Source organism: Ammodytes marinus (assembly GCF_949987685.1).
Source record: "Ammodytes marinus genome assembly, chromosome: 3".
Lineage (NCBI taxonomy): Eukaryota > Metazoa > Chordata > Actinopteri > Uranoscopiformes > Ammodytidae > Ammodytes > Ammodytes marinus.
This window is the reverse complement of record NC_137232.1, coordinates 16080437-16151565: the sequence shown is the minus strand read 5'-3', so window position 1 is coordinate 16151565 and position 71129 is coordinate 16080437. Positions and strand designations below refer to the sequence as shown.

General features: G+C 39.9%; 5 protein-coding genes across 6 annotated transcripts; 3 read left to right on the top strand and 2 right to left on the bottom strand.

The window, feature by feature from the left end:
* Nucleotides 1-13677: 13677 nt before the first annotated feature.
* urb1 (URB1 ribosome biogenesis homolog) lies at nucleotides 13678-28422 on the top strand. The gene is made up of 39 exons (XM_080024953.1): nucleotides 13678-13865; nucleotides 14038-14177; nucleotides 14264-14415; nucleotides 14510-14639; nucleotides 15457-15553; nucleotides 15657-15742; nucleotides 15840-15965; nucleotides 16080-16210; nucleotides 16299-16497; nucleotides 16627-16764; nucleotides 16877-17050; nucleotides 17144-17264; nucleotides 17366-17485; nucleotides 17604-17716; nucleotides 17816-17935; nucleotides 18516-18632; nucleotides 18771-18909; nucleotides 19000-19158; nucleotides 19464-19663; nucleotides 19754-19972; nucleotides 20050-20235; nucleotides 20371-21208; nucleotides 21316-21520; nucleotides 21598-21784; nucleotides 21870-21928; nucleotides 22026-22213; nucleotides 22334-22444; nucleotides 22527-22590; nucleotides 22679-22847; nucleotides 22958-23060; nucleotides 23152-23312; nucleotides 23401-23512; nucleotides 23855-23961; nucleotides 24163-24306; nucleotides 24479-24588; nucleotides 24679-24885; nucleotides 25115-25356; nucleotides 26878-27444; nucleotides 28139-28422. The coding sequence occupies exons 1-39, from the start codon at nucleotides 13739-13741 to the stop codon at nucleotides 28327-28329; spliced, it is 6759 nt and encodes a 2252-aa protein (XP_079881079.1). The 5' UTR covers nucleotides 13678-13738; the 3' UTR covers nucleotides 28330-28422.
* Nucleotides 28423-31673: 3251 nt separating this feature from the next.
* LOC307270696 (uncharacterized protein) lies at nucleotides 31674-33739 on the top strand. The gene is made up of 2 exons (XM_080053510.1): nucleotides 31674-31948; nucleotides 32341-33739. Exons 1-2 carry the CDS (start codon nucleotides 31715-31717, stop codon nucleotides 33352-33354), a joined length of 1248 nt encoding a protein of 415 aa, XP_079909636.1. The 5' UTR covers nucleotides 31674-31714; the 3' UTR covers nucleotides 33355-33739.
* Nucleotides 33740-34430: 691 nt separating this feature from the next.
* LOC307248527 (uncharacterized protein) lies at nucleotides 34431-41176 on the bottom strand. Its single transcript, XM_080024935.1, has 7 exons — nucleotides 41153-41176; nucleotides 40572-40596; nucleotides 40193-40371; nucleotides 39927-40077; nucleotides 39605-39841; nucleotides 39160-39246; nucleotides 34431-34905 (listed from the first exon to the last, which is right to left on the bottom strand). Exons 2-7 carry the CDS (start codon nucleotides 40591-40593, stop codon nucleotides 34607-34609), a joined length of 975 nt encoding a protein of 324 aa, XP_079881061.1. The 5' UTR covers nucleotides 40594-40596; nucleotides 41153-41176; the 3' UTR covers nucleotides 34431-34606.
* Nucleotides 41177-42223: 1047 nt separating this feature from the next.
* LOC307271381 (uncharacterized protein) lies at nucleotides 42224-44997 on the bottom strand. 2 transcript variants are annotated; one of them, XM_080053811.1, is made up of 3 exons: nucleotides 44537-44997; nucleotides 43331-43417; nucleotides 42224-42716 (listed from the first exon to the last, which is right to left on the bottom strand). In XM_080053811.1, exons 1-3 carry the CDS (start codon nucleotides 44913-44915, stop codon nucleotides 42418-42420), a joined length of 765 nt encoding a protein of 254 aa, XP_079909937.1. In that variant the 5' UTR covers nucleotides 44916-44997; the 3' UTR covers nucleotides 42224-42417. The 2 variants fall into 2 exon arrangements, with proteins under 2 accessions (XP_079909937.1, XP_079909938.1); XM_080053812.1 differs by lacking the exon at nucleotides 44537-44997 and adding an exon at nucleotides 43615-44108.
* A 572-nt stretch (nucleotides 44998-45569) lies between these two features.
* LOC307248800 (SR-related and CTD-associated factor 4-like) lies at nucleotides 45570-70675 on the top strand. The gene is made up of 18 exons (XM_080025314.1): nucleotides 45570-45760; nucleotides 48054-48137; nucleotides 48538-48582; nucleotides 48716-48877; nucleotides 48971-49088; nucleotides 49245-49378; nucleotides 49477-49623; nucleotides 49715-49788; nucleotides 49903-49999; nucleotides 50483-50566; nucleotides 50856-50935; nucleotides 51721-51908; nucleotides 52427-52527; nucleotides 52631-52744; nucleotides 52858-53014; nucleotides 53113-53207; nucleotides 69290-69413; nucleotides 69611-70675. Exons 1-18 carry the CDS (start codon nucleotides 45731-45733, stop codon nucleotides 70045-70047), a joined length of 2271 nt encoding a protein of 756 aa, XP_079881440.1. The 5' UTR covers nucleotides 45570-45730; the 3' UTR covers nucleotides 70048-70675.
* The last annotated feature ends 454 nt before the right edge of the window (nucleotides 70676-71129 follow it).

The following is a 71129-nucleotide window of genomic DNA, read 5'->3' as shown; positions in this document are numbered from 1 at the left end:
GAGCTTGAGCCTAGGTCTATTGTAGACTTTTATTGAGACGAAACATTAACCAGAGGCACTAGTGGACCATTTCCTCCAGATTGCTGTGCATATAAAGAAATACAAGCTCTGTTTTTTTAATGCTACTTTTAAAAGAATTAACTTCACACACTTGATGAATGAGAAGACCTGAGATCGGTTCTTGATCAAGTTAAAGTTGCACTGTATTGTAGCACACTTGCATACAGTATATCTCTGTGCACTGTGTGTGTACATACATTACATAGACATACACAGACCGGTCTTTTCCAAAGAATATTAGACATTGAGTGCACAGGTGGTTTTCATTTGTTTAAGAAAATGACTTAGTACCAGCACTCTGTCATATTCTGGTTAATCATGAGGTAAAATACCTTTTATAGATTTCTGTTTAGTGTTACCACTGCTTCCTGACTCCAAAAATTGCAACGATAAATCTTTTGAGTTAGAAAAATAAATTTATATTCTCTGTGATACCCTGGTCAGGACCCTGAAATGAAGGCACACGACTTATTATATTTCAAACGATATACTGTTTAGTCATAATCTAAATTTAATGTAAGGAAAAAAACAAGCCGTTTCTAGTATATCATGGTGGTATATATTGAGTTAGAGTTTATAATGATGATATTCATATGGATTTGAGTTTACATATAAGCCCTAAACAAGTAGAGTTGATCAACAGTCTATTAAACTAAATGTGTTGTGATATCTATTTTATTTTCCCTACAGATGCATTTACAAACATGAAAGGGACACACATACACACACACACACACACACACACACACACACACATATATAGATTCTTCATCTTTTCAAGTCCCTGCAGAGATTATCCTGCTGTTTCAGTCAAAACTCCCTGTGACGCCAGGCTAAAAAACTATATTATTTTCTGTCTGAGCTACTTGGAAAAGGACATATCTGTTTCCTTGCTCACTCAACAACTTATACAGTATATACCATCATAGATAATTTTTAGTATTTTAATGTGTTACCCCGGCTCTCTTTTAATCATAAATTGTGGTCTCAGATGCAACAGATAGTATGTCCATTGCAACGCAGACTAAAGGTGAAAACCCTGAGCAGAGTTTATTTGCAGATTCTACAAAGCTTGTGATCTTCCTCAACCGTTAGTTCTAGGAACTCTTAATGAAAGCTGTTGTTGAGCTCAGTGAGTCCCAGGTGTGAATGTGTGTGACTGCATAAATACAAAGTAGGGCTCTGCTGACGAAATGCTCCTCTGCGAATACATGTGTGGATTACAAAGGATGAACAAAAACAAATTGTTTTGTTCATTATGCCTTGACTGACGACACAGCCAGTAATTTGCCTGTGACTCATTTGTTTTTCTCTTACATATTGTTTGTAGACTGGCCAAATCTGTCCATCTACTGTCCAATGGAGGGAAAATCCACCTTTAAACTGTTTAATGCTGCTGCAAAACAGTCATGGGCTTTGTACCCTGCACTTTTAGTAATTTTTTTTTGTGTGTGTTTTTTCTTTCTGCATTCAACAGGTCAAACCTGGAGAACTTCAAATCGTGTTGAGACACGGTTTGTCAAAATACATTTAGCAAAACACACTATTTAGTACAAGGGAAGTGTATGAATATTGAATTGATAAGAATTGGCATTTCCCTTAAATAAGGCAGCAAATGGCTTTTCTTGTAACAAGGGTAGAAATGAACTGTGCAAAAAAGATCTAACCGAGCATGAGAATAATCAAGCATGTCAGCTCAAGGATTTCTCTTGCTCGAGGATGCCGCTCTAACGTGATTTGGAAATGAAACCTTGGGTGCTTTTGCTATTTAAAGCAGATTTAAATTGATGACATTACTCAAAAAAAATTATATACAGTAAACAGAATATTAAATATTTTTCAACTTCAAATTTCATGGCTTCTAACACCAGATCAGACCTGCCTCATGCCTCAATGACATCCACTTCAGAAAAAACCCAAATCTTTTGGGCTGTCCACTGTGAATGCTTTCTAATTAATACACTATCAATCACAGAGAGCAGCATGTCGATCTCCTGCTGGACGAAATTCCTCAGACATTGTAGGGAGTCTAACTGATTCTGATGGAAATTACTTTTATTCTCCAGGAATGCACTCTGTTGTTGAGGAAAGGAATGCACAGCATTGAGAGGGATGCCCTGGAATTCACAAAACAATTAAATTGTTCAAGCAAACGTTTCTTTTAGGAATGAGAAAAAAAGCCTCTAATCCCATTACTCCACACTTCACAATGCTGTCCCTTGAGAAAGTTTAGAAACTGTTGACTCTCCTTAGTCTGTCATTTTGAAACACACCATGGCAAAAAAAAGCCTTGGCATTGACATGAACAATCGCTATCAGGGTCAGCACAGAGCAACCTGGGCGAATTCCTTAATCTCTTCACCAAGGCAGCGCCACTGAACTCTTCTTCTGTTGCAACTGCATGTCCTGACCACACCAACAGATCACAGCCAGCATGACTAAATACGGGGAGCTCATTCAAAGTTAGTGACAGAATAAACTGAAATAATTTATGACCGTGGAAACTAATTCTCCTCTGCCATGAGTCAGTTGCTGTAATAATTTTCTTTGGCAGATGTGAAGCTTTCGGTTGGTTCCACAGGAAACATAAATGACCCACACCCTCCTATCACCGATAAATTATATTTCTGTATTTATAGCAGGGGGAGAAAAATACATCCTATTTCACAATTTAGCCTGAACATGTCAATCAACATCAACACATCAACAAAGGATAATTAAATACAGTTGTACTAAAGATAGCAACTTGACCCTGCTTGAGTTAACAGGGGAACAAAATAAATTCCGAGTGTCCATGTACGGTTAACCTCTTTAAATGAAGTCAATATGGGGGAGTAGACCTTATTCATACGGTGGCCAGCAGAAGTGTCAGTCTCATTATGCTCTACGTCTGCAGGTTGCCTAGGTTCCTCTGTGCAATGCTGTTACAATGATAGCCCAAGCACAAATTTACTTGTTACATATATCAGCAGGACTTCTTTCTATTTTATACTGTGGTTATGATTTCATAAAAAGTGCAAAGAATGTTGTTTTGCCAGTTATGTTTTTGAGCCCTCAAGGCTGCCAACTTCATAAACAATTTGTCCAAGGGTCACATGATCTATGTAGTCATGCTCATGAGAAAACCTTAACATAATAAAAAGAAACAGGACTGAATACTTAGAATTGGTAAACAGTTCCTTATGGGCATATGAATACACGGCAGCATTCTAAATGCATAGTGCAGTTCAAAACATTAAACCAAGGATTTACACTTTCTCATATATTTTTTTGTTGAAAAATATTATAACATTGAAAGCTGTAGATAGTCTTATTATTTAGTGTTTTGTCTACTTTGAAACTAGGTCAAAGAACTGTTTTTCTACGAAAGTGCAGATCCACAGACTCACTAACAGGTGCAGCCGCAAGCCAGAGAGGAAAGTGTTATTGTCATAATCATTCAGCTATAAACAGAAACCCCAACAGGAATATTTCATACAATTTGATGTGTATCGCGATCTTTTCGGACAATTAAGTAAAGGCCATCACTCACACTCTCTGGGTAGTGATTCAAATGGAAAGGAAGGCAATTTAAGTTTTTTGATCCGTGCCGAGAAATATATTTATCCTCAGGGTTTTATAAACTCTCTCCAGCCTGGTAGGGTCAACATCCTATTCTATGGTCCGATACACTTAATGCATGTCTACTTCATCCACATCAGTAATTCGATATTCACAAGTCTCAAATGTAGACATGTATACAGGTTCTCATTTGTATCAAAAACAAAAGGCATGGCTCAAATAATGAGACTACATTAAAAGTGTGTGGATCATAAAAGGTGAACAGATTATTATATATATATATATATATATATATATATATATATATATATACACTCAACAAAAATATAAACGCAACACTTTTGTTTTTGCTCCCATTTTTCATGAGATGGACTTAAAGATCTAAAATTCATTCCAGATACACAATATTACCATTTCTCTCAAACATTGTTCACAAATCTGTCTAAATGTGTGATAGTGAGCACTTCTGCTTTGCTGAGATAATCCATCCCACCTCACAGGTGTGCCACATCAAGATGCTGATCTGACATCATGATTAGTGCACAGGTGTGCCTTAGACTGTCCACAATAAAAGGCCACCCTGAAATGTGCAGTTTTGTCTCACAGCAAAATGCCACAGATGCCACAAGCATTGAGGGAGCGTGCAATTGGCATGCTGACAGCAGGAATGTCAACCAGATCTGTTGCTTGTGAATTGAATGTTCATTTCTCCACCATAAGCCGTCTCCAAAGGCGTTTCAGAGAATATGGCAGTACATCCAACCGGCCTCACAACCGCAGACCACGTGTAACCACACCAGCCCAGGACCTCCACATCCAGCAGGTTCCTCCAAGATTGTCTGAGACCAGCCACTGAGACAGCTGCTGAAACAATTGATTTGCATAACCAAACTATTTCTGCACAAACTGTCAGAAACCGTCTCAGGGAAGCTCAACTGCATGCTCGTCGTCCTCATCATGACCTTGACCTTGACCATAACAGACTTGAGTGGGCAAATGCTCACATTCGATGGCGTCTGGCACGTTGGAGAGGTGTTCTCTTCACGGATGAATCTCGGTTTACATTGTTCAGGGCAGATGGCAGACAGCGTGTGTGGCGTCGTGTGGGTGAGCGCTTTGCTGATGTCAATGTTGTGGATCGAGTGGCCCATGGTGGTGGTGGGGTTATGGTATGGGCAGGCATCTGTTATGGACGAAGAACACTGGTGCATTTTATTGATGGCATTTTGAATGCACAGAGATACCGTGATGAGATCCTGAGGCCCATTGTTGTGCCATACATCCATGAACATCACCTCACGTTTCAGCAAGATAATGCACGGCCCCATGTTGCAAGGATCAGTACACAATTCTTGGAAGCTGAAAATGTCCCAGTTCTTGCATGGCCAGCATACTCACCGGACATGTCACCCATTGAGCATGTTTGGGATGTGCTTGACCAGCGTATACGACAGCGTGCACCACTTACCACTAATATCCAGCAACTTCGCACAGCCATTGAAGAGGAGTGGACCAACATTCCACAGGCCACAATTGACAATCTGATAAACTCTATGCGAAGAAGATGTGTTGCACTGCATGAGGCAAATGGTGGTCACACCAGATACTGACTGGTTCTGAGTCCCCAGACCCCCAATAAGGCAAAAAAATGCACATTTCAGTGTGGCCTTTTATTGTGGACAGTCTAAGGCATGCCTGTGCACTAATCATGATGTCAGATCAGCATCTTGATGTGGCACACTTGTGAGGTGGGATGGATTATCTCAGCAAAGCAGAAGTGCTCACTATCACACATTTAGACATATTTGTGAACAATGTTTGAGAGAAATGGTAATATTGTGTATCTGGAATGAATTTTAGATCTTTAAGTCCATCTCATGAAAAATGGGAGCAAAAACAAAAGTGTTGCGTTTATATTTTTGTTGAGTGTATATATATGTTTATTTACAGATTTCACATGGTTTTAGGGGTGGAAAAGGACATATTTACCCTACATGCAAAAAATATTTGTGGGAAGTAAAAAATCCTTAATGGGTGATGAATATGTTTCTTAGAACTTGTGCTGAATAACAACTGATTTTTAAATATCATATTGAAATCCTGACTATCCAAGAACATGCTTAATAGAAACACTGTGCTCATTCAGAGGGCATTAAAGCCAACACCCAGCATATACAAATATTGACTGAGTGATAAGATTTATATGAAGAAAAAAAATCAGCATCTTATCTGGTTCCTTCATGCTCTCGGATGATCATTATAACTCTTCACTAAATACCATAAAAACAAATTGGTGTCTTTTGGCTGTATGTGTCCGCTGTGTTTGTCCTTGGAAAGAAGCCTTCACTAGATAAAGACTTGTACTTTGCAGTGGCCGGGCTCAGCTGCTAAATGTGGGAGTTTTAACTCGTATTTATACTGTGAGAAGCGCAGGAAAGGGCAATGACGCACAGCTGTGACCAGGCATATCCATTTTTCTGGAGTCTGCACAGCTGGTCAGTTATGATCTATGACTTTAAGTCACCCAAGTGAAAACTGCAATAGCATGCAAACATGCTGTTGTAGGCCATCTTGGGGTTAAAAACAAAGCCCAATAGTCAAGCCACTAAAATTAATGACACATTTGAGAAGAGCGATGGGGTATAAAGGTGATGGGGAATAAATCTAAGATCTGGCCCAAAGGAAGATATCACATCAATAATGTCATGTTTCATTGTTAGTCACGCTCAGATGTTCAAGAAGAGAGCTGCTAGGATACTGTCAAAGCCATATGTGCTTTGGGTTTTGCACAAACACTATAATCAGTAGCACACTACCAGCTGCTGAGCCCACAACTGAAAATACACAGACAAGGTTTCACATCCGAAATTATAGATATGTATCGCTGTAATCATTTGAATGATGAAGGAAATTATTTTATATCCTCAGATATTGTAAATAACCACATCCTGAATCTACCCTTTGATGGTGTGCTGAGGTTTTAAAACCCAAATCCTCTGCCTGCATTTTACTCTCTGACTCATCAGTTCAGGGACCTATACCACCAAAGCCTTTAGCCAAATAATTAACAAATGGTTACGCTGTCTTATTAGATAGAGTAGTTATATAATCAAAGAAGGGTGGAAGAAGCTCAGGACGCAAGAATGGATGGCTTCTGCATGTCAATAAGGTTAGACCAGTTACCAAAATCAGTGTTTCAAAGGCTGGAAGGCTTTTTCAATCAAACTGGCAGACAAGCAAAAATAAAATAAAATGCAAGTCAGACATGAGATTTTCAATGATCCATTGGTTGATATACTGTATAAGTGAAACTAAATATTTAGCTATTTTATTCCCTTCCCCCTTCTTTCACCTGGAAAACCAACAACCCCAGACAACCCATCCCTGCTGCTTGTGTCATTTAATCATACCTTGGAGTTTCTTATCCATTCATCCACTTTGTAGCTTCTCATCCTGGTGAGAGTCGAGGTAGCAATACCCCTTTCCCTACCACCTTCCCTCCATCTCCTCATGGGGGGATTCCCACCTACTTTCGTGCTAGCTTAAAGATGTGATCCCTTCAGTATATCCTGGATCTTATCTGTGGTCTCTTTCTAGGTGGTTCTACTCAAAACACCTGCCAGAAAAGGTTGACACTCAGAGGGCCTCCATACCAGGTGATCGACCAATAAGCCATACCCCGGTCTCATTGGGTGTCCATTAACAAAGTCTGAGTCAAAATTAAAGTAAGCAGAGACTGTCTATGGGCCGAATAGGTACAACCAGGGATTTTTGATGTGATTGAAGAAAGTTAAAGAAAAATTAAATAGGAGCCAATATGTGTTGGCCTATAATAAAGAAATACTTATAGATTTGATCATTTGTGCCCACTAAGCTCAAACTCCAAGTTAAATTTTAATTAACACAGCAAGATGACTCTTACGTAATCTTTAAAAGTATGATTCGTATTGAAATGATCATGTCCCCTGTGACCTTTGCTGAAGCAGGAGATTGGTGAATAATTAAAACAGAGAAAACGTTCAGCAAGAGCTGCTATAAATCACATCTGCTGACAGATAAAGAAACCCCCATTAATTTCCTCTTTTACCATCTCACGCTGTCCTACACTATTTCTTCAATTTTATTTCTGGACAATCTAAGGACATCTAATAAGGCAAGATTTTCTACAAGACCCAACAGTTTCATCCTATGACAGGTAACTACAGTATAAAGGCCACTGGGTACAGGCAGGTCTACCCTTTGAAGACCACCACCAAGCAGATGAAGGACATACGAATAACACAGAGACAGCCAACATAGTGCAGACATAGGACTTCAGAAAAGGGGGCTCATCTCAATTCGAGACTAAAAACAAATGCATATGAAGGGCACTGATGTTATCGCAGCCCACTAGTCATATTAGAAGACTCTAACTCATCATGCTTACACTGCAGGGGTAAAGTTGAGGAGGAGATTTACAGAAAGTAAAAGCCAGGGTAAACAGAAGACTTATCTTTGATGTATGAAAGATGTTCATTCATGAGAATGAGGGGGGGGGGGGTTGTCACAATGAGGGCACTTCACTAAACTATACTTCCGATGTCTTGCTTGGTGTGCTTGGGTCAAAGATGTTGTTTTAATGATGTGCAGAGAAGGAACAGACAGAGTCAGCACAGGGATACAATAACAGGGCATGATATTCACCAAAGTGTTTTTTCTAATCGCCACAGGGAGCCTGCAGGAGCCAAACACTCTCCACAGACCATCTCAGGTCTGCTTTTAACATCATGGCGTCAATATGTCAACTTTGCAATCATGTCTTCATGTCTACGTATCATTAACTTTACACCTCCACAGGGTATTCTGATGCATAATGTTCAAGACTGTGACGCAGAAGCAATTTTATGCTCGACATTCATTTCTCATTGGATACTGTGAGTTCCAACAGCATAGTAAATCAAGTGTGACAGCAGAACTACTTATTTTGCTTGTGAATAAATTGAGCAATATTGATCAGATTGGCTTGGACCAAATGCTGTCAGGAAATCATGAAAAATCATCTTTCAAAATCCAAGTAATAATTAAATTGGACTTCATACTCTGCTTAGTCTGTTTGGAGATAACGATTTTAACATAAAAGCATATCAGCTCATGAAATATGATCCATCGCTTTAAATTGAAACTACCAGTCACTGTCAAAATTAGCATTAGTGGGAACCATTGACACATTAATACATCAGAAAGTTAACACACAGAAAGGGGACATTTTTAATAGTACCTTAAATATTTTGTTTATTTTCGCCCACATGTGTTTTTTTCACTTCATCTCGTACTTTAATTTTTTTTATTCAATACCTTTAAATGCTGAATATGCTGAAAGAGCTGCTGGGTTTTGTCATTGAGAGGTTATGGGATATAGTGTCCTGCGGAAAACATAACATTACTTCAACCAGCACCAAATTGAGACAACGTATAACGGCAATAAATGTAAAATGTATGATAATGTTTTGTAAATTACCACCTCTGTATCATCAGCAGGGACAGATTAGGTGATATTTAGTACCTCACACCCATTTGAAAAAAAAATAAGAAAAAAATGCGCTGTTTTCCAAAAGCATTTTGAAAGCAGCTCTGTTTTCAATCATCTTGCTCAATGGTGACAACCCACAGGCCAGTGGCACAACCCAAGGCACTGAGCCCAATCTGGGTGCAGTACAAACAGTCTAAATTTAATAGGACTTCAGAAAGCATCCTACGTCTCCATGTGGTGAGGGACTCCATGGAACAGAAACATCTGTATCTTACGTGAGATGATCTCCACATCTGAGTCCTGATTGTTTCAGGGGTGTGGGCTGCAACCAACCACTCCCAGATGTCCCTGATAGGCCAAGTGTCTAGCTGTTTGTTAGGCGTGGGGTGATCTTTGATCCTTTGACAGCGTCGGCTGTACTGTTATCGTGAGGAGGGCCCGAGAGGCTCCGAGAGGCGCACAACGGAAGCGCAGCAACCTCACAGAAGGGCCTGCGGTGCACTGTGGTGAAAACAGGCATGGTTAAAGTGCCTTCAGCTGTGGAAAAGAACTCTTTGGAAACCACCCAGCGTCTTTATCCAGCCCCAGTCGTGCTACTGGCATCGTAATAGAGGAAGTAAACACATAAGTATAGTCTGTAACCTTGTGATTTACAGTTGTGCAGAAAGGAAAGAGAAAAGTGTGTAATCTTTAAATGGGTTTTTGCATGAAAGAAATGTTAATCTCTGAAAATTAGCAAATTTGCGAAATTACCAAATTGTAACTCTCTATAGAAATGTCCATGATAATAACTTCAGCAAAATAAGACTTTGTTCAACTTCTAAAGGGAAATGCTTTCTCCATCTTGTACCAGAGCTGAGTAGTGTAGCACATTGTGGCATGGAGGACACCAATGACATAAATAACCTTTTTTTTCTTTCTTCTCCACCATAAAAAAAAGAGGAAGAAGTTTGCCCTTCTTCTGACATGATCACTCTGCCTTGGCTACACGTGGCTACATCCTCTTTGAACTGATGAGCATCCTGCTCATATAAAGGCCTGACCATCCCTGTCAGGGATATGGCAGGCTCATACACCCACATTTTTTTAAAGAGAAGCGTGCACACCAGGCCAGAACTTCAAAAATAAACATGACATTTATGGACCGGAAAAGGCTTCCCATAGCTGTGCCACTCCTGCTTCCTACTCCCATCCAACATAGCTTTGTCCCACTGCAAGAACATTTTAGCAACAAAAGAAACAGCACAGAAGATTAATCTCTCATTAATTATATAGCCAAGCCTTGAGGTTCAGATACAAACCAGTTAGAGAATGTTATCTCATCAGGGTGGACATGCCCCAAAGGAAAGGGTGACATATTGGCAGTGGAGAATTTATAGTCACTACAGTGCTGTGTTCTGCCTCCATCGAGCTTCAGTGCAGATCCATTGTGTTCACGACAACAACTTATGGGCTACAATCTCACACAAACCAGAGGTAGACATGGGGGAGAGGAGAAGATTGTCTGTCTTGACTTTGAGACTATGTGAGCATCATTTATAGGTATAAACAAATGTTTTGTTTTAAATGATTCAACTGTGAAAGAAAGGCTGGAAAATGTATACAGTATTTAATTCTAGAACAGTCAAGTCAAGTTCAGCTCAATATCACATCTGTGGTTTTACTTACAAGAGTAATAGTTCCTCACCTGCCCTAAACTTTGTGAGAAAACAAGGAATGAGTAAAGAGATAAATAAAAATTCCTTCTTAAAAATATAGTGTCAGAGTATGACCACTTTACACTGGATACTAAATATCCAGCTCACTGCATTATTAATTAAGTTTAATTAGTATGAAGAAAAAAAATGCGGAAAAAGTCTAATTGTCATTGTGCTAATGTTGTCATAAATTCTAAGATTTAAACCATATCAGGCTTGTTTTGACCCCAAAGTCTGACTCAGCCAGACCTTGGTTACTGGTGGTAGAGTGGCTCCTCATTTATACAGGACTGGGCAGCACAATGGACAGTTGAAGGAAAAAAGAGGATTCAACAAATAGAAGAAAAAAATAGAAAAAACCTAGAAAAGAGATAAAAGGAGAGCTGTAGCTGTACATGTGACACCAGCTGTTTAGAATTAGCTTTTTGTGAAAACATCAAAATTCAAAGACTCATTTTCAGTGGGATGACTGTCAAAGGATTTTACAAATATCATGTTGTCTAACAGAGTTTTCGGTTTCTGTTTTCATCTAGCACAATCTTACATCCTTGCACCATGATTAAAGATACATTTGCAAAATATTCTGTTCAGTCAGTAGCTGAGAACAAGGTAACAATCACAGTTGGGTGCAAGATGCATTACACTCAGGCTAAGTTTCATATTTCTTTTCTTTTTTCCAGGTCACAATTTTAATTTGAGCATCTCCAGGAATACCATGAGTCTTAAGACAAGGCAGTAGTGGGTGTCATTGCTTCTGGTGTTTCCTACGAAGCAAAATCAAACAATAAAAGCTTCGACACTCATTTAGGAAGTAACAAAGGGATTCCATTCCTTTTGTACCATACCTCCCAAGAAACAGTTTGTTCTACTGCATATAGTGAGCTGTGAAATCAAATTGTGAAAACTGGGCCAAGACCGCAAACTGCAGTTTCGCTGTGATACGCCCTGTCATATCAGAGACAGTGAAGAATGTATTGTATCACAGACGGTCATATTTTCAAGATATAGGACCAATTATTCTAAAATTGTCTTCAAAGTATAATGTAGTTTTTGGTGGTTTCTGCACCACATTTGGATGTTTTTTTTAGCATGCACAGCATCAATGAGCTGTAATCAAATCACCAGAATCACAACTAACATCCCAGACAATAGTAGGCTGCCTGCAGGTCCAACCTCACAGTGGAGCTTAACACATAATGTCCTAACACAGGGAATCTGGAAGCTTCACACACAGACATTACAGCATACAACATGTAGCTCCTGCCTCTAAAGGTGCATTATAGCATGTTTGTCTGAATGGATCGTAATTAATCATTTGAATCTCTTGAACAATTTGGACAGCTGTTGCATGCCAGTAATGTATATCTGCAAGTTAGTTTTTGGTACACAGTTTGTGCATTTCTCCAAAGTCCTAAAACCAAGCAATGGGGGACCTCTCATGGTCACACACTGAATGACAGCTTAAAGTAATGATATTTACAAGAAACCCATTAAGGACAGTCATTATTGGGTGGAAAATATGTCTCATTAAAGTAAGTCTACTAAATGATATCATTATTTTCTCAAAGCAAACACTGGAAGCAGATGTGTGTCATATGGAAAAACAGTCGCTATGTGTTGTGTAGGCCTAATCAGATGACATGCCGCCTATTTTAAGAAGATTTTCAGAGCATTGAGTGAAATAACCTGACAAGCTTCTTGCTTTCACATCATGACAATCTAGTTAATGAATGAGTGTGTGCTAAAACAGATTGCAGTACAACGATGTTAAGATTGCCCCCACTTAAAAAAAATCTTATAAGTCAGAAAAACTAGTCTTTTCAAAACCTTGACTGAACAGCTTTTGGCCATTAAAATTTTGACATCAACTTTGAGATATGGCAAGGCAGTGCCTGCCAAGGTTTGCAGAAAGAATAACTGAGAAAAGGCTGCACTTTGGTTGTTAACCACAGACTCTTCAAATAGGCTGCGAAGCAAAACCACAACTATGTTTACATGGTCTCAGCAAAATGTGTGTTTTCCGAAATGATGCTGTAATTACGTGAAACCAAAACAAGACATGTTGAAAAAATATGTAAAACAAAAACTGCACTGAGACCATAATCTTATCATCAAATCTTTGCAAAATAAAATACTGTTTTTGTTAAAAGGTTAGCAATTGCCAAAATGTGAGTGAGAGAAAGATTTAAATCAACTTTCAATCTTTTATTTTATTGTTATTTTTTAAAATCTCTGATATACCTAAACAGGGTGTAAATGAAAACTATCCATCATAAAACATAAACACATTTTTGTGAGACAAAAACAATCTTCAACATGATTGAAACATGTGTTTCCAGTGACTGGTGGTCTGCTGTTATGTTTGTCATGAGCAGCAAATAAATATAATTTCAGGAAAACACCATAATAAAGGTTTTACGTTTTTTTTTTTACAGCTATTAAGACTTAATTCTATAAATACGATATTGGTATAATGTAAGTGATACTCTTCAGCTCAAATGTGTAACACATACAACATATTTCATTATAGTCTTATAATTAGGATTTTATGCATTTGTATAACTCTCCAATAGGTCTTAAGGTCTATATGCATTATATAACAAAGCAGGTCTATAATTGAATAGGTATGGTTATGAACAGCGTTATCGTCTTTGCAATGGTTGTGTACTGTAGAGCATAGATATATAGAACATGTAGAGCTCTAAAGGATGGAGTAGGAACTATTCCCCCTGAATGTAGCAGAAGTTAAAATGTGCGGAACCAAAGTTCAGCAGCAAACGTTCCTACCGGATGACAATTTTGTTGGACAGGTTTCTGTATACACCTCAACGTGGGGCGCTGTGACGGAACTTCTATGGCAGGGAGAAGATTACAATAAAGTCACTAATAATTGTTTTTTACGCGTATTAAAATGGGGTTAAAGCGCCCCAGCGAGGACTCGGTGGAGTCAAACATTCCGGAGAAAAAAGACAAGGTCCCGGAGTTCAATGGGACTGCATTTAAAGCTATGTTGAAGGAGCCAAGTACTGCCATGAAGGGTGAGTGTTGTACAGTCTGTTACACACACATCTCTCATAAGCGATACAAATCATATTAGATTATTATTTTACTTTGTACACACATACTGTCAGAATGTAAGCCTGCCTGGTCTGTACTGCTCTCCAATTTTGCTTTGAATGAATGAATTAATGCCTCTTTCATCGTCTGCAGGGCTGGAGACATTCATATCAACCTCTAAGAAGCTGCCATGCGCTGACCTTTACGATGTGGTTGAAGGCTACATTAAAATCTCTATGGAGTGTGCAGAGATATTCAAACTGCTAGAGAAAGAAAAGCATTTGGAGAGTGAGGTAAGCTGAAGTATTAAGGTCATTGGATGAGACTGACTAGCTTTACAAAGTATCTTTCTAATAAATCCAAACTTGCTTCTGGGCAGATGATGTTGATTTTTGAGAGCTTGGAGATGATCCTTCTAAGAACAGCCAGTGACCTGTCCCACTTCAACATGGTTGGCAATGCCATCGTGAAGAAAACTGTTTCTAGCTACATGAAACTGCTGCAGGGATCTTTCCATTCAGAAAATCACAGGTTGGTAAAATAAAAGATGTCAGTGTATGGATTTCAAATGTAATTTCTCCTCTGCCCATGTCCCTCATATTGTGTTTTTGTGTTGTGCTCACAGGTTTGTCCGTCAGTGCCTTAGTCTCCTGTGCGCCTTGGTGGCTCAGGGTCCAGAAGCTGCCAGAGAGGTTCTGAGTCACATTTACATCAACAGAGCTCTATCTGGACTGGCAAAGAGGAAGGATAAGAAGGTGTGTGTGTGTGTGTGTGTGTGTGTGTGTGTGTGTGTGTGTGTGTGTGTGTGTGTGTGTGTGTGTGTGTGTGTGTGTGTGTGTGTGTGTGTGTGTGTGTGTGTGTGTGTGTGTGTGTGTGTGTGTGTGTGTGTGTGTGTGTGTGTGTGTGTGTGTGTGTGTGTGTGTGTGTGTGTGTGTGTCTTGGAGCTGCTGGGTTCCAGTGCTTCCCCTAGGTTTGAGACATAGCAGTGGGGTATTTGGGGCTGCAAAGATGTTTTGAGCATTCGCAATTGCTCTCTGCCGGGACGTTTCAAATGTGTGTCTCTATCTGCCAATAGCTCTTGAGGCCTAAGAACAAAGAACATTTTGCAGAGCGATGAACAGGGAATTTTTTTTTGTCTTTTCTACATATTGAGCTTCCTTCAGATTTAGGGAAAGTATGCTTGAATGAACATACCTACATAGCCATAAATATAGCCTTAACAAATTACAAGCATAAACAGTACATTTACATAATTTAATTCTCACTAAAGGTCAGCCTTTCTAAAAAGCTCCCTATCCTAGTAGCACAGTTAGGCCTAACTTTACTTTGCCTTTATGCTCTGTGTGAATTGATGATGCCACTTGGTTAAGATGATTTACTGACTCCTGTGTCATAGATCAAATGTATTTTCTAAAGTTAAAAACAGTTGCTCTTTTCCCTTTGTGTTTCAGTTTAATTTGTATAAATATGAAGAGGCGTGTACTCTGGATATAAAACATTGGGCAGCCCCAGGGGAAACTCTGGGGTCTGTAGACATGTGCGCTCACAACGTTTTCTCTCTAAATTCTCCAGGGAAAACCTGATGTCCGAATGGATTTTATCCAGTTTGTTTTGTCATTTTTGGTTTCTGGAGACAATGCTACAGTTGGACAGATATTGGAAAGTAAAGGTAAGAATAATAACATACATTTGATATGAATACAAATGTAAACAATGTACTCTTCTCTCTGGTGTATTGATGTGTGTGATGACTTGTTTATTTGGTTTGTCAGAACTCCTGCCAGAGATCCTGAGTACAGGTCTGAAAGAGGACAGGATGTCCATGGTCAGTCTGATTTTGTCCACACTGAAGTCTAGAGTAAGTAGAGCTCAGCAGTTCACATCTAACAATCTTTCCATCGAACAATCAATTCATGGAGTTTGTATTATATTTGCTGTTATTTGTCTTGCTGCAGGTTGTACTAAACAAGGGCATAAGCAAAACACAGAAAGTGCGTTTCTTCACACCCGTTGTAATGGCCAACATAGCATCTCTGTATAAATGGAATGGGATTGTGGATGCAACCACTGATGATGACAGAGTGAGTTATTTTTCTTTCTTTTTTTGTCTTGTGCTAGTTAGTTGAAACAAGCCCTTTGTAATCTATTTGTTTTTCAGCCTGTGGGTCTAAGTTTTTTTCATTCTGTTTTTCAAGTTGGAAGATGACACAGAGCATGCTGGGATATCTGTCGTCCGGGAACTTGTTCACAGTTTCCTCCTTGACCTGTGTTGCTCTCGTAAGCATGGCATCAGCTTTTATGATGCCAGCTTTGGCACCGCTGGCAGGTAAGTAATCAATGTAAGAACTTCACCTTGTAACTTCTAGAAACTCCTCATGCTGATCACAGGGTTTTACTACTTATTTTCTTTTCAGGGCTGGCAACATTGTGTTGCTTCAGTTCTTGGTGGGGCTAAAGCAGGCCACAGAGGATGAACTAGTGGCAGAGCTGGTGGTCAATGTGCTCAAAGTCACCCCTGACTTGCTGGCTAGATACTTTCAGGAGACTCAGTATTCATACACCCCACGCGTCAAAAGTGGCACTTGGCAGGACAATGTCAAGTTACTTAAAAAGGTAATGCTTGATTTAATTTAATCTTAGGAGAAGATATCTTCATTGTGGAATATCTAGCTTATCTATTTGTATAAAAAATAAAATAATTAAAGATAAAATGACTGTATCCTTGTTGAAATCATTTTCCAGATCTACGAGGCCCAGCCAGAGATTTCCACAGTCTTCCAAACCCGTGAGTTCATCCCCGTCCCTCGCCTGCTCTCCATGGTTATGGTGATATCTCTCCCTCCGGTCTGTAACAAGACCTTCTTCACGCAGGGCCTCAGTGTAAGTGACCGAGCCTCTTACTATGAACCAATCAGCACTGTAGCTGCAGCACAACAAAACACTGAGAACGTAAAATACTTTGTCATTTATTATCCCCTTTTGTCCCTGACAGCTTGCCGACACCACAGTGCAGCTCACGACTCTGTCCATGATGAATTTCCTCTTGAAGAGAGCCAGTAAGAACATGGAGTATCTTCTGGATGCGTCTGAGTGGCACAGCTCCGATCTATACAGTCTTGACATGATGGAGGAATTGGTGCAGCAGTATAAGGAGATCCTCAGCAAAGTAAGCTCTGTTAAGTGTATCCTTAATACCCACAAATAATAAAATTGCACCATTAAATAACTCATATTTCCACTTTTCTACTATCTATTTCAGATTTTGCCCGATATGACAAGCATTGTGGCAAAGTGGCAGTCACTCAGCAAGAAGGACAGGACAGATGGTAAAGAGAAAAAGACCAAAACTGAAGAGACGGATATTAAAAACGAAGTGCCTGGTAATAAATGAAAAATGTATTTTGTTGATCCTGATCAATCCTGTATATCGAAGGGGATGACCAGCAAAGACATTTGATTGACTCTGTTTTATGTTGAGCAGTTGCTGAGACAGCTGAGGTAATCCTGAAGACTCTGATTCTTCAGGTCATATGTCTTTACCAGAAAGTGGTGCCACATCTGGTGAGCCAGTGCAAATTCGACTTCAGCAAGCTCTTAAAAGGTGATGCTCTTTTTAGATTATCATAGAGTTCATATACAAGTTATATCTATTGAGTATGATTCTGGGGGTTCTTCAATTAAACTGAAGCTGATTTATTTTTTATTTTTTACCACTTCAGGGATTGTGTCAGAGAAAGGAATGAGAGCAGAAGTTCCTCCCGTTTTGCAGTATCAGATCCTGCAGTTGGCTTTGGATCTCCCTGCAAGCAAGTTCTCCTGGTTCCGAATACAGGTGAAGAAGTTAGACACAAATTGTTGTTTAGATGGTGTTTCTTTTAATCAACATTGTTTGTAACAATCTAATGTCATGTATATTGATTTGTGTTCCCAGGATGTGGCAGATACAGAATCATCATCTGGAGAGAAGTCAGTTCTCTCCCTGCTTCTCAAGATGTTTGTCAGCAGCAGCAGTAGCCACCTGAAAACCTCCACACGGATGCTGGTTATAAAAGTAAAGAACATTTCTTCTTTTCCTTTGTGCATTGGCTTTCAGCCTTCACTATATATGAGACAAAGGGATTAAGTAGTAACCAAGTAACTTCCCATCTTCCAACCAGGAAGATTTAAGACTTGATAATGGTTTATCTCTAATTTGCATTAGTCCATATGGGCAACAGGGCTGTAATTAGTTTTTTCACCATACATTAGAAATAAATATAATCAACAAAAATGTAATAAACCAAAACTCAGACACATTTTTGAAAGCATTTGCACAATATTAATCCCCCAGTAGTTTTTTAAGACTACAATTACAGCTTGAAGCATGTGATATTTCACTTGTGGGCAAAGCATTATTTCTAAATGATATGTTCTTCAGGGGATAATTAATTGTATTTAAAGGGCCTCAAGCTTAATGATACTGTGGTAAAACTGCATATTCATGAAGTTAATTAAATAAGAAATACACATACATCAGGCTAAGCTTTAGATAAACGTAAGCAAATTTCTCCTAATGGTCTCCTAAGGTTTGCAAAAAACTGTTTTATGAAAATAAAGTCTTCACTGTTTTGATCATCCTGCCTTGTATTCAGGTGCTGAAGGACAGTGGGGTGTTTGAGTACACCTGGACTGAGCTTGAGCTCTGGCTAGACCAGCTGGACAGAGTTGACCAAGAACAACAAGACACTGTCATCCAGTTTTTGGAGAGGGTGAGCCTATCTATGTAACATGTTAAAATCTCAATATATATCTTTATATTGTAGTCATACGGCTGGTTAAGAAAAATAAGATATTTTTCAATCATAACATAGTAGTAATTGATGAGTAACCCCAGGTCTTCCTCTTAGGTTTTGGGGAAGCTGGTGTGCAATTCCTACGTCTACACAGATAAGGTTGCTACCCTGGTACAGGAGGCAGCTTATCTGCAAGCAAACCTGAGTAGCCAGGAGAGCGACGCTGCCAGTATCCCAGTCTCACACATAGATGGTGAGTATTTTAATGTAAAAAAATCAAACCTAATTTATTTCAGCCATAAACATGTCTGTGAAACTTTTGCAATCTGACAATGTCTCCTAGATGTCTTAGACATGCTGGATGTGATCATGGAGGGTAATGAAGGTGAGATGGAGGAGTTTGGGCCATCTCTGAGTGAAGACCTCATCATCCAGACCTTCCCCTTTAGTGCAGTGGTACCTGCAGCTCTGGAGGCCCGAAACAAACTGCCAGCAGACAAAGGTTAAGCCTCAATTATGATTTTTATTTAAGTTGGTAGTGTCAAAGTTGAATATACATACAGTACATAAACTGTAAAATTACAAAAAAAAAATGAATACACTAGATGCACACTCAAAACATTCTTATTGCAGCTTGACAATTTAATTGTTAATTTGCCGCCTGAAAGTTGCAGCTTTACACTGGAACAAAGCCTGCTCTTTATGCTTAAAAAGTGGTTTTGCTGTGCTGAACTTGTGTTCTGTACTTACAAATAAATTGTTTGTTCTGTTGTACTGTTGATAACCAACTGTCCTTTCTCTCCTCAGGGCTGGTATTTGAGTATTTGTCGGCGGTGCTTTCAGACGTGCTGCACTGTCAGAGAGAGCCGCTCCCCCTCTGCTTGGCTCTGCAGCAGTACGATAAAGAGCTTGTTTCCTCAGAACTCTCTTCTTCTCCTCATCCCTCCATCATACACCTTCATCAGTATTACACCAAATGGCTACCACAGCAGAGCAGGGAGGAGCTGGTCAGTTTTTGTTTGGCAAACAAGTATATTGTTTAACTGAAAGGGTGACATATTTAGGATTTGTAGAAAACAGTTCTCTTTTTGTTGCAGTTCAAGTCCCCTGAAAGCCATTCAAAGGGACTGTCAACCCCAACTTCATTCACTGCACTTATGAAGAGTGCATTTAGCCAAGGGCCCAGTGCTTTGCTTGAGGACGCCTTCAGACAGAATGTTGATGGAACTCTAGCTTCCATGCTGATGGCTGAGTTTCCAGTAGCAATCAAACAGATGTTACTCTACATAAAATCAACGGTGGAAAACCTTGGCACGGTAAGATACCAAAAGCTTACTACTCAGTAAATTATGATGTTAAATATATACACAACTCACTATATCCTTCTGCACAGTTTTCCAAAAACATAGGAGCTGCCCCTCTAAAGACCTTAATGGGAATACTTCGGGATTTGGTGACCAAGCTACAAGGCTTGCAGGAGACCACAAACTCTGAGCCAGCAGTGGAGAACTCCCAAGAAGGCTTAGACCTTTTCTTGGAAATCAACCAGTCATCCACAGCAGAAGCCAATAAAGAGCAGGTTGAGAAAAAGTTCAGCTTTTACAGTCACTTTTATTTGATGAAATATTTTCTATTTAAACTTTGACCAATGTTATAAAGTTGAATCCTACTATTTTTAGAATGACTGATTCTAACGCTGTGCCTCTGTGTTTAGATCCTTCTCTCTGCGCTTGGCTCCGTCTTTAAGCATCCATGTCTGGAGCAGTGGTTTCTGGCTCTGGAGTTGGCCGCTCTGCCTCCTCACACTCTGAACCCCGTTAGACTAAAGCACATGTGTGCTCTGCTGAACGATGACATTTTGGCCCTACTGAAGACCAGCGCCCCCACTCTCCGTGATCTGGGTCACCTGGATCTTATTTGTAGCTACATGGGCGCTATAGAAAAGGCTGTGCTGCAGGAACTGATGGAGAAGGGCTCCCAGACTGCAAATAACATATCCAAACCTTTCCAGGCCCTGCTGTCTCTGCACATCTACATGGACTCCCGTAATCTGTCAGAGGTGGTCTCCAAGCTGCTACTCCTCCCCCACGAGAGCCTAATCTCCCCTAGCGGTGAGGGCACACACGCCATGCTTAGTGTGTATGGTAGAGCAGCAGTGCGGATCCTCACAGAATCTAAAGCTAAGTCTTCAAAGGACCACAGCATCTTTCTGTCCCAGGCTCACCTCCGCGGCCTGGGCACCCTCATGTTGTCCAGCTCCAGTCCTGCTCTGGAGGCCTTCCTGCTGCAGACCCTGTCTAGTGAGCCGGGCAGTGCCAAGCTCATCCACACAGATGTGTTACTGCACTGTCTCCAGTGGCCTCTCCCAGACACTGTGGCCATCAGCTCTCTGCTGCTGAAGAACTGCTCCACACACCGCCTCTGCTTTGAGCTGTGGTGCCTAGAGCCTGCAAACACACAGAAGCTCTCAGACCAGACAGACGCATTCCTTCCACTGATCAACGCCTACTTGCAGGTGGCAAGTAAAGAGGATCCTGCCAGGCCCAAAGATGGTCTGTACTAAAACAACTTCTCCATCTTTTGAAAACATAAAGCACTAAGAGTTATGTCATATATTTGTATAATAATTTAAATATGCCTCATTGCTGTGTTTTTATAGTGCAAAAAGACGTTTTGAAAGCCCTGAAGCAAGCGCTGTTTGCCAAATTGTCCCAATGTGTCCTGGGAAAGCTAACGGAAGACTCTGGAGCCCAGCTCGCTGAAACACTAGCCAGTCTGATTAAGCTCTCCGCAAACATCAGGGACATTAAGAACTTGATCAACAGTCTGCCCAGTGCTCTTCAACAAGTGGACAGTTTTGAAAGGTATTTATTTAGTCCTAATACAATATTTTTATTATCAGTGTTCAAAGTTATTAACTCAATGTTGTTTTCTCATCCAGGTGGCAACTAGTAGATGTTATCACTGAGAAACTGGCTGATTGTCCTGAAGATCAGGAAAGCTGGAGGAAGTCTGTCACCATTGCTGCCATGAAGTGTCTGATGGCCTCTTACAGTCACTGTAAAGATCAGGCTACTTCTCCGTCGGAGAAGGAGCAGAGCATCCTGGATAGATTGAAACAACTCCTGGTGGGTTTATTTTCCTCCCACGTATTGTACTTTTTTTTTCTTACTTGCATTAACATGCATTTCATCATTTGTCTTCTTTACACAGACATCAGCTGATGATATCACTGCATCTGAGTGGAACAGTTTTGTCAAGAGTGGACTAAAGTAAGATATTTGTCTATATCCATTCTACTAGATTTATGTTCAGGATCTTTACATTTCAATTGTAATCAATGACCTAAAATACATTCTTGGGCTGTAGATATCGCTACAGAGATCACCACTTCCTGAACACATTCACCAACCTGTTGGAACTGATGTACAGTAGCAGTGAAGTCCAGAAGGATCTGATACCCTTATCCACTCTTCACATGATGATCAGCAGCCATTCTCTGTTCCTGCCCACCATGTTGGACTCTGATGAGGAGCCTAGCAAGTGGCAGGCCAAAGGTATGTATGTATGCAATAGAATTGAATGAAGAAAAAACATTATATCACAAACCTGAAACCTTGTCCCTCAATTGTGTATATTATTTATTGAACAAATACCCTTTGTTTCTGTCATTTCAGAAGCATTAGTGTCCTTACTTCTCTGTTTGGTGAAGAAATGCCCAACAGTCTGTGACACCAATCACTTTGTTGTACTTTTGGGAGCATACGGAGTAACATTGAGTACTTCAGGTAAAACAGGAAATATGTATTTTTGTGTTTATTTTGTGTTATATTTTGTTCTTTCTTTTTACATCTTGTTTTGTTTTTTCAGATCAGAAACTATTAATGCTTCTGCATGAATATGAAAGAAACAATGTCAGCCTGCTGAAATTCCAGTAAGTTCAAATTCATATGTTGTTCATGCAAAACGTTCACTTGGTATCTGCAAACACTTTTTTTTTTTTTTTTTTTTTTAATCTGCAGATCCTTCTTGTGGGGCCCAGCAGCCGTGGAGAACCACAAGACCAGGAAAAGCCTGGGAGCGTCTTTGTGGAAGCAGGAGAGCTCTGACGACCTGTTGGCCCTTCTGAAACCTGACATGATGCTCCAAACCATCGCACACTTTCCACAGCAACGCAGAATCTTTGTGCCGGTCAATATTTTTTTTTTTCATATTTACTTTCCAGAACATTTCTTGTGAAACGTTAGTTGAAATTGTAATTTGAGTGAAACTTTATTAACAAGTGTTTTTTTCTCTTATAGGATAATAAGGATCTGCTGTACTGTAACGCTAAAGTAAAGGACCTTGGGAATTTGTATGACCCCTGTTTTCTTTTGCCTTTATTCAGCGCTATACTGCGACCAGGTGGGTGTATTACATCGCTGTTGTTGTCGCTCTTAAAAAGTTAAGCGTATCACTCCATTATAATTGTAACATTCCTTTTTCTGTGTGACAGAGTGTGTGATTGACTGCCTCAAGTTTGTATCCAGCCACGCCCTCGGAGTCACTGTAATGTCTCTCAGTAGCTATGACCAAAAAGTGAGGGCAGCAGCGTATCATGTGCTGATCTGCTTCTACCAACACCTGGAGGCTGCTCGGTTTAGAGAGAGGAGACAGGTAAACTCTCATGGCGCTGGTGTGTGACTGTAAAAATATGTTGCAATTATCTCCAGAAAAAACTGATGAGCTTTTTCTAATAAAATAGGTGCTGTACTTGATGGACACAGTGAAGAATGGAATTCGAAAGCAGAATCAAAGACTTCCCTTTGTCCTGACCACTTACGTCACCAAAGTGGCTCAGCAGATGCTCAAACCTGGTGCGTAACCATAAAAACCTGCATGAAGGTCGACTCTTGACAAGAGTGATTTGAGTTTCTTAGAGTTTACATATGTTTTTTTTACGACGTGTTTTGACACATTTTTTTAGAACTGATAAAGAATTTTGCATTTAAAATAATTAAATAATTAAAATCACTTTTTTGTCCCTGGAGGGCAAGTTATTAATTACATTACAAAATAAATGTTGAGATTTGTATCTCTTTTTATGCTCAATTCCATGTGCAATTCCAAATACAATATCCAGTGTATTTTAGTATGGTCTCCTTCATATTGGACTTTGCCCCCAGGATCTCTGACCTTTTTCCTTCTTTTCTCCTCAGAGGACCACATGTATCTGGTGTTGAACAGGTTTCTGCTGTCCCATCAGAGTTTGGACTTCAGAAGAGTCCCTGAGTTCTTCAAGTTATTCTATGGCTTTGACTTGGAGGTAAAGTACTTTGTTTTCCTGTGCCACACGTTATGAATCACGATTGGTTAATCGCCCCTTGAAAAAATAAATAATGACTCTTCTTGTGTCAACAACATGTAACCTTCATCTGTTTGTTTTGCCCAGCTCAGGCTGTTTTTAGGCCTGTGTTATCTGTTTCTATGAAGGGGAATCTGACTGAATGTCTTTTTTTTTCCACAGCAAAAAATGGAGCGTGAGTGGATCTTGAGTGTGCTGGAGGAAGGGATAAGTGATGGACACTGCTATGAATTGTGTGACCAACAAGGCATCTTTCAGACCCTTTTAGGCTTCAGCAGCAGCCCCCTCTGTGACGTACACTGCCAGGTACACACTTCTTGTATCAGAATGACGCAACATAAAAATATAAATGAATAACACTCTAAAATGAAATCATAAAAACTAATGGATTAACATAGAGTTGTATTCCTTGAAATACACCTCCTAAAGAGAGCAAATAGAATAATATGCGTTTTTTTCACATGTCTCTCCTCACTAGGCACAGATCTTTAGGGTGTTGTGCCAGGCCGTCCGTGTGACCAAAGCAGCTTATAACCTCACCAAGAGCTGTGGGCTCCTAACCTGGATAATGCAGGCGGTTGAAAAAAGGTACATTTGAGAATACGGTCCAGATAACTTTGGCCCTCTATTTTAGTCTTTCATATTGTTACAATATAATCTCTTCATTATCCTCCTCAGGAATCTGGACCAGCAGCTGCTAAGTGCCATCATAGATCTATTCCATGTGCTGTGGTTTACTAACCTTGGGCAGAAGGAGAAACGTGTGGATGATGCCAAAACCTCCTCGTGTACAGAGGAGAATCCTCAGCACTCAGTCAAGTGTCTCCCTATCCCGCTCATCAGTGAATTCCTGTGTGTGGCTTCAGCTACAAGCAGACACCTCAGGTAAAGTGTCTTAACTCTCATATGTTCAGCAGTGGTAGGCATCAAAGTGAAAATCTTTATGTAATTTAACTTTATTTTCAAGTTACTATTCAGTCACTTAATGAAAGATATCTTGCCATAAGTTATTGTGCTGATAACGGTTGAGACGTTCCAGAACCACAAATATTACATGTTTATCGTCTTTTGGTCAAGGATGTCAGTGTTTGTTTGATTTTTTTCCTCCTGTCAGGTTGCGTGTGAAGGCCGCTCAGCTAAGCCTGTTTCTGCAGACCTTTTGCTCTGTGCTGAAGCATCGTGGGACGGCTCTCAATGTCAACAAACAGGCGGACTGGCTAACACTCAACCCACAGCCTCTTTCTTGTACCGAAGCCCTCACTCTGCTTCACTGCTGGGCCTCCCTGTCTCGCAACACAGCACTTCTAACCCAAATACAAGCCTTGTCTGAAAAGCACAAAGTGAAGGAGTTGCAGGGTGAGTTCCGTTAAATTCTATCATCCTGAGATCATGGCTGTCTTTCTGTCAAAGGGTTCAATGAAACACTGTAAACATAATGGAAAAGGAGATCATGACTACTGTTAACACTGCTGCAGAAGTGGGTCATGGTAGGTTGAATGCTAATTGTAGGAAGACATGTGGTAACATGATAACATCCGCCACACTTGAACAAAAGGCAACATCAAATAGGAACGACCCTCACAAGTTGATACTCACAAACTTGAACATGACAGAAATATACACTATGAATGTTGACAGATACTACAAATGTGCATGAAAACACATGACCCAACTTGTGGCAGTGGTGTTTGCAATTGAAGTTTAATTGATAATGAATGTTATTCACAAGTTATGTCTACACTATTGCTCAAACAAGGCCTTTATTTATTTTTAGTAGTTTTTGCTTTTGCGTGTACATTTCTGCTTATTATAGATTGGGAGTACTTCAGCACAGAAAAACTTTTTTTTTTTTTACTTTGACTGATTTGTATCCATTTGAAGCAAGCAAAAAACATAGAGCCAAAAAAACATCCATTAAATCTCAAGAAATGATGATCGATAGTTGAAATTAGGCTTTCAGGGTTGACAATGAAGGAAAGCCAACGTTAAAAAGTTTGCAGCCTGGAGGACTAAAGGCCAGGACACACCAGCCCGATAATCGCCGTCGTCAAAAAAAAAGACGAATCTGTTTGGTGTGTGCCGTGACGTCGGCCGACGTAGAGGTCGTCGGGCTTGTTTTGAGCCTGTCAATCGGCGGCCGACCGTCTTTCATTTGGAGCAATTTGATTGGTGGAGGGCTAGCGAATCAGTGAAGCCCGGAAGTGAGGCGGGTAGCACAAACAGCTAACAACAGCTAGCCATCGTTTTAATGTGTTTGTTCGTTTCGTTTTGAGAGTACTCACATGCATCAACCCTTGTTGACTGCTCGACACCATGCTCGACACTCTCTGCTAAAAATTGTGCTCTTATGGTCCATAAATATAAATACGTATTTCTATCTATGTTTATGCTCTAGAGAGATGTCCAATCATTTCCGGCTTTCGTATTTTTTCGGGCCACAATACAGATTAGCGCCGCCTGCTGTTGTGGAGACATACGTCCCGCGAGTGTACGGAAAATAAACAGTCGTCTCGGTGTGTTCTTTGGCCGCGACGGGAAGATTGGAGCTTCCTGAAACGGCCGACTCCATTTTTTGCGTAGTCGGAACATGTCGGACTGGTGTGTCCTGGCCTTAAAGCGTAACGGCTCCAGCTGCAGTCATAACTGCTCCAAGATGGCTGCTCTTTAGGTGACCCTGTGTTCTCTCTTCTCTGTGGGGAAATAAACAAGAGGCTTAAAAAGTATCACGTTGTTATATGTGAAGACATTACATGTTGGACTAGTAGTTGTATTAATAAAACAATGGACAACTTAGATATTTCCTCTGTTTCACAATATCTAAATCATTCCTTGAACCGGTATTGGCGTAAACATCATTTTGTTTGTCTTCTTCCTTAGGGATGGGGAAGGAAAAGGCCAGAGGCAAAGGCTCCTTTTCCAAGTCCCGTGCACAAAAAGACATCCTGGCAGAGGATGTTGCTGAGACTGAGAAACACGAAGAGAGTGTCCTGACAGAGTGTAAATCTTACCTCTGCAGTATCTTTGTTCACTGGGAGCCTCCCCTCTCTGAACCCCATCCGTCTCAGCCAGGAGACAGACTGGATCCCGGTCTGTTGGCCCGTGATACCGCACACCTGCTCACCAAGTGGTCCCTGAGGTGCCTGGTGGAGAACTCGTACGATGAAAACAGAACAAAAGAATTCCTGCGCTGGGTCGAAAAGGCTGTGATAAAACACAGGGAAATTGTGGATGTTTTGTTACTGGATCCTGGCCTGAAAGCCGACCTCCTCCGACTCTACCATCAGGCCTTTGAAGCTCAGGGTCACTCAGGACGAGTGGAAACCTTCCAGCTATTTACCAGTATTATGATGGTCTTACTGGAGAGCCAAGGAAACCTTCCAGAGCTGCATCAGACAGTCGTATCTGCCTGCCTGCCACAAGCCACACCTGATCAGGCTAGACGTGGTAAGAGCCTGTCAACTTATTCACATTCTATGTATGACTACTTCTTTGCATATAAAACCCTGTCAAATAGATGTAACTGGGTCCTCAAAACATCTTTGATATGGGATTCACACCAATGAACAAATAATTACATTTTGATATGAAACTTTTTGTAGATTATTAGCTGCTAAACTTATTGAATGAAAGAAACCTTGAATATATGATTTAAAAAGAAATATATTAAATAACATTTTAACAAACATTTATTTTTTCCACTACAGCTGTGTACTATGAAAATGGATAAAGACATTGTTTGGTTTTGCCACAATTGTTGTAGTTCCCATCATAACGTGTTAGTGAGATGGGGCTCGTACAAAACACAATCATTGGTTATTGTAAATTACTTTAATAATGTGGCATATTTGCAAGCATACGCTCTGAGCAGAACAGAGACTCAGGCCTGTGTGTCAAAGAAGGCATCCTTACTTGATCAAAATAATTTAGAGTTTTTTTTATTGCTTTCGATTATATAATCAATTTGACATATGCAGTACATACAACCTAAAATATTAAAAAACACAAAAACATGTTTTTTCTGTCAATATCTGAAAGGCCAGATAATGACCTTCTCACTGGAAGTGTCCTTTGGGAAGATTACTGAGTTGTATTGACTTGGAGTGGAAATAATTGAAGCCTCTTGTTTCCTCTGTTACAGAAGCAGCACTGTGTCTGTTGTCGTTGTACATCCATGAGCAGTGGAGTGGAGCCACGTCGGCAGAGATGTTCCTGGCTCACGTCAGTTTGGTAACCAGAGCCAATACTAAGAGACGCAAATCAGCCACATCCTCAGTGACTCAAACAGCCATCAGAGCCATCTGTAACGACATCACCACCTTGACCAGTTAGATATGACATCTGAACACGGCTGTGTTTGGAGTAAATGACAGGAAATTAATTTAGCTAGTTTGTTTGTTTGTTTGTTTTTGTAAAAAGACTGAAGAGACTTTGTAATAAAATGTGATTTACAAATATGTTACAAATGTTTTTGTGTGTTTTATAACATGGTTACTGCATGATTTGACCTGACTAGAATGTAATTATTATTTTATAAATCAGACTTGGGGTTTTAGGAAAAAAAAAAAAGGTGTAGACTAAATTGAAGAATTTGGATTCAATGCAGTATCCGCAATAATGTATTGTGGTAGCCGGATCAACCATGGCATTGACAAAGACAAAGGCGGCAGACTGGACTTCAAATCAATGTTCCAAGTTTATTTCAGAAATTCCAACAGACATTACAGAGGACTTAGTGATAGCATTGAGCTGGGGGGCTATCCCCCAAAAGGCTGTTAGTACATGCTCACACACAGTCTTATATCGGTGTGGGGGGAGTATCAGGTGTATTAATATCTGCAAATAGACATATCGTTCCATTACTTGTGCAACACTAAGTTGAACACACGTCCATCTAGGGATGTTCTACCTCTTCCTTGTGACCCCAACTTTAGACTATCTGCTCGGCAACTCTTGATGAATGGAGACTATTTAAATCTACCACATAGCCCTCCTTTAAAAGCACTGCTTTTACAAAAACGAGATGTTATCAACCATATTTAAATAGCCCAACAGTAATCCAAAATGAACACAGAAACACTCTTTATGAGTGAAGTAGAGTACAATGCATAGTTAAAGGCATTACTGCAGTACACTACATTTTAATTAAGACCAACAATTTCAAATGCACCAACCCCCAAACGATAAATGAAATTGAGACAGTGGGTTCTGACACCATAACAATTTCCTTCCTCCTGAGGTCAAACCACCACCCCAATACAGTGCACAACAAAACACGTTACGTGGTGGAGAGACCGGTCGAATAGTCCAGTGTAAGACGACACAGTTCGGCAGTCAGTTGTCCTGTGACATCACGACATGGACATGCCAGTGACATCACCCGATAGCACGAGTTGTGGTGGGCACTTCCACATGGACCCAAGCCTCTCACCAGCGATGACGAAATCCCTCTCTTGGCACGCATGTTAGCAAGCCCTCCTTTCACCCATGGAATGAAAGGCCAATAGTCTATATTTAGATGGTAGTGGGCCAAGAAGGCCAGGGAACCAACGCTGCAGGTTGTGGCTCCCTCCTCCGATTACAGATGACAGCTTTGTTACTGGCGGGTGTATTGCAGTCACACAACAGCCAGTATAGGCATGATTTTGTTGGTTACTAGTCTTGTGGCATCTGTTATCCAAAACTGCAGTGATACAGTTCAGGAAAGCCCACGTTCTACGCTTTTTCTTTGTCTTTTTCTTCTTTTCCAGAGGGTACATGAACACATAGCGACATACCAGCATGATTGCAGTCCAGCCATTTCCGCTCAGCCAAGTCTCAGTCCATGGACCCTACACACGGTTCTTTTTTTGTATAACAACGAACAGTCTTGGAATGGCCAGCTCCTCATGTCCATTGTCATTTTATCCTGTTCGTGACGCCAATTTGTGGTAGCCGGATCAACCATGGCATTGACAAAGACAAAGGCGGCAGACTGGACTTCAAATCAATGTTCCAAGTTTATTTCAGAAATTCCAACAGACATTACAGAGGACTTAGTGATAGCATTGAGCTGGGGGGCTATCCCCCAAAAGGCTGTTAGTACATGCTCACACACAGTCTTATATCGGTGTGGGGGGAGTATCAGGTGTATTAATATCTGCAAATAGACATATCGTTCCATTACTTGTGCAACACTAAGTTGAACACACGTCCATCTAGGGATGTTCTACCTCTTCCTTGTGACCCCAACTTTAGACTATCTGCTCGGCAACTCTTGATGAATGGAGACTATTTAAATCTACCACAGTATCTCGGCTCTCCTTGTATCTTTTATCATCGAGGTCAGAGTTTACATATACAAACATTGACGGTTTAAGGATAGCGATTACATAACAGTTTGTCTAATGGTAAAGGTAGCCTTGAACTTTGAACGTATTCAGTGAAATGGAAAGAAAAAGCAGAATCATCGGTTGCTGTTTCAGATTTTCTACATTTTCATCGTCGCTATTTTAAAATTGTGTTTAAATTACCTCAGTTTTTAACATTTTTGTTCACATCCATTAGGGCTGTCATTACGATCAAGCCTCAGGTCAAGCAGAAGATTGTCTGTGACTTCCTCTTTTGGATCTTTTACTCCTGCAAAAATAAGAAAAAAAAGTTGGCATTTATAAATATCTATATGTATGTGTATGCCTGTGTGTGTATATAAATGTATATTACGATGTTAGAGTTACAAAACACACTTCCAATCTACTTCCATTCAAAGCAGTGAGACTTTAGAAGATGGTGCATCACACCTACCTTGGCAAGTTTCCACTGTGAGACATTAGAGTCAAACCAAGAAAGAGGAATCCCAAAAAAGCAGCCAGAATGATCCAGAATATTATAACTATTGAGTCTTGAAAGGGAAGAGCAAATGTGCCGTTATCTTAATATGACACAAGAAGGCAAATACAATCATTCTATTCAGTGTTAAGACTTACATTTATTGTATTTCAGCTTGCTCTCATCCACAATCAAAGGATCAAGGTAATCATAATAATATTCCCATTCATAGGGTGCAGCACTGGTCGAGTTTGCCACTACAGCCATTGTGTCCTTTTCAGGGAGAAGTAAGGTTGTCTCATTCCAAAAAAGTGGTGGAGAAAAATGATGGCTTTTTCACCATGATAAAAACTAAATTGCTGACGTTTCTTAGAGCTGTAAAAAGTATAGGTGTTGTGTATTTCAACAAGCATAGAGAAAAATCCCCCCAAGCTTCATGCTGTCTGCTGGACTCCAGTTCTAATAATTTTTGCCAGCTCTGGACTGTATATTTCAACAGTGGCATGCAATGTGCAGGTTTGGCCACAGGACTACACGATAGAGCCATTCAACATTACAATTGGGAAGGATAACAAAGTCAATGAAAATACTAATGTTAAATACCTACTAGCACTGTGTTTGCAATTAGTATGGGGCTGTGATTACGTGCATCTTTTACGCCATAAATATGATAGAAAATTAAGATTTTAACTTATTTTATTTTAATATTTGATGGATCTTTCATAGTAGTAAATTTCAAAAGTCATTGTACCACACACTCCAGTACACCAGAGGGCGCCAGTGTGTAATCAGCGCAAAGTTGCGCTGATTACATTGTTCATGCTCTTGGTTACCCATTTCCCTCGTTTCCGACGTGTCTAGTAAGTAAACCTTAACCCGAGCCCCCTAAATGGCTCTGCGGTAAACAACTATGGAAGAAGCGGATTTGTGGGGAGGGTTGTTTGTCTCGGTTATCGCATGGTGGAGAGCCAGACAGTTACAGGACAGACAAACCGAGGCTCGACAAAAGGAGCGCCGCCTGAAGCTGAGGAGAGCTCGGCGTCTGCGTATGAAGAAACTCCACCAAACATGGAAGATGAGGGACAAAGTCTGCAAACAGAATCAACTGCATCGCTTCCGTGCTCATGACAAATGGATGAAAGCGGTATGAGCACACACACATGACTACGATTTGTTTTACTTGACAATACTTCCATAACTTTGTTTGTGACTGCCCACTAAGTACATCTCTATAATTTGCAAGACAATTGCATTGGACATCCATGATTAACGTCATGGATGGTCGGTCATGTGTTTACCACCTTATCAAACACATGTATCATGGTAAGAGCCTTATTTTGTGCGTGAATTCGTCATTATTAAAAATGACTTGCTAGCTTGATTTCTGTTATTACTTTGATTATAAGACATCAGCCAGATTGTTCATTTTCTATTATCATCCATCCCCATATATAATGACACTATAAGCTGTTCAAGGTGTGTGTATTCTTTGTAATTTCCTGTGCTATTTCTTTGCTTGTTTTCAATTCCAACCAGGCAACACATCGCTTCTTGAGCGGTCGCTTGCAACGCAGAGCCAAAGTGTGGTTCTACCCTCGGTCCAGCAACTGGTGGGAGACCACAGCGGCTGCCTTCACAGATGAGGAGTGGCTGAGGCATTTCAGTGTATCAAGAAAGACTTTCAACTACATCTGCACAGCGCTGGAGCCACAGTTGAAGAGGCAGGACACCCTTTTTCGCCTGTGCATCCCCCTTCAAAAGAGAGTGGCTCTGCCTATCTATAAACTGGCTCAACACCACTGTGACTACAAAACATTGGGAAACCTCTTCGCTGTGGGGGCGGCGTCTGTATGCCACTGTTTGCATGACTTCTGCACGGCAGTCATTCAAGTTCTCAAACCGCAGCTTGTTGAGGCCCCAAACGACTGTGAGCTTGTCAGAATGGCAGACTTTTTCTACCACACATATGGGATTCCTCAGTGCATTGGTGTAGTGCACGGTATGCGCATTCCCATCATCAGACCACCACACTACTATTCTGAGCAACCTAGCAGAGACAGTTATCTTGCTATCGTATTACAAGCCGTATCGGATGGCAAAGGCATGTTCTGGGACTTAAACATGACGTCCCCAACGTGGGTGACGGATTCCAGCGCACTTACAGAGTCTTGGGCATGCGAGGATTTCCCCATCAGGATGCAAAACCTCTGTGGAAGTGATGGGGGCCTCTTCATTCTCGGTGATGCAGGGTGTCCTTCTGACAACTGGCTCCTCAAACCGTACACCAACACAAGCTGGCTGACTCCAGAACAAGAGCTGTTCAATACTCAGATCGGGCAAGCGCACAGTGTAGCACAGTATGCCTTTGAGAGGTTGAAGGGCAGGTGGAGGTGCCTGAACAAGCGTAACGACTGCACCGTGGAGATTGTCAAGGACATGGTGGAGACGTGCTGTGTGCTTCATAATCTCTGTGAGAAAAACGAGGATACATTTCTGCCAGAATGGATCGTTCACGATGAGCCAATTGTTAACGGAACCGCAAATGAGTAGTGAAACAGACTCGTTTATAACACAACTGTTTTTAAAGAATGATGCCAAATATAATCTCATCACTTTTTGTTACAGTTTGTCGTTACTGAGTTTTGTGAATGTGTTTTATATATGAGCCAATTTAAAGACAATTTTTTTTGTATATTTTGTTCAAATTCAAGTAACTACGGCGGATGCCACTTTGTTGGTCAATTGAGTAAATTAGAATTGATGAATAACAGTTTACTATGTATAATTCTGACAGAAAGAGCTACTGTTCTTCTGGCTTAAAAAATGTGTACTTTTTTTTATGAATCCCTCTTTTTTGTAAAAAGAAAAGTTTAAAAATAAAAGCTGTTGCATAAAGTAATGTGTGACTATGCAAAATTATACATTTGATACAGAATCATAAGACTCATGTAAGACTAGTATGACTTACAAACTGTCACTTAGGACAATATCTGTGTGATATATAAACCAAAACAATGTTTGAAGCTGTGGGTTGTGCATTGAATACTCATTTATAAAATGAACAAGAATACACATTTTCATCGCCACACTTACATAAAAACGATAACATAAAATAGAAATGTGATAGCTAGAGATGACCTGTTATAATCATGTATCATTTTTTTTTTTTAAGATATTTTTTTTGGCATTTTTATGCTTTATTGACAGTGTTAAGAGACAGAGTTGAAATGGGGCAGAGAGGGGAGTGAGTGACATGACATGCAGAGAACGACAGCGGGCAGGAATCGAACTGCTGGGCCAAGCCCGGGGGGACGCCCTACCAACTGAGCTAAGGGCGCCCCCTTAATCATGTATAATTATGTGTTTTTCTAATTTCGTGATACATTTTTAAGACAGGTACAGGTGGAAGATGTTTGAGGTGACCTTGTGAAGCAAAGGTCAAACAATGCCTTGAGTGAACATGGCCACCCTGTGTTGTCTACAGGGAAAGTACTGTAATACCTGATGACAAACTGCCTGTTCTCCGTCACATGTGTACCACATAATGAATCTTGCTTTAAAGCAACAAAGACTACTGAGAATCAGAATGTTGTAATTTTTTATTAGGTTACCAACTATCATCTGCACTAAACAAACAGATATTTCAGTTTCCACAACATTAAACAGAAAACATCAGTCCATTGCTACTCTTCTGTAGCAGGATTATGGTATGTTTGTAGTTACAAAGTAAAAAAAAAATATACTGTACATCCATGGCTATCAAAAATGTGCCATTCATAAAACACCCTAACGGCTTATGTCCTTACGAAGTAGCGGGGTCCTTTGCAATGATCTTTGCAATTTGCATTAGGCAAGAGGTGAGCTGTGCAGTGTCTTTGCTTCGAGCCTCCATCTCCTCACGTCTGAGCTTCTCTTCTCGTTCTGCTTCTTCTCGGCGTAAGGTCATCTCCTGCTTCATCTCCTCTCTCCTCAGCTCGGCCTCGCGCTCCCACTCTCCCCTCCTCTGCTCCGTCTCCTTCTCCAGCCACTGCATGTGGCACTCGGACATAGCGCTGAGAAACTCCTTAGTCGTGTCATTGTCAGGCCTCCGTTTGAGACTCTCTGCAAGGACAGAGCAACCGTCAAACATCTGCATCAATTCAGCTGCCATTTGATTTGATAAAATAAGGTTCCCAATTAATTTGATCAGAGAATAATATGAATGGTCAAAACTGTGAACCTGATGCAAATACTGCATTAACCTCTTTATTAAAAAAAAGGCCAACCAATGTAGTTTTATTAAAAAGGTGGAGAAAGCGTCTCTAGAGAAAGCTTTTGTCAAATTCCCTTCTAGTCAAAATCAGTTCATATTTTCTCACGCTACCCGTCGGTTCTGTGGGCGCTGAAAAAAAATCCAGTGTTAATTCACAGCCTAGGCTGTGGGCCCAGTTGTTTATACCCGTTTACAGAGCCTAGGGTGTGTATTAGCACAGGATTTATTTTCAATGATAATGACAACAAGCATTCTCCAGAAAGACTCCACCTTCAAGGGGATCAGGAAATGGTGTGCCTATTTGACTTTATTATATAGTATTGCAGCAAATCTCAAAACAAAAATAGCATTTTTTAGCAATTATCAGCTTTGTCATAAACAAGAGGTGCTCCGCTGCTGCATAAAGTGTAGGCAACACTAGGGTTCGAACCATAGATAGTAAATAATGGTTTGAACTTACCAGGTCTGGGGCCTCATTTATAAAGCTTGCGTACGCCCAGAAGAGGGCGCACGCCAATTTCTAAGCAAATATTGGGATTTATAAAAACCAAACTTGACGGGAGATGTGCGGTCCTCCACGCAAACTCTGACCCATGCGTACGCACAGAAAGTGGAGAAAGGAGAAACGGCGACTCCGTCGGCACATGTATGAAGTGCGAGAACGAATGTGTTTGTGTAAAATGTATCCAGATAGGCCTATTATAAGCCATGTAGGTCTATCATATATTGGGAGTTCCTTTGCAAAACGGATGAAGCCATTCTTACAACTAATGAACAAATGCCTCCACGGATTTTTCCATGGAGTGATACCAACAAAAACAAAACGAATTAGGATCTTAAATAGCCTACAAACGGAGACATATGAGTGCAAATAAAAACAAAATAGCAACGTTCGAATAAGCTCTGCAGTTATTAAAGAATAACCTATCTGCATGTTGTGGAATTAATTCTGATAATATTGAGGTGGAATACAGCCTATTACTTTTACACTGACGCTGTTCTCGATGCCTCAGTCAGGCAGACAGGAGTGCACCTTTTCATACACTAATGATAAGCCTACTGTACATCACATAGGCTACTGTGATTTTTTTCACGGCTTTTAGTCCGTTTTATCTATGTGTTTTTCTTTGTGTTTAAGCACGTCGCAATTGTGTTTTGAAAGGGACTGTGAAGTTTATTATTAACCCTCCGCCGCCCGTCACTGCCCCGGGATGAATTCTCCGAATCTGTATCTCATGGGGGGTCTCAGTGCCCCCCGCTCGTGGCACAAACACTGTTGTGTGAGGATATGCACTTGTTTGCGTCCACTTTTATGTCGGATCACTTCTTTTTATTTCGGCCACAGCGTTCACAGAGATCGCCACAGGCTGCACTCTATCGCCTTTACGCTCACACTGCCACCAAACTATATTTTCCCTGTTCGCCACTTCTCCAACGGGTACTTCGGGGTGACCGCAGTGATCCACACCGTGTGGAGTTTATTTTTCCATTTCCCTTTCAGTCGGCGATTGCCACTACCGCCTTCATGCACTCAGTAAATGATATTAATTCGGGCGTGTCGATGACTATGTATGGGTAAATATGGGCGGTACGTGAAGCCCGCAAAGGCTGCGCCACATTTAGAGTAGATTGTGATTTATAAAGGGAAACAGGCGTAGGACGTGAGTGCGCACTGTTTTATAAATCCGAATATTTTTGTTCGCACGTACATCCTACATTTCTTCCGTACGCCAGCTTCCACGTGAATCCCACGCAAAGCTTTATAAATGAGGCCCCTGATCCTACTACGAAATACAGGATGCTGTCCGACCCTTCTGATTGGAGATGGCACGCTGCTCTCTGTTGTCTTTGGTTTCTCTGTTTGATAAGAATACAAATGCATTTCGTTAAACAAATAAAAACTTCGGTGCTACAGATTCATTTTATGAAAGTGTATACCTATCCTTCTTGCTCAACAGATTTAAGGGGCATGATGAAGCATGGTGGCGCTCAATGTTTTACAATTATGCATTTACAGTCTCAGAGCACACAATTTTTTCTGACCAAACAAGCCAGTGTCCAAAGGTTTACCTATTGGCTGGGTAAACCTGCTGCTCGGAAATCTAAATTTCAAATGTCGACAGGGGTAAAGGCCTACTGTATTTGTTGAAGATTCAATTAATATTTAATAACTTATCAAATTTAACAGGCGTAGGAATACACCATAACATATATGTAACGTTTATTGCATAAGTGTTGGTTTGTAGTTAGCTGCTAAACGTATTGAATGAAAGAAACCTTGAGTAGCCTATGTGATTTTTCTTTTTCTTATTTAAATAACATTTTAATAAACATTTATTTTTTCCACTACATCTGTGGACTATTAAAGCTTATATTAAGCTTTTAATCGCCACATTTACATAAAAACTATAACATAAAATAGAAATGTGATGCTCTTTTCTTTTGTTGAAAGTAAAAATATTTGTATAAATGTCATGACTGCCTGTTCTCCATCACATGTGTACCACTGATAATTAATCTTGCTTTAAAGCAACAAAGACTACTGAGAATCAGAATGTTGTAATTTTTTATTAGGTTACCAACTATCATCTGCACTAAAGAAACAGATATTTCAGTTTCCACATTCGATTTGATAAAATAAGGTTCCCAATTAATTTGATCAGAGAATGAATTAATTAATACTTTATTCTGGACTCAAAGTTCCATATAAAAAGACAATACAAATACATGACAACACAAATTAAAATACATACAAGCATCGATTCTAATGTTTCCACAACCCAGAGGAGAACCTTGTATCACTCTGTTTAGTGTCAGTGAGTGCAATTATTAGTTTGTTTTTTGACTCTAGAAGTCGACACATACATGTGTAAATTAAATTCCTCAACACAGCATGAAAGGTGGGGACATTACTAGTCACAAACAAAGAGCTAGCACTTGTCCATCTTGGAAGCTTAAGGAGGATCCTAAACGCATCATTATACGCTACCTGTAACTTTTTCAGTTTTGCTGTTCTATATTTACACCAGAGGTGAGTTGTGTAAGTTTCACATCATCCGTGCACATATGGAATTTGCGTGCCAACATATTGGCCTGTGCTTAAAGCTTACAGCACTGGCGCTGGACATCATCATCATCACATAGATCATCAGTGATGATGTGACCTAAATACCGTACCTTCCTAACCACCTCTAGAGTACGGTCAGACAGTAAGAATTAAGGAAACTTTTGCTTAACGCTCTTCTTAGGATTGAATTTAATGTCATATTGAACTCCGTAGCTAGAGCACACTTTGAGCAGTTGCTGTAGCCCAGCACTATATGGAGACATGATGACCAAATCATCAGCGTATATGAGGTGGTTGATAATACTCTCTCCCACCATACATCCAGTCTTACATTCTCTAAGCTTCTTAGAAAGATTATCTATATACACATTGAAGAAGACAGGTGACAAGATGCCACCTTGTCTCACCCCGTTAGTGACTTGAAAGGGTGCAGATAAACTAATGCCCCATCTAATTTGCATGGTTTGTTGTGTGTACCAGAACTGCAACACCCATTAATATTATTCTCAAAAGAGAATAATATGAATGGTCAAAACTGTGAACCTGATGCAAATACTGAATTAACCTAAAATAAAAAGGCCAACTAATGTAGTTTTATTAAAAAGGTGGAGAAAGTGTTTCTAGAGAAAGCTTTTGTCAAATTCACTTCTAGTCAAAATCAGTTCATATTTTCTCACGACCCCGCTACCCGTCGGTTCTGTGGGCGCTGAAAAAAAATCCAGAGTTAATTCACAGCCTAGGCTGTGGGCCCAGTTGTTTATACCCGTTTACAGAGCCTAGGGTGTGTATTAGCACAGGATTTCTTTTCAATCATGTTGACTACAAGCATTCTCCAGAAAGACCCCACCTTCAAGGGGATCAGGAAATGGTGTGCCTATTTGACTTTATATAGTATTGCAGCAAATCACAAAACAAAAAAAATGCATTTTATAGCAATTATCAGCTTTGTCATAAACAAGAGGTGCTCCGCTGCCGCATAAAGTGTAGGCAACACTAGGGTTCGAACCATAGATAGTAAATAATGGTTTGAACTTACCAGGTCTGATCCTACTACGAAATACAGGATGCTGTCCAACCCTTCTGATTGGAGATGGCACGCTGCTCTCTGTTGTCTTTGGTTTCTCTGTTTGATAAGAATACAAATGCATTTCGTTAAACAAATAAAAACTTCGGTGCTACAGATTCATTTTATGAAAGTGTATATCTATCCTTCTTGCTCAACAGATTTAAGGTGCATGATGAAGCATGGTGGCGCTCAATGTTTTACAATTATGCATTTACAGTCTCATAGCACATGTCTTTTTCTGACCAAACAAGCCAGTGTCCAAAGGTTTACCTATTGGCTGGGGGGCCTGATTTAAAAAATCTGTCCTTTGTTAACGTCTCAAGGAGGTTGGTGTGTTTTCTCCTGCAGTGTGTTTTGAAGTTTCTTTTGTTTAAAATCAACTTGCAATGAGGACAGCAGAATTTATTTTGCTCACTTGATGCTTTAGTGGCCGTGGAACATTCTGCAGTAGCCAATGGGTGCTGAGGGGGGGCCACAGGGAGCTGAGCGGGGGCCACAAAGTGCTGTGCAGGGGCTGCAGCTTGCACCTCCTCCTGGTGTATTTGTAGGTGCCTTACCAATTGCAATCGATTTCTGAGTGTTGCTGCACAATAGCAACAATGAAAATGTGTTGCCGTCCGACAACTTAATCCGCACTTGATTATTGTGAACTCTGTAAGAGAGGAATTAAGGGAGTAAGATTCATACTTGTGAAAAAATACAAAGTAATTCATTTGTGTAATATTTTAGATAAGCACCTTTGTGTTTCACTGACGAATGGCCTTGTACATGGTAGTCAACCTTATATTTTGCACCCACGTATTTACAGAAGGGACAGTGGAACAGTTCACTGTTGGTGATGTTATTAATGTTTGGTGCATCACCATCCAAAAGTATACTAATGTGTCTCTATATATCAGAGGGGAAAAGAATAAACATTAAAAAGGCACAGCATCACTTAAACCCCTGCTAAAACATAACTTTTACTGTCTGAAATTGACACTGAAATTTTTATCTCTTTTACCACATTGACATCATCAGGGATGGCCTCAGGAAGAGGAAGTAAATCAGCCTGAGCTTGACCATGGAGAGCATGAGAGGCCTCCAGCCCAGGATGTGGGGCTCCATGTAGTGGGACACCTGTCACGCACATACACACACGCACGCACATGTACGAAGGCAACACAAGGTCAATCAAAGTAGCTGTGGGTAACAAATGGACACAAATAATGAATAAAGGAATGTATTTCATTACATTTATTTTGATCATTGTCAACGCAGAATTCCAATTTCAAAATGGAATGCACTATGCAAAGAGTAAGGCCATGCATTAGATGTTGATATTGGAATCCTGTTATTATGCCTTATCATACTCTAATTCAAGTGAATGATTTATTGATTACCTTCTTTATTTCTTTCAGACATACTCTAGGGTAGAAACACACACAAATATAGCACATTAATTACTGTTTTTATTTATTTATTTATCATTCTTTCGGACAATTCCACACAATACACAATTTTCTCTTGCAAATATTCAAGGAGTTGCAAGGAGTTCTTAAAAAAAACTGTTTTGGTAACTGGTTTTGTAATGTGTGTGTGTTATGTGGTGCAATGTCGTGGTGCAGTGTGCGTGTGCGAGCTGTGGTAGGATGTAGATAAAATATACAAATTTGTATCTGGAGGGGAAAAGCAAAATTTAAATCAGGTTTCAATGTTTCACGAAACATATTTTACCAATGTGGTTTAGATAATATTACCATGATAAGCCCAGCATATTGGAGTTTATTTAATTGTCGTCACATGTGGACGCCATGCACGAAAGGGTTCAAAAAAGCTGAAAAACACTGCCTAAATGCTATTATTCAAACGACCTCATGACATAAACATGAGACCTATGCATGTTACTTGCATGAATATTTTAATGATCAACTTGTTGATCTATCCATAATGTAGGCTACACGAACAGAGAGCGGCAACTTACCTCTTGGCAGAAAAGCGCGCAGTATTATGGACTCAGACGGAAATACGTTCTCCCGCTTTCTGCTTAAACGTTTAGACGGTTTAGACCAGCCTGTAGCTACACGAAGTGAGGAGCCTGCACGATATGAGGTGCGCGTGCGCAAAATGGCCGCCATCTTTGACAGCCCGCTTAGCCCAAAGTGTTTTGGAGAGCCCAGACTGCACTAAAAACAGACTGTAACTCGCTCAATTCTGAACCGATTTTCATGAAATGTAGTTTGTTATGAAGATATAACAATTAATCATGATACTGATTTCGTGTTGGAATTAAATTCAGTTACGGGGCCGCTGACCCACGGACTTTGTGTGTGTGCTCACGGGGAACTTTAGGAGGGGCGGGGGTGAGGACGCCGACGTGCGTTGCCTAGGTGACTGCGGCCTTTCCAAGATGGCGGCCGTTCTGCGCATGCGGTCCTCATATCGTGCAGGCTCCTCAGATCGTGTAGTGACACCCACACAGCCCACATTTAGGGAAAATGTAAGCTCCTCCTCGATCTGCAGTCAGGTACTCGGGCTAGTAGCACCAGCACACAGACAAGTTGCGTTCAAATGCTAGTCGGAAATCTAAATTTCAAAGGTCGACAGGGGTAAAGGCCTACTGTATTTGTTGAAGATTCAATTAATATTTAATAACTTATCAAATGTAACAAGTGTAGGAATACATCATAACATATATGTAACGTTTATTTCATAAGTGTTGGTTTGTAGTTAGCTGCTAAACGTAGGCTATTGAATGAAAGAAACCTTGAGTAGCCCATGTGATTTTTCTTTTTCTTATTTAAATAACATTTTAGCAAACATTTAGTTTTTCCACTACAGCTGTGGACTATTAAAGCTTATATTAAGCTTTTAATTGCCACATTTACATAAAAACTATAACATAAAATAGAAATGTGATGCTCTTTTCTTTTGTTGAAAGTAAAAATATTTGTATAAATGTCATGACTGCCTGTACTGCGTCACATGTTGATGTCTTGCTTTAAAGCAACAAAGACTACTGAGAATCAGAATGTTGTAATTTTTTATTAGGTTACCAACTATCATCTGCACTAAACAAACAGATATTTCAGTTTCCACAACATTAAACAGAAAACATCAGTCCATTGCTACTCTTCTGTAGCAGGATTATGGTATGTTTGTAGTTACAAAGTAAAAAAAAAAAAAATACTGTACATCCATGGCTATCAAAAATGTGCCATTCATAAAACACCCTAACGGCTTATGTCCTTACGAAGTAGCGGGGTCCTTTGCAATGATCTTTGCAATTTGCATTAGGCAAGAGGTGAGCTGTGCAGTGTCTTTGCTTCGAGCCTCCATCTCCTCACGTCTGAGCTTCTCTTCTCGTTCTGCTTCTTCTCGGCGTAAGGTCATCTCCTGCTTCATCTCCTCTCTCCTCAGCTCGGCCTCGCGCTCCCACTCTCCCCTCCTCTGCTCCGTCTCCTTCTCCAGCCACTGCATGTGGCACTCGGACATAGCGCTGAGAAACTCCTTAGTCGTGTCATTGTCAGGCCTCCGTTTGAGACTCTCTGCAAGGACAGAGCAACCGTCAAACATCTGCATCAATTCAGCTGCCATTTGATTTGATAAAATAAGGTTCCCAATTAATTTGATCAGAGAATAATATGAATGGTCAAAACTGTGAACCTGATGCAAATACTGAATTAACCTCTTTATATAAAAAAAGGCCAACAAATATATTTTTATTAAAAAGGTGGAGAAAGCGTCTCTAGAGAAAGCTTTTGTCAAATTCCCTTCTAGTCAAAATCAGTTCATATTTTCTCACGACCCCGCTACCCATCGGTTCTGTGGGCGCTGAAAAAAAATCCAGAGTTAATTCACAGCCTAGGCTGTGGGCCCAGTTGTTTATACCCGTTTACAGAGCCTAGGGTGTGTATTAGCACAGGATTTCTTTTCAATTACATTGACAACAAGCATTCTCCAGAAAGACCCCACCTTCAAGGGGATCAGGAAATGGTGTGCCTATTTGACTTTATATAGTATTGCAGCAAATCTCAAAACAAAAATAGCATTGTTTAGCAATTATCAGCTTTGTCATAAACAAGAGGTGCTCCGCTGCCGCATAAAGTGTAGGCAACACTAGGGTTCGAACCATAGATAGTAAATAATGGTTTGAACTTACCAGGTCTGATCCTACTACGAAATACAGGATGCTGGGCGACCCTTCTGATTGGAGATGGCACGCTGCTCTCTGTTGTCTTTGGTTTCTCTGTTTGATAAGAATACAAATGCATTTCGTTAAACAAATAAAAACTCCGGTGCTACAGATTCATTCTATCCTTCTTGCTCAACAGATTTAAGGTGCATGATGAAGCATGGTGGCGCTCAATGTTTTACAATTATGCATTTACAGTCTCAGAGCACACGTTTTTTTCTGACCAAACAAGCCAGTGTCCAAAGGTTTACCTATTGGCTGGGGGGCCTGGGGCAAAGTTGTTTTAATGCATTCAGGGGATTCACTGGTCTCCTGTTGACCCTCTGGTGATTCTCGTCGTCGTCTGAGGACACTGTCCATTTCGTCAAAATAAGGGAATTTCGTTCGCCCTTTAGTCTTATGCAAATGCCTCATCTTTTTTAGTTTATCTCTTACTTGGGTGGTTGTGCGCATGATACCTAACTTTGCCAACTCATCTACCATGTACTTAATAATCTTTTCGTTCTTATGAACGCTCTCCAGTTGTTGCTGCACATTATCGTCGGACCATACATTTAACAGGGCCCTAGTTTCACTCATAGTCCAAAATACCGGTACTCTTTCGTTCATTGTGAAGGCTCGCCTAAAAAGCCCCCGAGATGGCCCGCTTGGAGTCCGTTTAAGATCCTGTTGAAAAGTGAAACGACGTCAAGTACTCGAATAGCACCAGTTTGTTAGTGGAAATGGTCGCACGGCCCGGGCACGAGCTAGCACCAGGGCTAGTAGTAGCACCAGCACACAGACAAGTTGCGTTCAAATGCTGCTCGGAAATCTAAATTTCAAAGGTCGACAGGGGTAAAGGCCTGCTGTATTTGTTGAAGATTCAATTAAAATGTAATAACTTATCAAATTTAACAGGTGTAGGAATACATCATAACATATATGTAACGTTTATTTCATCTTGTTTTGGTTAGTTACAGAATTAAGTGTTTAGTGAATAGTTGTGTTTTTCCAGCCAGTGGGCGCTGTTGAGGCAGCTGACAGTTCTTGGGTAGAGAGCGAGAACATTAAACGAAGGAAGAAGAAGATAGTTGACCGAAGAGCTTAGACCAATAGGAGAGAGGAGCGGTGTTACTCTTCAGTTATGACACATACGTCGCTTACACTGACTACCACCACACACACACATCATACCGATAGTCTCCACGGCTTCCTGCAGAGAGGAGGTTGCCGTGCTGGTCTCACGGTCCTCTGGTATTCCCTTTATTGGCGGCCTGTGTCCATAGATCGCGTCCATCATGTCGAACCACTTCCACGCCTTTCTGTAGCCGTCCTCGCTATTGTCGTGGGCCTTTATTTTCCTGTATTCGCTGCGGAGCTTCTTACTCTTTAGGCGACACTGCTCGGTGGATTTCAAATATCCCGCAGCCGCCATTCTCTGAGAGACTAGCTGAAAAATCCTCTCATTCCTAACAGATCCAGCCAGCTCCCTTTGCACCTCTTCCTCTCCAAAGAGGCAGAGAAATGTTTCCACCTCCCGATTCTCCCATATCGTACCTTTGCGGCCCGACATTTTCTTTCCTAAAAGAAAGTTCTAAACTCTTACTAGGTTATTTATTGTGGTACCCTTTCCAACTTTGACTGTGGAAACAAAATAATTGGGTACCGTACCAAACCAAACCGATGTGTAAACGGGATACGGAAACTGCAACTTCTTTTTAGGTTAAATATTGGAGGTTCTCAAACAACGAAATGGGGCATTACCGCCACCAACTGGAATGGAGCGTAGTTCTTGATGTGTCTCAAACTATGGTCTCAAATCGGTTCTGCATTTAAACTGACTAACTCTGCAAGCAATAGCCTATCTTCCTATAATGTTTGACTGAAATCATATTTGATGGCACTTAATGAGCTCTTTTTAGAATATCAATTCAATTCAGCTGTATTTGAATTATTCTGGGGATTTTTATTAAAGTGAATCTACTTTCTACCTCATACCTCTCACACGCCATTGTAAGACGTTCCACGTTTTCATTGAACACACATCTGCTCCTACCTGTATTTATCATGGCTATTTATCATAGATAGTGGTATTTATTTATGCTTTATGGACTTTCAACTGCACTACTTTCTTGTGAAGTTAAAACTAATTGCTATATCCGATAAACCTGAAGGCAGCATGTGACGTCAGACGCTGTGTCTGACGCGCACGGGGTGGTACCGCGAAGCAGTCAGTAGCAATTCTTAGCATAGCAGAGGTTTGGCTAGCAATGTGATATATCAGGAATAAAATAGAGCATTTCAACTTCGCTGGTTATGTTGTTAGCTATATGTTTATGATTGGGTAGAGTGGACTCTTTCATCGACCGGGTTCAAAAATAACGAACCATGGATGCAGTGAACGCGTTCAACATGGAGGTAAAGTTTGCTTGTGTTTTACCTTGGTCCAAAGAGCTAACGTTGAATCCAAAGGCTAACGTTATCGGTTACTAAGTCGGTGTGAGTTAACAGAAGTTAATTTGTTTGATTAAGATCATTTGAATTAAGTCAACTACAACAGATTACTTGATTATTTTTTGGTCGAAACGTTTATTCTGTTGAATGCGGACGTTTAAAACGTGACTCTATTTGGTAGCCACTAGCTTAAACCAAACTCAGCGCTTGTACGTTAATCTTTCAAGGCCTGCCATTTCAGTGTGGCTAATTGTTTACTCAAACCACTGATAACAAACTAATCAAGTTGTTCAGGATTTGAATAGTGTCTGTACATTTATACCCAACTGCTGTGCAATTAGTTGTGTGTCCTGCTATCAGTTTTATAATTAAAACGGTCGGTAACAACGTTACATTTGTCACCACCAGGTAACGTTAGCACAGCGACCTGCCAGCGACACACTGATCAGTTGTTGATTGTTTTGAAGAAATTAAGTTGAATATAGTCATAGAACATCAGACCAACATGGGTTATTAAGTACGTTTGCCGAATGTAAGGTATTGTTTTGTTGACACCTGGTGGTCCCAGTTGTTTAAAAAGTTGCATCTGGATCAGAATTATCCGGATTTGGAAATCCCCTTTTTTTTCAAGTCCAGGCTGGATCATGTGATCCATCTTAATTACAAATACTTAGTAATTGTTTTTGACGTTGTGTTTTGAAAGGCATAACGTTTAGCTTTATCGCTAATAATTAACAAATCAAGCACAAAATAGAAATACATGCAACATCATACAAATGTATCATTTGACCTATGTGAAAGTTGTATAATATCCCGAATAAATCTGCAGCTGGGATCAGGGTGATTTTCATCTTTCCAAGTCCTACTGGAACGTTTTGAGCAACGTATTTGTCCTGATTTAAAATCAAGATTGAATTACTTGATCTAACAAGATTTATTTTGATTTTCTCAATTTGATCCTGGACTCTGGACTCTCATCTAGCTTTACCGTGTTATTATGAATGAGTGTATGTAATGGTGGGTCATTGTGCATGCAAATGAGGCTGTTTTAACCAGTTTGCTGCTTTCTGAACGTATTGTGATGTTTTCAAAGACAAAACCAAATGCAAGAATTAATATTTAGAACTTCCTTTCAACCCAAGATTACTGGAGGGACCTATCCAATTCAATATTGGAATGGATCTGATATAGCTCCAATCCACTCGGACTCATTGGATATCGGACTCACGCAACAAATCCATGTATCCGATCCAAATTCCATTGCCATTTTTTAAATGATCTGATTTTGTTTTGTTTTTTCATGCTTTTGTTTAAGAGTTGTTGCTACATAACTATAAGGCCCTACTCAATTTATCAAGTTCAGATTTGGGAAGCTGCCAGCAGCTTATGTTATAGGGCTTTTTGTTTTGTGGATACTTATTTCTTGACACTTTCTTGCACTTCATTGGAACATTTATTTAAACTTTCAAAACTTTTAGAAGGAGTTAAAGTTCTGATGAACTTCTGTATTGAAATCGTTTCAATCAGATTAAATAATTGGGTTTGAATACGTCTTTTTTCATTTTTTTATATATTTTGCTCTTTTAAAATAAGAATGGATATCTGGGTTGCTTAAGCCTTTATAACTGTACACATAATATTAGCACCAACATAACATTTGTAATAATTTTGAAATCGGACAGTACAGGTATTGGCCCATATCCAAACCCAGATATCAGAAATCTGATCGTAAATGAAAAATAGTGGATCGATGCATCTCTAGTGGTCACGATCTAATCAACAGTGGCAATACATATGATTTCTATTTTATTCCGCACTCCTGTATCATTCAAGTGCCGGAAAGTTTGAGATTAGCAGTAAAGACCAGCAATCTTATCAAATTGAAATTCCATTCCATTGTGAGAATAGGAACAACCTTTATTTTCCCGTGTTAAGTAGGTACTTGTATGTAGGATAGGTTCAACTTTATTTTCCCCATGGGTAGATTTTGCTTGGGTACAGTGCATCATTGCTTTCATAGAAACATACTTCATACAGAATTCAACCAGAACAAAACATCGACAATGTAGGTTCATGATAAAACTACACATCTTGCATTGAAATCTTGTTTGAGCCATTTATTCTCTAAATTATACTCCAGAGATAGTTTGCTGTTGCTGACTTTTCTATTGACGAACGATGTTATTGTATACCTGTAATTTTCCAATTTTTTAATGAACTCCAACTCTTTTTTTCTATTTCCATTTTTACCGACCAGTTGTTCTCCATGATAGAGATGAAGCCTCCAATATCTCGCGCAAAAATGATGTCTGTAACAAAATCGGCCATCAAAGCTATAAAGGTAACATGCATTCTTCATCAATTTTATAATCATATTAAGGAGCGGCTAATGTAAGCGAGGATCTCCTAGACTTTTTGATTTAGTAGTTTTAGAAAATAAAAACTTTAGTTATACCCCAGCCATTGTGACTTTTGAACCTTTATAATTTTTTGTAATATGCAGTAGATAATAGAATATTTAGAATTGTCTCCATTTGTCTTCATGTCTTCTGTACTGCTATCTTTCATCATGCAACACAATGTGATGCTTATTTGTGTGATTTGTCGGTTATGTTGGTATTGGTAATTTATATTTTTATGAATTTTTAATTCGCCATCTGTTGCTGTTCCTGCAACTATGGATATTGCATTAATAGTATTATCTAGTATTCTGTTACTGATGTTAATTTGTCTCTTTTTAGCTTTACAAACATGTTGTCCAGATTGTTGAAAAGTTTATCAAAAAGGTATGTAATATTGGTCCTCTTCCTTTTACATTAAAAATGTGAGATCAAAGTGCACTTTACAAATGCAATTTGTCATGTGAATAACTGGAATTGTGTTTATCTTTTCTTTCTTTTTTTCCTTTCTTTTTGGTAGTGCAAGCCAGACTTAAAAGTCCCTGGTTTGTATGTGGTTGATTCCATTCTTCGACAATCACGGCACCAGTTTGGTATTGAAAAGGATGTGTTTGCGGCCAGATTCCTGAAGAACTTCACAGAAACCTTTCAAAACCTTTACCACTGCCCAGAGGATGATAAGGTACCCTATGATTGTGCTTTTTAACATTATATTATCACAATAAATGATAATAAGAAATATCGTAATGAGGGTTTTTTCTTTTTTCTGAATCAGAGCAAAATTCTGCGCGTCCTGAATCTGTGGCAGAAGAATGGTGTGTTTGACATGGACATCATTCAGCCTCTGATGGATATGGCCAATGGAGCCATTGTAACCGCCCCTCCAATGGAAGGTAGAGATAATTATAAACTTGTACCTGCTTGGGAAATGTTTCAGGGTTTTGAAACACTGCACTTGAGTCTTAACTTTGAGTGTGTCCACTTTTTTCATAACAGAATGCAATGATATATCATGCAAAGACACTAAACTGTTCCTTATATCTGATCAGTTCCCAGTGTCCCACAACACGAGATACAGCCTCTTGTCAATAGTGCCTCAGTTGTGCCTGCTGTGCCCCAGCTACCCACTCCCGATGCCTTAGCCGCTGTGGCACAGCTGTTTCAGTCCCCACATGGTCAGGAGGTAAGACATACGATTTGAGTTGTTTTCTTGCTACATTAAATCATGGCAGGTCAATTATTGTTTAAAGTCTGAATGACTTCTCCCACTCCCTCATCTAGCTGCAGAGAATGCTCCAAAACTTCCAACAGGCAGAGAAGACTCAGTCGGCCGCCATCTCAAACAATGTACCAAATCCACCCCAGGTGTCAGAGCCGCACCTCGACCCGTACGGGGCACATACGGAAAAGAAAAGCTCTTTAGCTGAGGTAATAGCAAATCCCACTGTCGCAACAATACCTGATGTGATCAAATACAAAATACTCTTCTCATTTACTAAACTGATTTTTTTTCTTCCAGAAACTGCTTGACCGATTTGATTATGATGATGAACCTGAAGATCCAACGGCTAAAGAAGGCAGTGCCAAGTTACAGTGAGTTTCATAAATGTATATGATGCTAAAAATATATGACACTTTTGTGTATGTTTTGAATGAAAGTGCAGTGAAAACCCAGACTCAATATGTGTGTACATTTTGTCATGACAGCGGCATTCCTGAAAATATTTTTAACCAGTTTCCTGGTCAGATTCCCAACGCAGAGAATGTTCATCCACATATGATGGGACGGACTGGCGGTGTAGAGGTATCCACTTATAACCGCATTACACAATAACCCCACTAACTTTCAATATTGCATATTGTAGTGCATGTTGTCCACACTTTGTTTGAAGCAAATAAGGCAAAGGTGATTTTCCTACTTTGTCCTATGAGATATCAAGCTAAAAATGGGGAATACTTCAAAATGTTGTGTTTTGGGGGCGCCCTTAGCTCAGTTGGTAGAGCGACCCCCCCCCCCTGGGCCGGGCCCAGCAGCAGACCCGGGTTCGATTCCCGCCCGCGGTCGTTCTCTGCATGTCACTCCCCTCTCTGCCCCATTTCACCTGTCTCTTCAAACTATCAATAAAGCATGAAAAATGCCAAAACATATCTTTAAAAAAAAATGTGTTTTGTGTAAAGGATCGCCTGTGTGGGCCTGCAAGTTTCAATGTAAATAAATTGTAGTCGGTTACCCTAAGGTATCTGTTCTTTAACTGTCTCCTTTGGCTGTCTCTTTGTCATCACTCAGCACGGTGGAGAAACGACTCATGGTGACCATCATATGATGCCAGATGGATTCCGTTCAATAAATGAGGCTTATTCACAAGCACAGGTAAATCTTCAACCAAATGTAGTTTAACCTGATTACATGTCTGAAAGACTTTCAGCGGAAGTTCCAGTGCATTTGCATGTGATTGTCAGCTTTTTTATATATATATTTTTTTCACAAGTTAGTTTTTCTCCTTTTGTTCAATTGAATACAATGGCTACCTCAACTGGCTAAGGTGTTTCCGGTTTAATTTTAATTTCAGCCTCAGGATGTGAACTCTTTAAATCAGAGCTTGTAACACTGTGCTCATTAGTCGGAAAAATAACATTGTCATGTTGTCATTGTCTTACAGGGACATTCAAGAGAAGACTCAACTATGAGGCGCGAGGGCAGACAGAGAGCCTATGGCAGGAGATCCAGATCTGGTTCCAGGTAAGAGGCTGTGCTCATGACAGATGAATGTAGTGCTTTTGCTTTCAATTAGATGTTTTCAAATACTGTTTTGTATGTCAAAGTAAAAAAAATTATAGGGACATATGTTAGACTTACCCTCTCCTATTTTGAGTCTACCAATAATGCTATAGTGCGTAACTTTTTTGTATAAATTAATGTTGATTACATTCAGGCCATTGCCAGTTGACACAAAGATGATAAAGCCTTTCAGCTACCCAACACTCTATATTTCTCAGTGCGGCAGCGTTTACAAACTGGTGTCACCCCCCCAACACTGGCGCAGGAGCTCAGAAAATTCCCTAGATGCACCCAAGAAATGTTCCAGTTGTTGATTCTACTACTAAGAAAAAAACCTGGAAGTAGAGCAGAAGGAATAAAATCCGTGCGCAATCACAGAAGGCTTACCTTATGTCAATGTGCAGAAAGTATTATTGTAATCACTCAGAATTCCTCATGGGGGCAACCTAAGTTACACACCATAGCTTTACTGTTACAATGGACTAATAAATAATTTGATAATCTGCTCCATTATTCAGTGCACCCTAAAGGGCTAACTAAACATCGGAAAGCAAAGACCAACCAGTGATTTGCTGTGAACACACTGACACGCCCAGCTTCTGCTGTGGACTCTCAGAACTTTGTGTTCATGTTGTCATTTTACACACAGCTAATTGTGAAAAGGATAGCTTTCCTTGTAGGGAATTGCATTGTTTGGTGATGACATATTAAACCATATTAAACTTGGTAACTATTTTGTGTGTCAGATCTCCCAGGAGAAGAAGATCCAGATCCTCTTCGCGCTCGAGAAAGTCCAGGCATCCCCGCTCTGGTTCTCGCTCCAGAGAACGGCGCTGGAGATCTCGCTCTCGTTCTCAGGACAGGGGGGAGAGAGAGAAGGACAGAGAGCGCAGACAGAAAGGTCTTCCCAGCATGAAGAGCCAGACACTCAGTGGTATGTGATGCAACAACGGAAACACATTTTTTTAAAGACTGCTGCAATCACTATTACATTCAACATCCACATATAATAATTATTTATAATTTCTCATCACATTGCTGTGTCTGTAAAGATAACAGAAACAGTTATCATCACAGTTAATTTGCTGGTGTTATTTGAATAATCGATTAATAGTATTAAAGCTACCAGAACCCACAGAGATGTCTTGTTTGTATTTTTATAATTTAAATCTAGATTTTGCTTTTACGATGGGTTGTTCAGGTCAACCTTTGTTACGTTTCTGACGGGATTTATTTATTGTACAACAATCTCATGCATGTTGTATCTGGTAATGTGGCTATTTTAACACACACTTGCCTAAGTGGAGTAACAGTGACATTACAATAAACTTTATTTTAAGTGTTGACGACATTTCCGTTCTCTTCCATCAAGCATTCACAATCAAACAGTAAAGTTAATCAACCTAAATATCATCCATCCATCAAGGAGTTGCTGATCTCATGTGCTTTCAGTTTGCAGCACTACACTTTGGGTTGGACAACTAGACAAGAAAACTCAGCAGGCGGATGTGATGTCCCTTTTGGAAGAGTTTGGCCAGATTGAGTCCATCAATGTAAGCTTGGACAATTCACATCAAAGATACTTGTAATCCTGACTGATCCTAAAACTTTGTTATGAACTATTTCACTACAACATTCTGCTTTCTCTATGTGCAGATGATTCCTCCGAGGGGTTGTGCTTATATTGTTATGGTTCACAGACAAGATGCCAATACAGCCTTGAACAAACTCAGTAAGGGATCATACAAGGTCAACCAGAAACCTGTCAAGGTACATCATCTCTTACACTGGTTGTTTTTATTTCCAGTTGTGTAATAGTTGTTTTGTAATTGTTTGTGTTGAAGGTTAACTTGATAACTATAGCTAATATCCTTCTTGTCTAGATTGCCTGGGCTTTGAACAAAGGTATAAAATCGGCACACAAAAAGTTCTGGGATGTGGAGCGAGGAGTTACCTACATCCCCTGGAACAAAGTCAAAGTTGAGGAGTTGGAGAGCTATCGGGAAGGGGGTATACTGGACGCAGAGACACAAAATCCAGGTAAACACTTGGCTAATCCTTTGGCTGGGCTAAGATTCTCCTGCTGCCGATTATTAGAAGATTTCTTATGTTGTCATTGTGTTTTCCGTTGTGCACAGAGTGGACTAACGCCAAGGACACCAATAAGCTGGCAGCTGTAAACGGAGCACTGGAAAGTGTACCAGCAGATGGAACCAGCGCTGCTCACATTCAGGTAATGATAATACAGTCTTTCAACACCTTTTTTCCAACATTACAAGTGCTCTTATTGTATTGGTTCATTGGCCTTAGTGTTGGAGGCTTACTTCACAATCTTTGTTGTGGAGAATGTAATGAGAATAAATCATTGTTGCATATGAGTAGTGGAGCTTATCTGAACCCGTATTTTTTTAAGTTATTGTTTATATCTAAAGAAATGACCCTGGTGAATGACTAAATAGAATCTAAATCAATGTGATAGCTCCATGCAGTCCATTGTTAGAATTACTGGGTCTTATCTAAATGCCTTGTACTACTGGCTGATATGATTACTGCTGCTGCTGCTATGTTAATGATGAAATTTAAGATTCAACTCATTGACATTTTACAAAGACACTCTCCACCTCAGCCACTATAAAGGTTGAAAATAGATGCTAATTTTCAGTGACAAATTTAACTGTTGGCCAGTTTTTATGTTTGGTGTGTGTGTGTGTGTGCAAATGTTTGTGGACTTGAGAGCTACCTTTTTCAACTACACAACCACAAAAGTTTGTGTAGAGGATAATTACTTGTCATCAATAATACCCTCAATGCTGATGAGGTTTAAAAATCAGGGTACTTATGATACCTGATTAATAATTATACCTGATATATTCAACAACAAACAATGTAGTTTTGAATAGGGTTGCAAAGAGGTGGAAAGTTTCCGGAAACTTTCCATGGGAACTTTCGCTTGGGAACTTTGGGAATATTCAAATTTGGGAATTATATGAATTAACTAAATTGTGGTAATTTAAATGATCTGTTTCATATCCAAACATAAATCTAAACATATAAACATTATGTTTTGTAATAAGCAGACATCCATGCAAAATAATACAATAAAAAAACATTTAATTTCAACAGATTTATTTGTAAGTAGAACTTTTCAAGTTGATTATTTTATGAACGATCAATAATTTCACTGAACAACAAAAAGATGAATGTTGATTAAAATATAACTCATCTGTCTGACCCCACCCATTCAATAAATTAAGTTAAATGCCCCCCCCATGTGATGGAGGAATGCACAGTGCATGTAGGGGGCGTGGCCTCAGGACCCCTGCAGTAAGCAGTGTGCTTTGTTCAATTTGCCAAGTGAAAATTAAATCTGGTTGTTTTAGTCAAGATTATGCTAAAATGTATTTTCCCCAACTATATTTAAAATCACTGTTTAAGCCTCTGTAAACCAAGCCTAAAGTTGTAAAAATCAATATATGATATCAAGTTGGGTGTCTCGATAAGCTTTTAAAAAACCTGATTGATATAAAATGTTTATTAACATTATACAACTTAGTTGAAAAAACAGCTTTTTACTGTCTAGAACGTTTGCCAGGACTGAAATATAGCATAGTTAGAAGGATTTAGTGCATTTGGGTTGCCAGGGCCTTTAAGGGCCAACCTTCAATTGAGTAAATTCACGTTTATTCCCATTAATTTCCATGGAAAGTTTCCAACTTTAAAAATCCCCGGAATGTTGCAACCCTAGTTTTGAATAACTCGCTACTTTTCATTGTGTAGTCTTGACATTGCGTAGAACACTGAACTGGACACTTGTCGTGAGAACGTTTCTTAGGTTTTAGATGGCAATGTGGTTAGATTAGATTAGATTAGATTAGATTAGATTATTATGGAGTGCTGGATTAAACCTTTTTTTAATGAAATAAGACATTTCTGTGTTTGTCTAAAGTGAATATCAGGTTATTTACCATCCAAAGAAGGATTGTCATCTCATGTCTGTCTTAAATCACAAGGGTTGTTTCAGTTGCCAAATAAGCAGACAAATATAATTAGGTGAGTTTGTATCCACAATTCAGATAAGCTGCTCTACTGATTCAGCAATGCTTATTCATCCAGTTCTCCTTTGTCTTTGCAAAATATTGCGTCTTCCCTTGGTAACCTTGTACTGTGCCGTATAAATCATTAAAATAAAGTGGGAATTACAAAAAAGCCTAAGTTACTGTGGTATGTGTAGAGGGAAAGCATTTATGTTATCCTTACTCTGTTTACAGTAACTAAACTCTGGGTTTGGCTAAATTATCCGTGATTGTTTACAGGAAGTTACATTTTCACATTACAGAAAAATAGTTTTTGCAACAGAAATATTTAAATGGCTGAATGGTTGATCCGGGCTCTTGGGTTTATTGTTGCAAGCTGATGGTGAGCTTGCAATAAGTCAATTGAAGCAATAAAATAAATCAGATTTTTTTTTTTTTAAGTTCAGATGACCATCCAATGTTTAAAGGTGAAGTAAGCCATTTATTTATGTTAATATAAGTGTTAAATCGCTCTTTATTCATACAGTGATCACTTACATAATGTGCGCGTTTCATAAAGCCGATCTCTCAGTCAGCTGCTTTTCATGTACGTCTCACTCATATATTGTATATACACTCCATGGTCTCACTGCCGGTGCACGCCAGAGCAACAGATGGGTGAATGTGTATGCGCCTACAATGGCGGAGCAGGTAAAAATCCTTCCCAATGTCTGTTTTGATGGTTTTTATCATGTGTTATCACACTTATGGATCTGAGATGATTCTAGATAACTTGCTGCTTGAAGACCGCAGTGCATTAATGTGGTGACGTAGGGACGAGCGTGGGGACTGCTAACTGCAGTAACTGACGGGAAGTTAGCTAAAAGAACCATTCCGCTTACAGCACCTTTTTAAGTGACTACATGGAACTTTTAAATGTTTATAAAACAGTATAATTTTTCCTCTGATGGTTATAAATAACCTGTAACAGCAAACAAGACAATCGGCAAAAAATAATGCTATTTTTATTTAGTTAATATTAATGCCATTGCTTGGGTCTGGATCCCCCAGCCTCAGACAGGCAGGCCGGATAAGCCTGTTTTTCCAAACAGTACTAAATCAAAATATACTTTGCTTCTCCATCATCATATTATCATTATAACTCTTACATAAGTCAAATATAAATACTTACCCTCATTATGGTGCACCCTCTCACTAGCAAATATATCATATATTTATGACTGCAGGCGCTGGTGGTGTAAAAACACTGCTGCTTTTGTTCAAAGGGGCCGAATCAAACTAAAAGTTTCTCTTAGGCACTTTAAGGGTGTATTCACACATGCCGTGTTTAGTTTGGTTGAAACAAACTCAGGTGGACTTCCGCCTTCGGTGCACATCTTTCAGGCAGGTGTGAATACAGCAATCGCACTCGGGGGCGGACCAAACAAGTGCTCCGAGACCCAGCTGAAGAAGTAGTCTCGGTGCGTTTCCAAACGCACTCTGCTGCAGTTCGTTTGTGGTGTGAATTTGTCCGGACTCGATCCGACCCAAATGCAGGAAGCACTGTGCCTTTTATTTTTTAATACATTGCCGTCACATTATGGGAAAGTGTTGTTGTCGCCATTGTTGGGACGATAAGTTGTGGTTTGACCGGGAGCCCAGAACAATATATTACATTTGATCGAGAGGACACGTAAAAATGCTGAATATGTTCAGCGATCAGATGGAGAGGGGAGCATCTCCCGCACAATGCCAACAGGTTCACGCTGCGCAAGAAGTGTGTGTTTTTATTTTGCTTCCCATGTACGGGACCGTCAATACTATCCCTGTGTCAATTTGGAGCTGAACTGCGCCAAAATGACACCCAGCTGATACACAGCTTAATCAGCTGAGTGTCGGCATGATCCTATTCTTCTCGCGAGCCGCACGTCCAGCAGCAAAAATACAGTAAAAATTATGTTTCACATCGTAGACAACAAGCCACAGAACGTGGCATTGTCATAGGGCTTCATATTATTACTCATATGAAACAACGATAATTCGATTTTCTTTCTTTATTTATAGGCTAGATGTAGGCCTTTTTATTATTTTTAACCCCATATTATATCAATGATATTTTTTGCAGTTTTTACTTCGTTCTTCCTGCTTCTCTCCACCCCAGAATGTCTGTCCAATGAATGAATGACCTCAGATCACGTGTGGTTTTGCTTCGTAATGCTGGTTCACTTACAAAAGGGGCAATATGAAAGTGGACCACACCAAACAAAAAAAATCTAAACTCTATTTGGTCTGGACCAAAGCAAGTGAACTAGCTGACTATCCCTGTGTGAATACACCCTAAATCAAAATTTGTGTTTTAATAAGCAGTAAAAAAATAAATAATAATAATACCGTTTTAAGTCCTCTTGACCAAATGCTGAATACATTTTCAAACAGACATTCTTAAATGAACATGATTTAGCTTGACTGTCTGCAACCTACCATACTTAGTAGACCTGCTGGTACTCAATGGGAATAAAGATTGATCACGTCCTGAAGTTGAGAGTATCTGACTGCTGTTTGGACTTAAAAGCTCGATTTGGAAGGAAGAAGGTCCAAGTGGGATACAAGGTAAGACGACAACACCATTAGCTCACTAAACCCGGCAATTGTCAATGGAAACTTGACAGAATATAGCATAAAAAAAATAAGTTTTCGGCAAGGGGGAATATTGCAAAAACAAGTCATTTTTCATGATCAAATTATAAAGGAAAAACTCCAGTCCTTGTCAACCATAAAACTACTTGAAGTTCTCATCTCAGCATAATCTTGGGTATCAAGTAATCTCCAGTTGGACTGGATTCAGATCAATCAGCTCAGCATACAAACGGACTGATTCCTACAATTCTGTTTTGTTTGTACATTACTGAATTAACCATTTTTCAAACTTGTTTCGGACCAAATAGTTAGGTTAAAGCTACCTCTGTTGCATCGTAAACAATGGCCATTCATGGAAAGGAGCTGCCAACTTGACATTAGTTTGAGAAATTATCATCTTTCCAAATGACTTAAAGCCTCTGGAAACCTGTGCTAAAATAGTACAAATCAATATATGATATCAAAGTTGGTTGTCTCAGTATGCTACTGGTGGTGAAGGCCACATATGACCAGCCACCATTACTGAATTTCATCAGACCAACTTCACTTGAGTGTCACTTCAAGAGAAATATTTTCTTTCTCTCTTGCTTGTGTGTAGCCTTTTCTGTTGGATGTGACTGTTGGTATTTACTGTCTAATCATTAGTTATGACAGCCCTTTCCCTTTGGGACAACATGTTAATTTTGAAAATGATTGGTAGTTAAGTCCTGTGCTGTTAAGCCACCCGGTTGTTCAAAATATCCCATTTATTCTGTGCATCTTGGGATTTTACAAAAATCTGCCCTTTTCGGTCTTCTAAATCTTAAGTGGTACCACTTTCTTATCTCTGTCCAACCACTACAAAACCTTCCTTGACGTGCATCTTGCAAACCTGCATAATGAGATTAGAAATTTATTAAATTTTGAAGGAAATGCAACTTTTTGGATCCTCAACATGCCTTTCAAGAAGTTGCTTTTCTCAGGCCAAACCACACTGGATTTCTTAACCACGGTTTGGATACTCTGACAGTAAATCAAACCGAGGTAAACCCTTTTGCTGTGTTAATCAATTGAACATTGAAAACCTCTAGCTCTAGATTTGTTGGGCCCAGTGACAGCAATGTTTGCTCAGCCTGCTTTGCATGACGTGCATCTTTACGCCATTTCTATTGTTTTCTATGTTTGTGTCCACCTAATCTTACATAAGACAAGGTCTTGGCACACATGTTTGTGTCAGGATGCGCTGCTGTCTGTTTTTTATAACATCAATGTGTGTCAACTTAAGAGAAGTTGCAGTTTCATCACATTTACTCCCAGGATCAGCAAATCTCAGTTTATGGACCTTGACTGGCTCTTCTGTCTGTATGGCATTTTTGGTTTCTGGTAAGGTTGTTGAATAACACGTCAACTAACTCGACATGGACAGGGTGAGTTCTACCAAAATGGAGTTTCATTGCTGGCCAGCTGCTAGTACAGCAGAGGAGAGCACTTTTACATGTATTTAAATTCAATGGTTTTCAGGGTAGTCTGCTCAACACAGTGGGGTCCATTTCTATCTCTTGGATGCACAGTAACTCAAACAAAACAACAAAAAACTGAACCACGTGTATATTCTTTTCATGTTCCATCTCTGAATTCGTGGACTTGGATGCTCTTTTTACAAGTGAATACTGTTAAGTCTCTTTTCAGTTTGTGTCACCTGTTTCATCCCTCCTAAGTTTAAAGGTGCGAACACACTAGGCACTTTACACGCGTAAGATTTACGTGCGTAACGCAGCTAGAATGTTGCTTGATCATTTTGTGTCAAAAATGGTTATACGCGCGTAACGTGCCTAGTCTCCCTCCCGATATTGTATTTCCCTAATCAACCATGGCTGCGATCAGACCCGACACAACAGCGTGCATGTCCGCACAAAAACAACAACAACACGGCCAACAACTGTGCCAAAAGACAAACTGAACAGCACAAATAGCCTAGCATTAAAACAGCATTGCATATTCTCGGCAGCTACATAACAAACACAGTTACAGCAGCATCGGTGCACGGCGGCACAACATAAAGGCAAATAGTCAAAATTAACCTACCTGGCTGTGACAGGGGACCGTGACTGGCGTAGATCAACACCGGTGCTTCGTGTACTTGTCGTGAAAGTCCTGCGGACATAGTCGTCATGTTTGGGTTCATAATATGAGGCGCTAGCCGCCCGCACACAACCGGGTGAGTTAACTAATGCTATACGGCGCTAACTTGGTTTATCGGCTAAAGCACAGCTACACATATTCACTGAATTAACCAGGAAGTCCATTCTCCTGGTTTACTTTCCCCACGTCTTCTAACCCCGAGTGGCTTCATACAGCACCGGCCGCCCGCAATACATTTTCCTCCTCTGTGTACACTGTTCTCCCACTGTGCCAATGTATGTGACGTCGGGTCAACCCCAACGCTGATTGGCCATCGCGGCTAATCGTCACGCGTAGGAGCGTAAAAAGTTCAATTTTTTGAACTCCTCGCGTAGCTGCGTAGGCGCGTATATACGTGGCTCATACGCGGCTAACGCGGCTAAAATGTTGCTTTAGCGCGAGTGGCGCACCTACGCGCCATGTACGCGCGTAAACCAATGGTTCCATATGGAAAAACGGACGATTTTATACGCGTCTGTACGCGTGTAAAGTGCCTAGTGTGTTCGCACCTTAAGGACTTAGCTTTGTTAAGATATGTAATGATTGGTTCGATATCAGAAATCTGCTCTTTACTGCAATGTCAAGTCAGTGATCTCTCATTTTACATACAGTAAGAAATGGCCTCAGCATCCTGGCTGTTATGCTCATGTAATGTTGGGTCTGATGTCAAAGCCCATCTGTATGAGCACAGTTTGTCACTGGAAGGCCTGTCATTTAAAAATGTCTTACATGTGCTGCATACATTGTTTAAAATATCTTGAAACAGGATGGTTGCATCCCTGGATTTGTGTCTGGTAGTGTATTTATCAATTTTCTTTGGAAAAATAACCGGTATAGAGTATTAGCTATTGCTTCTACAGGTAACCAAGCATGTGGAAGTAAAATGGATACAAGAAAGATTTAATGGCGGCCCTGGCAATGAAGTAAACCAGGTAAAAACAGTTTTATTTCTCATTTAGCACACAAACAACAATTTAACTACAGAGCATATTAAGTGGCTTATGTGCACTTAAAACTGTGCACATATTTTTAAATGTCCACCTGTGTTGCCCCTTTTTCTTTTTTAAGAAATAATGGTTTCCTTATTGGAACTTATTTTCTGCACTTGTTTACTCAAATAAGGGAGGAAAAAAATTATGAAATAGAATTAGTTAATGACATATAAACTATAGAGTAATAGAAATAAAAAATATTTGAAATGCAGCAGTCGGTAATGACAGTCTGTAACTGCTCAAATTAGACTTGCGTTTCTCGCCTTTTTATTAATTTTTCCTTTATTTATCCTAGAGAGATCTATTGAGGGGGGGGGCCTTCATTTGCAATGAGGTCGAGTTATACTTTCTTTCATAGTTATATTTGTAGAAGGAAAAAAAAACTGACAATCACATGAGTTAGACTGGAGACTGTCTACTTGTACCTTGATTAACATGGATTACAGTGTAAAATCTGAGCAGTCTTCTCCTTTCAGTCGATTTCAAGTGAAGTGACATTTCATGGAAAGAGGGGAAATTCTACAATTACATCAGGTAGTACCGTGGTTTAGCTCCATTTGAGGAGAACGTCAGACTCCCATGAGCCCCACAAAGGTGAGTGTTAGAAATAATTTTCGGACATCAGGGCTTTCTGTCTTTGACAATACTGTGGTAGAATGGATTTTACCTTGATAATTTTTACTCCAGGATAACCTAATGTGTAAAGAGCTACCTCATTACTGCCTTTTCACATGTCTTATAAGCAGCACGTAAACAAAGTACAAATGCGTTATAGTGACGAGTTAAAGCACTGAGATGATCCACGTCAGGAATGCAAAAGTTGATCAAAGATCCAGTGCCCAGCTGACTGACTCATGGGGTTTCCTCAGGGAATTGAACCTGCAGCAAAAGTGGAGCAGCTGTTATCCGGTATTTTCTGTTGATGGAGGGAAACGCCAGGGTAAGAGCAGACCTATTTGTTGCTACGCCAAGAGTATTGGCAGCATCAAGGCAGTTTTACTTCTGAATTTATTTTTCTTTATTTCAATGGTATCTTAGTAGTTAGAGCTATAGTGCGTACCGTTTTCATATAAAAGAATGCCGGTTACTTTCAAGCCATTGCCATCAGCTCCACAAAACTGTATCTCTCATCGGGCAGCATTAACAAACTGGTATCGACCCCCTGACACTGGTGCAGGAGCTCAGAAAAATCCCAAGAAGCGGCAAATACATTTTTCAGCTGATTCTACCGCTAAGAAAAAATCTGGACGTACAGCAGTAGGTATAAAATCCAAACGAAAGGCTTACAACATGTAGATCAGGGGTGTCAAACTCATTTTGGTTCGAGGGCCACATACAGCCTCTGATCTCAAGTGGGCCGGACTAGTACAATAATGGCAAAATAACGTACATCAACTCCAAATCTCTAGCTTTGTTTTTCAGTAATATGCTTTATCACTCAGTCTACATTTGTAACCTACATTATCACGGATCACAAGGGATCTCTGTACCCCCCATGTCTTAGTAAAGGTTGCTGCTGGCCATGGGAATAGGAGGTGCGGCGCTGGGCGCCGCAGCAAAAATTTGGGGGGTATTTTGCTCAAAGATGCCAATACGCACTAATGAAATAAACAACTGTTTATTTGAATACACAAATACAACAGGCACTGACGTTACAGTTGTCCAATTTTGTTTACTATATGTACAGGGACACATTTTGTGCAAACATGCAGACAGTACAAAATAAAATTTAATAAAAGTGCAACTTCTACTGTTTTGATTTATTTTTAAATACAGAGGTTATTGGTTGTTTTGGAATTCGTTTTTCCCAATTTAAAACATAAAAATAAAGCAGCATGGAAAATTAAGAAATAAATCTTGTAGGCCTACACTAGCATGCTCCTGCTCGTTTCGCACGTGCAGAGCCGCGGACACATCGCGCTTGCTAGTACATTAATTGTTCAGCACTAAAAATAAAAATTGTTTTATTTATTTTTTATTTTTTTGGTTTTTACTTTGCCATAAAGCACTGGAGGAAACATTAATAGCGGTGAAGCAAGATTGCCATTTACCATTTCCCACGTTGCTAAAATGTGCTTTTTTTTAATTTAGGCTGCCCCCTAGCGGCTGGAGTGAGCATTTTGGTTATTTCTTTAAAAATTCATATCTCCTCACAGGAATGGACTTACTTTTTTTTTTGAAATGCTCATAAATGTGTGCTCTACAAGTCGCGGGCCGGATTAAATCATCTTGCGGGCCGCATCCGGCCCGCGGGCCGTATGTTTGACACCACTGATGTAGATGCACCGACTGTTTTTTGTAATTACTCAGAATTCCTCATGGGGGTGACAGAAGTTATGCACTAAAGCTTTAAACTAACATCATCAAATATAAGTGCCCATAGTGTGTGCAGATACTACACTTATATACAGTGCATACAGAAAGTATTCACAGCGCTTCACTTTTCCACATTTTGTTATGTTACAGCCAGGAATAATGCATTATTTTTTTTTTTTCTCAAAATTCTACACATAGTACCCATAATGACAACTTAAAAAAAAGTTTGTTTGAGATTTTGGCAAATTTATTAAAAATAAAAAACGAAGAAAGTGACTTGTACATAAGTATTCACAGCCTTTGCGATAAAGCTCAAAATTGAGCTCAGGTCCATTCTGTTTCCACTGATCATCCTTGAAATCTTTCTACAGCTTAATTGGAGTCCACCAGTGGTAAATTCAGTTGTTTGGACATGATTTGGAAAGGCACACACCTGTTTATATAAGGTCCCACATCAGTGCATGTCAGACCACAAAACAAGCATGAGATAGAAGGAATTGTCTGTAGACCTCAGAGACATGATTTTCTCAAGGCAAATATCTGGGGAAGTCTACAGACACATTTCTGCTGCTTTAAAGGTCCCAATGTGTATCATGTGCATCCGTAAATGGAACAAATTTGGAACCACAAGGACTCTTCCTAGAGTTGGCCGTCCCTCTAAACTGAGTGATTGGGGGAGAAGGGCTTTTGTTAGGGAGGTGGCCAATAACCCAATGGTCACTCTGACAGAGCTCCAGGGTTCCTCTGTGGAGAGAGGAGAACCTTCCAAAAGGACAACCATAGCTGCAGCACTCCACCTATCAGGCCTGTATGGTAGAGTGGCCAGACGGAAGCCACAGCCCGCCTGGAGTTTGCCAAAGGGCACCTGAAAGACTCACAGACCATGAGAAACAAAATGTTCTGGTCTGATGAGACAAAGATCGGACTCTTTGGCGTGAATGCCAAGTGTTTTGTTTTGAGGAAACCAGGCACCGCTCATCACCTGGCCAATACCATCCCTACAGTGAAGCATGGTGGTGGCAGCATCCTGCTGTGGGGATGTTTTTCAGCGGCAGGAAGGACTAATCTAGTTAGGATTGAGGGAAAGATGAATGTACACAGACATCCTGGAAGAAAACTTGCAGAGCGCTCTTGACATCAGACTGGGGCGACGGTTCATCTCTCAACAGGACAACGCCCCTAAGCACACAGCCAAGATATTGAAGGAGGGGCTTCAGGACAACTCTGTGAATGTCCTAGAGTGGCCCAGCCAGAGCCCAGACTTGATCATCTCTAGGTTTTGTAAAGAGTAATGGGTGGAACTGGCCAAAGATAGGTGTGCCAAACTTGTAGCTTCATATTCCCAAAGACTTGAGGCTGTAAAAGGTGCCACAACAAAGTATTGAGCAAAGGCTGTGAATACTTATGTACATATTATATTTTTGTTTATTTTTATTTTTAATAAACTTTAAGTTGCCATTATGGGGTATTATGTGTAGAATTTGAGAGAAAAAATAATTGAATGCAGAGTTATTCCAGGCTGTAACATGACAATGTGGAAGAAGTGAAGCGCTGTCAATACTTTCCGTATGCACTGTGTGTGTGTGTGTGTGTGTGTGTGTGTGTATATATATATATATATATATATATATATATATACACACACACACACACACACACACACACACACACACACACACACACACACACACACACACACAGTGCATACGGAAAGTGGCATATATATAACACACACACTTCCAGATTAGGAATGATGTAAAACCTAAATTGGTTCCATTTCTCATCAAGCGGGCTATAGTCATTTATTGCTAAACACTTGCATTTTCATTTAAAGCTTCAGTTGGCAGATAAAAAAAAATTTAACTGAAAAAGAAAATGACCCCCTCACTCAGTGCTTCCTCCTTTCAAAGGAAGTCCAACCTTGTGCAAATTGTGGACTTAAAGCCACTAGGTGTGTAGGATTTGATATTTTCAGCGTTGGCGCCCCCAGTGGCACAATCAATATTCATATTGTCGTAGACAGAAATGTAGACCACTACGCCCTGCACACATTTTGCATTTCAACAAAAATTGACAAATCATCAGGGGTACTATGAAACTATAATAAATTCATCCTCAATAGTGGTGCAAGTGGCAGTAAAGTGAAATGCAGCTATCAGCTTGCTCCCACGATTGGTTCTCTTACTACGTCAGCATGAGCAAGCACCGGCCAAAACAGTGAAACATGAGACAGTGTGATTGACCGTCATGATTGACGAGGTAAGTTGTTTTTGCAACATTCCGTTCAATTAAGTTTGATTAACATTATGAGCTTGCCATGACTACACCAACAGTTGTGGCTAAACAGTTGGGCTGCTGCTTCTCCTGATTATTTGTGAAACATGTCTGGTTACGCACAGAAACGTTGCATCTTTTAGATTTTCGCAGAAAAATCTGACCAGATTCCTTTTCTTATAAAAAAAAAAGTGGGAAAATATGCAACTGAGCATCATTATATTCTGGACTGGAGTGAGTTTAAAGGTGGAGGCAGCAATTCAGGAAAACGCTTGCTGCAAATCTTTACTACCTGTCTGCACTGTGTGTGCGCAAGAAAAATCTTGTGTTTATACACAGCATAGGCTCTGTAAACTAGTATGTAAATGAAGGGGGCTCACCGTTAGTAGCACTATTCTGTTGTATTAACACTGGGTTTTTATTCAATGCTCACGTACGGGTAGCAGATCTTGAGGAGATTGACAGATTTTGACTAATAGTTATTTTGACAACAAGCGTTCCCCAGAATCACTGCACCTTTTTAATATTAAAATAAATAGTACAACTCCAATCTTTATCTGCAATGGCCAACAGTGTTTCTGCAGGCCAGTTTTTTCTTCTTCTGCTTTCATAAAGGAAAACATCTCTTTTCTAACACATTAAGATTACAAAGCTTTAGTTATAAAACCTAATCTGATTTACTGACATGGGATCCTTACTAATCAAGCAATCAGCACATCTGCCAAATGTTGAATCTAATGCAGAAGAGCCTGTACCTGCAATTATTCTGATGGCCACTAAATGGCGTTTCCAGTCAGAAGAAAAAAAGATAATTGAAATTACTAAAATCCCTAAATGTTCTCTTGAACAGGGCTGTGAACAGACTATTAAGGGGAAGGGGTGAAAAATGAAATCGTGGCACCACCCCATCTGAACAAACATGCAGCCCAACGGGTGTCAGGAGGCCCCTGGGTGCGTTCTGACAGCCCCTAGATACTGGAGTGTATATTTTTTTATTGTTTATATTTTTTTATGCTGAATTAGGTGACACACATATGCTAAAATACACCTCTGATATGACCATAGGGAAGAAATTGAGTTTGGAAGTGTACCATCATGGTGCCTCTTCAGATGAAAAAAGGTAGGAGCTCATATGTCAATAGGTTGCCTCTATGGTAGTAGACATTTCTTTAATTTCTGCCCTAAGGTCACACAAGAGGAGCACCTGAGCGCCTCAAATAACCATTGTATGACCTTAGGGCAAGTGAGGAAGTCCCATTAGCCAACAGGTTAAAGCTATAGTGTGTAACTTCTGTCGCCCCCATGAGGACTTATGAGTAATTACAACAACACTGTCTGTGCATCTACATAAGGTAAGCCTTTGGTGATCGCACATGGATTTTTTACCTTCTGGTGTAGGTCCAGTTTTTTTCTTGGCAGTAGAATCAACATTAAATATTTCTTGGGGGCTTATGAGTTTTTCCTGAGCCAGTGTCGGGGGGGTGATACAAATTTGTAAATGGTGTCATACTGAGAGAGAGTTTTGTGGAGCTGATACACTTGATCAACTTTGTGTTAACCTGTTTGGTTATGGCTTGAATGTAACCAATATTCAGCTACATGAAAATGTTACGCAATATAGCTTTAACTTTACTGGTTTGATTTTTTTTTTTAAAGGGCACTAAGGCACTCTGAACCAAAACAGCAGGGGCAGTTGCCCCCTCTGCATGTTGCCCATGTTTGCTTGAATGGTTATGGTTGTTTCCAAAGAACTGACACAAAAATCTATTCTGACTTGAACAGGGAAACCTTTTTAGAGCTATAGCATTGTGCAAGTGCCTGATGTTGGATTATTTATCAATTTACCTCTCACCTGTGCAAACATGGGTTTTATCTTCTCATTCCACTACATTAGATTAGTTGGAACAGACATATGTGCTTTTGATCAAAGACATTAACATACAACACAGATGTGGTCGCTGCTTATTTTTGAGCACATGAACCAACAGGGCTATTCCCCTATATTTCTTGTTGGATGTTTTGCACTGGGAGGTAGGGTCACATTTTGAAGGGTAACAGCAAATTGCATTCTGTAGCAGTAACAAGATTTATAGGTGAACATGCTCCATAGCATGTTGGCCCGCAGCCAGCTTTGGCACCAAGGAGAGAATGTCAAGGCAGAACCTGCAGGTGATCACCATGCAGCATCTGGTAGGCTATGAGTTTTAACTTGATGTGTTTAGTGACTCTGACCAATAGGTATCATGCATTTAAAGATAATAATAAGAGGTATTTAGCATCGGCTAAATGATTTGAATCAAAAGTATTAGATACATGTTGAAATTTCACATCTCACAAATTATACATGTTATCAAATTGAATTACCTGAGAGTGCAGTCATGCGACCAGTGCAGCACATGTATCAGGATGAATAGGTTTTGTCTTTTTATTTTATATGGTGCTGTATGTTGCCTTGACCTCAGTACTAACTTAAGTATTTCTGATTAATTTTGATTGATATAAATAAGGTTTCAATTTTATTTGACAAACATTCTTAACTTTTTTTTTATTATACAGTAAAGATATTCATGATCAACCAGTTCTATAATTTTAAATATGCAACAATATAAATATACTAGTCAATAATTAAAGGAAGTAACAGGTATGCTTATGCCTGCACAATGTAGCTCATAAAGTGTTTATGGCAGTTCAGTGATAACAGTGACACTGATCACAAAGGGCCCTTAACCTCTGTCATAGAGTTGAAGCTTTTGTCCTTTGTTAGTTTCTTTGTCAGCAGGATTTCTCAAAACATGTAAACACATTTCTGATTAACTAAGTGGCAGTTTGGTGACAGTCTGTTTTATTTAAATGTATTGTGTGTGTGCGCATTTTTATTTTATTTTCCTAGTAAGAGTATGTGAACCCTGTTCTCTCCCAGTCACAAAACACTAACCTGCTCAGCTGGTCTCCACATTTATCTTAAAATAAAGCCATTGTGCCTATTACTCTGAAAAATGGATTATGAACGTGTCAAATCCTAAAGGTATGCTAGCCTAGGAGAGAAATTGTATTGAAATGGAAATTTTGACTGCATCAATAACTGAATTGTTCAGCCCTCTTTTTTTTTGTTTAGTTTAATATCTTTCTTCATGTATTCCTCAGTTCATCATTGTCTATTTACTGTGTGTGAAAACTGTAGTGTTCTCAAAGCAAGTGTTGAAATCAGCTGTATTTTAGGATGTGACATACACACAATTACAGCTCTTTATACACAAATGTAACTTCACACTAGGACTATTAGTCCAATTGTATTAAACACGCTTTGACTTACAAACACAGATTTGTAAGATGTAAAATGGTCCTTTGGGTATCAGAGAACTGAATATATTTTTATATTTTCTTCAGTTATTCAAAGCCTGGTTATTATGTTGGATCATGTTTGTATACTAGGTTCAGTACAATTTCAGCAGATCTATTGTATATTTCACTACCCTGTGTGCTAATATTATATTTTCAGAAATAATTTTGCCAAGTTTTACCATTCATGGCTAGATGGCTTACAGTTAATGTTCTTGCAAGATATGAGTGTTTTCCTGCTTTTTTGGTCTGTGGTCCTTTTTCTTTTTTTTTTCTTTTTTACAATGGTTGAGGCTTGACATTATGTATGCCTTTTTTGTTGGTTTTGTTTGCAGTTCTGTCAGCTTTAGAGTGTTATAATGTATGATGATAGTGTATTTGTAGGACTTCACTGACACAGTACACAGTCATGAACAAAATGTATTGATATTTTTTCTTCCTCACTGTGAAAGATCAATACAAAAGGGATGCAAGCTGCTTCATATTAATACACTTTCTACTTTCAGTTCACTGCTTCAATCAGGCTTTCTTGTTTGTTTTACTTTAATCTTAATAGGGATGCCTTTGTGTTTCTCTGTCTTCAGGTGCCACCAGTTGAACAGGCAGCACCCATTGGAAGTCCACCGGCTTTTCCTGTCCCCATCATGCTGTCCCCTACATCAATGCATCTAGGAGGAGCTCCTTTCATCCCCACAGAGTTGGCACAGGGTAAGACATTTATACAGAAGAACATAGTGTGGATTTTACAAACATCATCTAGATGGCAGATGTGAGTACAGTCATGTTGATTTAAATGTAACAATTTAGGGAGAATTGATTACAATATTAAGAAATATATGCTTAAATGTTGTCGCTGTTCTTGGCTCGGATCAATAAAACCTTATCTTATCCTATTTTTGCTGCAGGAAGTTTAAAACATCCAGAAGAGTCCACCAAGGATTCCAGAGGGGACAAAGGCACACCGTCAGACCTGGTGACAGACAACCCGCTGGGGTCTCCTGCAGCCCCAATGATGACCCTGCCAGGCCCAGGGGTCATGCCGGGTCCAAGACCGGGTATGCCGCCCCCTATGCAGCCTCCACCTGGCATGCCTAATCCTCATCTACCTCCGTTCATGCCTCCTCCAAACATGCCACACATGCCTCCGCAAATGATGCCCAGAGGACCCATGTTTCCACCAGATAGGTTCAGAATGCAAATGCCCTTTCCTCCTCACGGCCCTCCTTTCCATCGTCATCCTTCTATGGGACCACCGGAGGGCATGGATGACGGTGATGGGAGACATTTCCGGAACGGGAGGCCTGGGTTTGGGCCACCACCCTTCCACAGAGGGAGGTGGTAGAGGTCGGCTGAATAATGGGACTTGTAGGAAGAGGAAGCTGAACCACTGTGACAGATACTAACACAATATCTGGTTCAACTAGGACTACTGCAAACGATTTGTGGTGCCCAAACCTGTGTCGATACCTTATTTTACACCACCAGAACCTTTTCCAAGTGTCACATGAACAATGAAAGACGAGACACAGTGTTCAAGTTCACATTTGATGTAAATACTGTATGTGCTTGTAGCTGTTTGATATCTTGTTGTATATTTGAAGTTGTGTAGTTTTAGTTTATGCTTTAGGTCTGTAATCTTGGTAGTTGATGAAGGTCAAAACAAAGGCAAAGTCTGTATTTTTGAGCTTGTTCCCTCACCAGAGTTTTTGTGTATGGAAGAAGACTGTACAAATCTATAACGCATACCTTTTGGGAAATTTGTTTTTAGTAAAATGCCTTTGTACTACACTGATGTTTAATTCTTTACAAGAGAAGTTGGGTTCCATTTGAGGCTGAGGAGGATTTCATGTCCTGCCAGTAGAGGGTAGAGTAAACCCTGTTACCATGGCCAACCTCTGCTGTATGTTAAGGTCACACCTTGTATGATCATGTGCAGTGAATATTAAAGAGAGGTTCTACCGTTTGACAAAGTGGTCTTACTTGAGTTGATCAAACTTACATGTTTTAACTACTTTCTAAGGAAATCAGTCTAGGCTTGGTTTAGATTGTGTCATGCAAAATGAAGTGTTGCATATCAGTATTTGAGCACATTGATGACAAATAATCTATATGGGCAGGAGATGAGGGTGCACAGACAGCCTGCACAAATGAGCATGTGAATACTGTTTTTTTTTAAAGAAATAAAGATTGGATTAGATTTATTTTCTCTGTTTTAGCTATAAAACTAAACAATTTAGCTGCTGCTGTGTTATTGAATGCCGATTCGAGGTGAACGGCAGCCGATTGGCTCTGAGAATAGGCTACGTAAGTGGCATTCACATGATCCACTTGCACGCCGTCTCCAAGGAAGGTGGGCCCCGCCTCCATCCCTCTCAGCGGTGTGGAAACAACACGCATGGTTCGTGGCCGGGCAGACCTTGGAGA

Coding starts and splice junctions, on each gene's coding strand:
- urb1 (XM_080024953.1), top strand. CDS start 13,739: ATGGGGTTAAAGCGCCCCAGCGAGGACTCGGTGGAGTCAAACATTCCG. Junction 14,416..14,509: donor TTCCATTCAGAAAATCACAG/GTTGGTAAAATA, acceptor TTGTGCTCACAG/GTTTGTCCGTCAGTGCCTTA. Junction 17,265..17,365: donor TATTAAAAACGAAGTGCCTG/GTAATAAATGAA, acceptor TATGTTGAGCAG/TTGCTGAGACAGCTGAGGTA.
- LOC307270696 (XM_080053510.1), top strand. CDS start 31,715: ATGGAAGAAGCGGATTTGTGGGGAGGGTTGTTTGTCTCGGTTATCGCA. Junction 31,949..32,340: donor ATGACAAATGGATGAAAGCG/GTATGAGCACAC, acceptor AATTCCAACCAG/GCAACACATCGCTTCTTGAG.
- LOC307248527 (XM_080024935.1), bottom strand. CDS start 40,593: ATGTCTGAAAGAAATAAAGAAG. Junction 39,842..39,926: donor TTCGTCAGTGAAACACAAAG/GTGCTTATCTAA, acceptor CCTCTCTTACAG/AGTTCACAATAATCAAGTGC. Junction 39,247..39,604: donor CACGGCCACTAAAGCATCAA/GTGAGCAAAATA, acceptor CTTATCAAACAG/AGAAACCAAAGACAACAGAG.
- LOC307271381 (XM_080053811.1), bottom strand. CDS start 44,915: ATGTCGGGCCGCAAAGGTACGATATGGGAGAATCGGGAGGTGGAAACA. Junction 43,418..44,536: donor GGAAGCCGTGGAGACTATCG/GTATGATGTGTG, acceptor CTTATCAAACAG/AGAAACCAAAGACAACAGAG. Junction 42,717..43,330: donor TCGTAGTAGGATCAGACCTG/GTAAGTTCAAAC, acceptor CTGTCCTTGCAG/AGAGTCTCAAACGGAGGCCT.
- LOC307248800 (XM_080025314.1), top strand. CDS start 45,731: ATGGATGCAGTGAACGCGTTCAACATGGAG. Junction 45,761..48,053: donor TGAACGCGTTCAACATGGAG/GTAAAGTTTGCT, acceptor TTTACCGACCAG/TTGTTCTCCATGATAGAGAT. Junction 53,208..69,289: donor CCAGCGCTGCTCACATTCAG/GTAATGATAATA, acceptor CTCTGTCTTCAG/GTGCCACCAGTTGAACAGGC.